This window comes from Anopheles marshallii, chromosome 3, assembly GCF_943734725.1.
Source record: "Anopheles marshallii chromosome 3, idAnoMarsDA_429_01, whole genome shotgun sequence".
Taxonomy (NCBI): domain Eukaryota; kingdom Metazoa; phylum Arthropoda; class Insecta; order Diptera; family Culicidae; genus Anopheles; species Anopheles marshallii.
The window spans coordinates 42,753,479-42,814,013 of NC_071327.1; the positions used below are offsets into that span (position 1 = coordinate 42,753,479).

The 60,535-nt window shown below is 43.4% G+C and overlaps 4 protein-coding genes across 4 annotated transcripts; 3 read left to right on the top strand and 1 right to left on the bottom strand.

Annotated features, from left to right (window-relative positions):
* Nucleotides 1-23,176: 23,176 nt before the first annotated feature.
* On the top strand, nt 23,177-29,638 carry LOC128712626 (uncharacterized). Its single transcript, XM_053807516.1, has 2 exons — nt 23,177-24,064; nt 29,618-29,638. Exons 1-2 carry the CDS (start codon nt 23,177-23,179, stop codon nt 29,636-29,638), a joined length of 909 nt encoding a protein of 302 aa, XP_053663491.1.
* Nucleotides 29,639-33,709: 4,071 nt separating this feature from the next.
* Nucleotides 33,710-39,337, top strand: LOC128712627 (uncharacterized). The gene has a single exon (XM_053807517.1). It carries the CDS (start codon nt 33,710-33,712, stop codon nt 39,335-39,337), a length of 5,628 nt encoding a protein of 1,875 aa, XP_053663492.1.
* Nucleotides 39,338-43,034: 3,697 nt separating this feature from the next.
* On the top strand, nt 43,035-45,467 carry LOC128713460 (serine/threonine-protein kinase PLK4). Its single transcript, XM_053808320.1, has 5 exons — nt 43,035-43,064; nt 43,181-43,276; nt 43,355-44,524; nt 44,585-45,110; nt 45,175-45,467. Exons 1-5 carry the CDS (start codon nt 43,035-43,037, stop codon nt 45,465-45,467), a joined length of 2,115 nt encoding a protein of 704 aa, XP_053664295.1.
* Nucleotides 45,468-45,853: 386 nt separating this feature from the next.
* On the bottom strand, nt 45,854-46,790 carry LOC128712628 (sperm-associated antigen 7). The gene is made up of 4 exons (XM_053807518.1): nt 46,712-46,790; nt 46,455-46,611; nt 46,040-46,380; nt 45,854-45,960 (listed from the first exon to the last, which is right to left on the bottom strand). Exons 1-4 carry the CDS (start codon nt 46,788-46,790, stop codon nt 45,854-45,856), a joined length of 684 nt encoding a protein of 227 aa, XP_053663493.1.
* Nucleotides 46,791-60,535: the final 13,745 nt, after the last annotated feature.

Consider the following 60,535-nt stretch of genomic DNA (forward strand, 5'->3'; position numbering starts at 1 on the left):
GCATTATTTTAAACCCAGGAGTAAATTTTTTTCAAAAATTCAAAATAATTTCAAAAATTCAAAAAAAAAATTTTCGCTCAGAAAGCTTCAAAAAGATTCATACAGGTCTCCTAGACTATGACAAGGAACCTGCGATTGACACAATAAATTTCAGGTACCCAGCTCCGGGTCTCACCGAAACCAGTTTTGGCCAATTTTTAAGCCCCGGAATTGAATTTTTTTCAAAAATTCATAAAAATTTCTAACATTAAAAAAAAAAAAAAAAAAAAAAAAAAAAAAAAAAAATTTGGGGCGGCCCGGTGGTATGATGGTAGCGGCGCCGGTCTTCACACGAACGGACTGGACCAAAATCCCATCCGGGCCAATCCCCCGTAGCAAGGACTGACTATCCGGCTACGTGGTAAAATAAGTCGATACGGCCAGGCCGTTCTAACGAAAAAAAAAAAAAAAAAAAAAAAAAAAAAAAAAAAAAAAAATTCGCTCAGAAAGCAGCAAAAAGATTCAAACAGGTCTCCTAGACTATGACAAGGAACCTGCGATTGACACAATAAATTTCAGGTACCGAGCTCCGGGTATCGCCGACACCGATTTGGCCAATTTTTAAGCCCCGGAGTTGAATTTTTTTTCAAAAATTCAGAAAACTTTCAAAAATGCAATTTTTTTTTTCGCTCAGAAAGCTTGAAGTTCAGGCCTCCTAGACTATGACAATGAACCGGCGATTATCACAATAAATTTCAAGTACCCATCTTCGGGTCTCGCCGATACCGGGTTTTGGCATTATTTTAAACCCAGGAGTAATTTTTTTTCAAAAATTCAAAATAATTTCAAAAATTCAAAAAAAAAATTTTCGCTCAGAAAGCTTCAAAAAGATTCATACAGGTCTCCTAGACTATGACAAGGAACCTGCGATTGACACAATAAATTTCAGGTACCTAGCTCCGGGTCTCGCCGATACCGGTTTTGGCCAATTTTTAAGCCCCGGAGTTGAATTTTTTTTCAAAAATAAAAAAAAATCTAAAATTTGAATTTTTTTTTTTCGCTCAGAAAGCTTCAAAAAGTATCATCCAGATCTCCTAGGCTATGACAAGGAACCAGAGATTGACACAATAAATTTCAGGTACCTAGCTCCGGGTCTCGCCGATACCGGTTTTTGGCCAATTATCAAGCCCCGGAGTTAATTTTATCCAAAAAAACAAAACAAATCAAAAATTGCAAATTTTTTTTTTCGCTCAGAAAGCTTCAAAAAGTATCATACAGGTCTCCTAGACTATGACATGGAACCTGCGATTGACACAATAAATTTCAAGTACCCATCTCCGGGTCTCGCCGATGCCGGTTTTGGCCAATTTTTAAGCCCCGGAGTTAATTTTTTCCAAAAATACAAAAAAATCAAAAATTGCAAATTTTTTTTTTCGCTCCGAAAGCTTCAAAAAGTATCATACAGGTCTCCTAGACTATGACAAGGAACCTGCGATTGACACAATAAATTTCAGGTACCTAGCTCCGGGTCTCGCCGATACCGGTTTTGGCCAATTTTTAAGCCCCGGAGTTGAATTTTTTTTCAAAAATAAAAAAAAATCTAAAATTTGAATTTTTTTTTTCGCTCAGAAAGCTTCAAAAAGTATCATCCAGATCTCCTAGGCTATGACAAGGAACCTGTGATTGACACAATAAATTTCAGGTACCTAGCTCCGGGTCTCGCCGATACCGGTTTTGGCCATATTTTAAACCCCGGAGTTAATTTTTTTTTTTCATTCAAAAAAATTTCAAAAATTCAAAAAAAAATTTTTCGCTCAGAAAGCTTCAAAAAGTGTCATTCAGGCCCCTTAGACTATGACAAGGAACCTGCGATTGACACAATAAATTTCAAGTACCCAGCTCCGGGTCTCGCCGATACCGGTTTTGGCCAATTTTTAAGCCCCGGAGTTGATTTTTTTTCAAAAATTCTAAAAAATTTCGAAAATTGAATTTTTTTTTCGCTCAGAAAGCTTCAAAAAGTGTCATTCAGGCCTCTTAGACTATGACAAGGAACCTGCGATTATCACAATAAATTGCAAGTACCCAGCTCCGGGTCTCGCCGAAACCGGTTTTGGCCAATTTTTAAGCTCCGGAATTGATTTTTTTCAAAAATTCTAAAAAATTTCGAAAATGCAATTTTTTTTCGCTCAGAAAGCTTCAAAAAATATCATACAGGCCTCCTAGACTATGACAAAAAACCTGCGATTATCACAAAAAATTTCAGATACCTAGCTCCGGGTCTCGCCGATACCGGTTTTTGGTCAATTTTTAAGCCCCGGAGTTGTTTTTTTTTTTTTCAAAAATTCAAAAAAATTTCAAAAATTCAAAATGTTTTTTTCGCTCAGAAAGCTTCAAAAAGTATCATACAGGTCTCCTAGACTATGGCAAGGAACCTGCGATTGACACAATAAATTTCAGCTACCTGGGGTCTCGCCGATACCGGTTTTGGCCAATTTTTAAGCCCCGGAGTTGTTCTTCTTTTTTTCAAAAATTCAAAAAAATTTCGAAAATTCAAAATGTTTTTTTCGCTCAGAAAGCTTCAAAAAGTATCATCCAGGTCTCCTAGACTATGGCAAGGAACCTGCGATTATCACAATAAATTTCAGGTACCTAGCTCCGGGTCTCGCCGATTCCGGGTTTTGGCCATATTTAAAACCCCGGATTTAATTTTTTTTTTAAATTCAAAAAAAATTCAAAAATTAAAAAAAAAAATTTCGCTCAGAAAGCTCCAAAAAGATTCATACAGGCCTCCTAGACTATGGACAAGGAACCTGCGATTGACACAATAAATTTCAGCTACCTGGGGTCTCGCCGATACCGGTTTTGGCCAATTTTTAAGCCCCGGAGTTGTTCTTCTTTTTTTCAAAAATTCAAAAAAATTTCGAAAATTCAAAATGTTTTTTTCGCTCAGAAAGCTTCAAAAAGTATCATACAGGTCTCCTAGACTATGGCAAGGAACCTGCGATTGACACAATAAATTTCAGCTACCTGGGGTCTCGCCGATACCGGTTTTGGCCAATTTTTAGGCCCCGGAGTTGTTCTTCTTTTTTTCAAAAATTCAAAAAAATTTCGAAAATGCAATTTTTTTTTCGCTCAGAAAGCTTCAAAAAATATCATACAGGCCTCCTAGACTATGACAAAAAACCTGTGATTATCACAAAAAATTTCAGATACCTAGCTCCGGGTCTCGCCGATACCGGTTTTGGTCAATTTTTAAGCCCCGGAGTTGTTTTTTTTTTTTTAAAAAATTAAAAAAAATTTAAAAAATTCAAAATTTTTTTTTAGCTCAGAAAGCTTCAAAAAGTATCATACAGGTCTCCTAGACTATGGCAAGGAACCTGCGATTGACACAATAAATTTCAGCTACCTGGGGTCTCGCCGATACCGGTTTTGGCCAATTTTTAAGCCCCGGAGTTGTTCTTCTTTTTTTCAAAAATTCAAAAAAATTTCGAAAATTCAAAATGTTTTTTTCGCTCAGAAAGCTTCAAAAAGTATCATACAGGTCTCCTAGACTATGGCAAGGAACCTGCGATTGACACAATAAATTTCAGCTACCTGGGGTCTCGCCGATACCGGTTTTGGCCAATTTTTAGGCCCCGGAGTTGTTCTTCTTTTTTTCAAAAATTCAAAAAAATTTCGAAAATGCAATTTTTTTTTCGCTCAGAAAGCTTCAAAAAATATCATACAGGCCTCCTAGACTATGACAAAAAACCTGTGATTATCACAAAAAATTTCAGATACCTAGCTCCGGGTCTCGCCGATACCGGTTTTGGTCAATTTTTAAGCCCCGGAGTTGTTTTTTTTTTTTTCAAAAATTAAAAAAAATTTCAAAAATTCAAAATGTTTTTTTCGCTCAGAAAGCTTCAAAAAGTATCATACAGGTCTCCTAGACTATGGCAAGGAACCTGCGATTGACACAATAAATTTCAGCTACCTGGGGTCTCGCCGATACCGGTTTTGGCCAATTTTTAGGCCCCGGAGTTGTTCTTCTTTTTTTCAAAAATTCAAAAAAATTTCGAAAATGCAATTTTTTTTTCGCTCAGAAAGCTTCAAAAAATATCATACAGGCCTCCTAGACTATGACAAAAAACCTGTGATTATCACAAAAAATTTCAGATACCTAGCTCCGGGTCTCGTCGATACCGGTTTTTGGTCAATTTTTAAGCCCCGGAGTTGTTTTTTTTTTTTTTCAAAAATTCAAAAAAATTTCAAAAATTCAAAATGTTTTTTTCGCTCAGAAAGCTTCAAAAAGTATCATACAGGTCTCCTAGACTATGGCAAGGAACCTGCGATTGACACAATAAATTTCAGCTACCTGGGGTCTCGCCGAAACCAGTTTTGGCCAATTTTTAAGCCTCGGAGTTGAATTTTTTTTTCAAAATTCAAAAAAAATTTCAAAAATGCAAATTTTTTTTTTCGCTCAGAAAGCTTCAAAAAGTATTATTCGGGCCTCCTAGACTATGACAAGGAACCTGTGATTATCACAATAAATTTCAGGTACCCAGCTCCGGGTCTCGCCGAAACCGGTTTTGGCCAATTTTTAAGCCCCGGAGTTGAATTTTTTTCAAAAATTCTAAAAAATTTCAAAAATTGAAAACTTTTTTTTCGCTCAGAAAGCTTTAAAAAGTATCATTCAGGTCTCCTGGACTTTGAAAAGGAACCTGCGATTGACAAAATAAATTTCAGGTACCCAACTCCGGGTCTCGCCGATACCGGTTTTGGCCAATTTTTAAGCCCCGGAGTTGTTCTTTTTTTTTTCAAAAATTCAAAAAAATTTCAAAAATGCAATTTTTGTTTCGCTTAGAAAGCTTCAAAAAGTATCATACAGGTCTCCTAGACTATGACAAAAAACCTGCGGTTATCACAAAAAATTTCAGGTACCTAGCTCCGGGTCTCGCCGATACCGGTTTTTGGTCAATTTCTAAGCCCCGGAGTTGATTTTTTTTCAAAAATTCAAAAAATTTCAAAAATTCAAAATGTTTCTTTCGCTCAGAAAGCTTCAAAAAGTATCATACAGGTCTCCTAGACTATGGCCAGGAACCTGCGATTGACACAATAAATTTCAGCTACCTGGGGTCTCGCCGAAACCGGTTTTGGCCAATTTTTAAGCCCCGGAGTTAATTTTTTTTCAAAAATTCAAAAAAATTTTCAAAAATGCAATTTTTTTTTTCGCTCAGAAAGCTTCACAAAGTGTCATTCAGGCCTCCTAGACTATGACAAGGAACCTGTGATTACCACAATAAATTTCAGGTACCCAGCTCCGGGTCTCGCCGAAACCGGTTTTGGCCAATTTTTAAGCTCCGGAGTTGATTTTTTTCAAAAATACAAAAAAATCTAAAATTGCAAATTTTTCTATTCGCTCAGAAAGCTTTAAAAAGTATCATTCAGGTCTTTTCAAGTCAGGCTTTCTCAAAAGAGCCAAGAAACTTCCCGAGAACCCTCACCCCATCCCTTTCCGAAATCCTGGAGTCTCTCCTCATGACCTTAAACCTCCCGCAACCTTTGCAACTGATCGCTACTTGGGCCCTTCCTTACCTAAAGGGGATGATCAAACAGTGGCTGGCACAATGGCCGTGCTTGAGTATGATGGTCCGCCTGGACGACTAGTCTTCCAATGGCTAGCATCATACAATGGAACTGCAGAAGTTTGTTGGGAAAATTAGATTCTTTTAAAGCATTAGTGGGCGTACACAATTGTGATGTGTTCGCTCTCTGTGAAACCTGGCTATCGAAAGACATTACGCTTACCTTCCCGGGATATAACATAATCCGTGAAGATCGAATCTCTAGGGGTGGGGGGGTATTGATTGGTATAGGAAAGAGTCACAGCTTCTCCAGAATACCAACCCCAAGACAACAATGCATTGAAACTGTCGCAATAAAGGCTAGACTGGGAGATCGTCACGTGACAATTGCATCTGTTTATATCCCCCCGATAGCCAATAATGAAAAAGAAAAAATTGAAAAGTTCAAAGAGGATCTTAGGAAATTTAGCAACGGACTTGCCTGGACCGCTTTTGATCCTGGGAGATTTAAACTCCCATGGAATCGAATGGGGGAGCGATAAGGATGAGATTCGCGCTCCCATCATTCGAGAGTTCTGCGACAGGTTTGCGTTTTCAATCCTAAACTCAGGAGAGGCAACTAGGATGCCGACGCCTAAAAGTAGAGCAAGTGCACTGGATCTGTCTCTATGTTCATCAGCTATGGCCCTGGATTTTTGTTGGAAGGTCATCCAGGACCCTATCGGAAGTGATCACTTGCCGATAGAAATTTCCTATATCAAGGGAGGATGTCCAGTTAATGGGATTCCCGTCAAACGTGACTTGACGAAGAACATTGACTGGACAAGATACGGCGAATTAGTAGCCGCTTCGCTTTCTCTTGTAGATGATAATTTGCCTGTAAAGGAGTATGAAAATCTTGTTTTAGTGATAAACAAGTGCGCCCTTGAAGCTCAAACAAGGGGCACCCACCAAGCAAGGATATTTAAAAAACCCCCCACTCCTTGGTGGGACAAGGACTGCCAAGCGGCTTTTAATAAAAAGCGGGAGGTATTTAAAGCCTTCAGGGACACAGGTTCCAGGCCTTTATATGAGCAATATAAAGGCATGGAGAGGTTGTGCAAAAACCTTTTGAAGGCGAAAAAAAGGGATATTGGCGCAGATTCGTCAATAAGCTAGATCCTTCCACTTCGCTAAATTCGCTTTGGAAAATGGCTAGAAGGATGCGAAACAGCAACAACATAAACGAGAACGAATGTTTTTCTGGCGAATGGCTTAACGAGTTTGCTCATAAGTTTTTTCCCGATTTCGTTCCAGCGCAAAACTTCACCCAAGATGCGCCTGGTAGTAACCCAATTTTGGCCTTACCATTCACCATGGTGGAGCTATCTCTGGCTCTTCTTTCATGCAAAAATTCGACCCCAGGTCTGGATCAGGTTAGTAGCAAACTGCTTCAAAACCTACCAGACATGGGCAAGAAACGACTGTTGAGAATCTTTAACAATATGTTGGAACTTAACATCGTCCCGCAAGAATGGAGAGAAGTGAAAGTTGTCGCTATATTGAAGCCTGGCAAACCACCATCAAGACACGACTCATATCGTCCGATATCTCTGTTGTCGTGTCTGAGGAAACTCCTAGAAAGAATGATTCTTTTCCGACTAGAAGAATGGTTGGAATCCAACAACCTTCTCTCAAGTACCCAGTTTGGTTTCCGTAAAGCTAAGGGTACCAATGACTGTTTAGCGCTTCTGGTAACAGAAATTGAACTTGCTCGTGCTTGCAAGCAAAACATGGGGTCTATTTTTCTAGATATACAGGGGGCATTTGACTCAGTTTCTCCGCACAAACTGAGCCAAAAACTGCAAACCGCCGGGCTGGGACCTAAAATGAATAATTTATTATTCAATCTTTTGTCGGAAAAAGCTATGAATTTTAACAATGGTCACGTTCAATTGAAACGAACCAGCTACCATGGACTTGCACAAGGGTCCTGTCTGAGCCCCCTGCTATATAATTTTTATGTGAGTGAAATAGATTCTTGTCTAGCACCCAACTGCAGTATTAGACAATTGGCAGACGACAGCGTCATTTCAGTCGCTAGCAGGGACGCCGTCGAAATACAACAGGCTTTACAAATCACTCTGGATAACCTTGCCGAGTGGTCCGATAACCTTGGTATCAAGTTCTCTCCAACGAAAACAGAAATGGTAGTCTTTTCTCCTTTTAGCGACACCGAAAAAAACAGGGAGAAAGGACTATATGAACCTAACATTGATGTCTTTTTATATGGGGAAAAGTTATCAATCACCGACAATTTTCGATACCTTGGTGTTTGGTTCAATTCCAGGCTAAACTGGAGCATGCATATCACCCAGCTGATCAAAAAATGTTCAAAAAGAATCAACTTTCTAAGGACAGTCACAGGATTTTGGTGGGGCGCACACCCATCAGATGTCCTGCGTCTGTATAAGACTACGGTACTCTCCGTATTGGAATATGGAAGCATATGCTTCCATTGGGCATCCAATACGCAGCTCCTTAAGTTGGAGAGATTACAGTATCGTAGTCTTAGAATCGCACTAGGGAGCATGAAATCTACTCACAACATGTCCCTAGAAGTGATGGCCGGAGTGATGCCGCTGAGATTACGTTTTGAAATGCTGTCGCTTCGCCTTCTAGTTCGTTCTTCAGTATCAAATCCCTTGATCATAGACAATTTTAAAGCGCTTATAGAGACAGGTTCTAAGAGCAAAATCATTAAAATTTATAATGATTTTGTTGCTCTACAAGTCAATCCTAGCGCCCCACAAGCAGTAAACCGTGCTGCCCTTCCTGAGTGCTACAGTTCCATTGTTAGTACAGACTCCTCGTTGCGTGAGGAGATCAAGATCATTCCTCTTGATCTTCGTCCGAGAGTCGTACCGGGCATTTTTGTGAACAGGTACGGCCATATTGACAAAATGAACCAGTATTACACTGATGGATCATCCTCTGAGGAGGGCATTGGCTTCGGTGTGTATAGTGAGAATACCGAAGCCTTCTTCAAACTGAGGCAGCCATGTTCCGTGTTCACGGCCGAGCTTGCCGCAATTTTTTACGCACTATTGTTAATAGCAGCGAGTCCCCCGGATCAGTACTTCATATTTACAGATAGCCTTAGTGCTATTGAACCACTGAAAACTCCAAGGGCTGTTAAGAGCCAAGACTATTTTGTAGTAAAAATTGTTGAATTGCTCGGCTCAATGTTTAACAAGGCGTTCAGAATATCGCTAATCTGGGTCCCTTCTCACTGTGGAATTCCCGGTAACGAGAAGGCAGATTCACTGGCCAAAACAGGCGTCAGAGAAGGCGTTTTTTACGACCGATCCATCTTTTTCCATGAGTTCTTACGCACTCCACAGCAACTTTACCTGTCTCGTTGGCAGAGCATGTGGGAGGCGGATGAACTCGGGCGATACCTTTTCTCGGTCTCTCCGCAAGTGTCCCTGCGGCCTTGGTTCGGTGGGCTCCCTGTAGATCGTGCGTTCATTCGAATGATGTCCCGACTCATGTCGAATCATTTCGCATTGGATGCACATCTACAGCGTATCAATCTGTCAGATACAAAAGTGTGTGGCTGTGGGGTCGGATTCCATGATTTGGACCATCTTTTATGGTACTGCGTGGAATTCGAAACCGCCAGACCCTCCTTGATAGGAGCAGTCGAATCCAGCGGTAGAATCCCGGATACACCGATTCGAGATGTTTTGGCCTGCAGGGACATGAAATACATGAGGCTGATCTTTCGCTTCGCCAGGGACAACGGTCTTATCCTATGAATCCCATCCTTATTTCCCCGTGTATCCTTTCGCTCCCCATCCTTTGTTATTCGTTGTCGTTGTCCTTGTGAATTAATGTTTTTTGCAGTGCCATTTATAAACCGTTGAGGAAACAGTCGCCTTTGAGGACAACACCAAGGCCGCAAAAGGGAGGCAGACTAGACAGGGTGTTTGTATCGTCCAGTCTGTATACATTTGTTTGTTTTGTTTCAGTCACGTCATGGCCCATCGAAAAATGTCCAGTCCCGTCGGAAAATGTCGAACACAGGAGGTTGTTCCCGTAAAGACCGACGCCATAGCTCATGAGCCACACCACAAGCAATAGCTCCACAACCACAACAATAACCACAATAACATCACCGGACCTAGACCATCACACAAAACAATAGGACAAACAAAACGAAAAACAACAATAGTACAAAACCCAAAACGACACAAAACCAACATCCACCATACACCAACAACCAATCCAACCGAGTATGCCCGGGATAAGGCAATTCGCAAGGAGGAAATGCCTTGTAAAATTTTAAAGATTGTATAAACTCAACACTTTGTTGATAATACGGCAAACGCCGTCATCATGTAATAAATAAATAAATAAATGAATTTTTTTTCGCTCAGAAAGCTTTAAAAATTATCATTCAGGTCTCCTAGACTATGACAAGGAACCTGCGATTGACAAAATAAATTTCAGGTACATAGGGTCTCGCCGAAACCGGTTTTGGTCAATTTTTAAGCCCCAGAGTTGAATTTTTTTTCAAAATTCAAAAAAAATTTCAAAAATGCAATTTTTTTTTTTTCGCTCAGAAAGCTTCACAAAGTGTCATTCAGGCCTCCTAGACTATGACAAGGAACCTGTGATTATCACAATAAATTTCAGGTACCCAGCTCCGGGTCTCGCCGATACCGGTTTTGGTAAATTTTTAAGCCCCAGAGTTGAATTTTTTTTCAAAATTCAAAAAAAATTTCAAAAATGCAAATTTTTTTTTTCGCTCAGAAAGCTTCAAAAAGTGTCATTCAGGCCTCCTAGACTATGACAAGGAACCTGTGATTATCACAATAAATTTCAGGTACCCAGCTCCGGGTCTCGCCGAAACCGGTTTTGGCCAATTTTTAACCTCCAGAATTGATTTTTTTCAAAAATTCAAAAAAATTCAAAAATTCAAAATTTTTTCTCGCTCAGAAAGCTTTAAAAAGTATCATTCAGGTCTCCTGGACTTTGACAAGGAACCTGCGATTGACACAACAAATTTCAGGTACCTAGCTCCGGGTATCGCCGATACCGGTTTTGGCAAATTTTTAAGCCCCAAAGTTGAATTTTTTTCAAAAATTTAAAAAAATTTCAAGAATTCAAATTTTTTTCGCTCAGAAAGATTCAAAACGTATCATTCAGGCCTCCTAGACTATGACAATGAACCGGCGATTATCACAATAAATTTCAAGTACCCATCTCCGGGTCTTGCCGATACCGGTTTTTGGCCATATTTTAAGCCCCAGAGTTAATTTATTTCAAAAATTCAAAAAATTCAAAAATTCAAATTTTTTTTTTTGCTCAGAAAGCTTTAAAAAGTATCATACAGTTCTCCTGGACTATGACAAGGAACCTGCGATTATCACAAAAAATTTCAGGTACCCATCTCCGGTTCTCGGCGAAACCAGTTTTTTGCCAATTATTACGCCCCAGAGTTGATTTTTTTTCAAAAATTCAAAATATTTTTTCTGCTCAGGAAGCTTCAAAAAGTATCATTCAGGCCTCCTAGACTATGACAAGGAATCAGCGATCAGCACATAAAATTCAGGTAACAGGTTGGCTGATAAGTCCCCGGTCTGACACATAGATGGCGCCGCTAGTATTAAATGCATAATATTTTTTATATAGTACCAACCTTCAAATGATTCGTGTCAAAATTTGACGTCTGTATATCAATTAGTTTGTGAGACAGAGCGTCTTTTGTCAAGCAACTTTTGTGCAAGTGTTGTTCCACCAAGACAACGCACCGTGCCACAAGTCATTGAGAACGATGGCAAAAATTCATGAATTGGGCTTCGAATTGCTTCCCCACCCACCGTATTCTCCAGATCTGGCCCCCAGCGACTTTTTCTTGTTCTCAGACCTCAAAAGGATGCTCGCAGGGAAAAAATTTGGCTGCAATGAAGAGGTGGTCGCCGAAACTGAGGCCTATTTTGAGGCAAAACCGAAGGAGTACTACCAAAATGGTATCAAAAAATTGGAAGGTCGTTATAATCGTTGTATCGCTCTTGAAGGGAACTATGTTGAATAATAAAAACGAATTTTGACAAAAAAAAATGTGTTTTTCTTTGTTAGACCGGGGACTTATCAGCCAACCTGTTAGAGAGGTTGCTACGACATCACAACCACAGCTATCGATTCCCATTCCTAAATTTGGGGTAGATCACGGGCTAAGCCAGTTTTTTGTATGCGTTTTGACGTTTCCAGGCTTATCCGCTTACAGCTCGCCATACAAATGGCAAGCCAAGTTAAGCCTAGGAAAGAAGGATTAGATTGGTTTCTCAATGAAAGTACCCAAGTACCCAAAACCCAAACTCGACAAATGTCAAAACAAAGAATTTTCCCACTAGGCAAACAAGTGCTCGAACCTGCATGCAACGTCCTAATTTTGTGTCACCGGGCCCAGGTCCATACAAATATGAGGACGTTTTTGTATAGGCTGAGGAGAAAATGAGGACGTTCTGCTACGAGCTTCTGAGGGTGTGTGAGTGAGCGTTTGCAGCCCGGGAGTATGCATGTGTGAGTGAGATCGCTCGGTTTGTGCATGTAGTAGTGATTTTCGTTTTCTTTCTCCCAGCTGATTAATTTTGAATTGTCAGTTCGATAATAAAAAAGGTTAATTGTATTTATTTCTTGATATTTAAGTTTTACATTTTTTTCACAGTTTAGAATTGAAACTTTAAAACATAAACCTAATTAATGCTACAATTAACACAACGACGCACAAACTAAATCCGAACGCCTTCAATTCGCTCTTGTTGAATTTTCTTGTCGACAGCATCTCATTGCATCAGGCAGCGCCTCGTTGAGTACCATTTCCTCAAAGCGTGAACTGAGAGAAATATCGCATTACAGGACGTATTTCGTTTCTCCTAGATTTTGGTTTGATTCTCCTTCTTTATCTGCCATGATGATTGCACTTGAATAGAAAAAAAATCTTATATAAGCACTAAGTATGTAATTAATTATCAATAATCGTTATGACGATAAGCGCTCTAGTCAAGCGTACAGCACTGTGAGGAATTTTACAGTTAGCAAACTGATTGCAATAATAAAATGCAACAAACATTGCAGGAAGGAGACAAAATATTTTCTATTCACTCTTCTTGAACGCACTTGAAATGATTTTTTATGTTATCATATTTACCTTTTGAAATCAGCATCGATGAATTCATCCGTTGAATTACATCGATCGATCGGTGCATCCCGTGTTCTGTAAATAGAATAAGACGAATCGATTTAATTGGCAATAAACAATAAGGAAATAATTTGGTATCAATTAAAACTCAAACGATAAATACTTACTTTTCATTTATATTTGCACTAAAATGCTCGACAACGGGGTGTCTGCATCCGAAATTTCTGGAACAGGCTCTCCTTCGCAACTTCTCTATTGTCTCGTCATCGTCGTACAGAGTGGAAGCATGTTTCTCCGTATCACCATACTTGGATATGCGGGCCAATCCCAGCAACTTGAACGGATGATGCTGGATGGAAAACAGGAGAGACATATGTAGTCAAGAAGGCCCTCCAGAGGTTCTTGGAGGATTGAGTGCAGGGTCAAATGGTTGCGTTAATGAGTTGATTTTGTATTCTGTAAATGAGATAAAGTTATTAAATATTATGGCTTTCTTAGGAAATAATAAGAATTAAAACTAAACTGAATTGTTCAATACTTAGCTCTTGGTTAGCGAAACGAGGATTGTGTTCTAGCATGCTATGTTGGCAGTACAGATCTCAGTCTACATTATCGCACAGCTGAGGGCCACATCCAAGTATATTGGGTTGATCGACACGACACGACGATCGTTGTTTGAATCGATTGCCATCATACTACCGGACATCCCCTGTTGAATGATTAGGTGGAATTAGATTTGTTGGTACTGGTAAGAATATTAATATAATAAAAATGTGGTTTCCCATGATATCAACTAAAGACTAAACGATAGCCACAACCCACCCAGTAGGTAACACGCAAAATGAGCATCTTTTTAAACAAAGATCGTACATGACGGAACCGCAACCCAACGCAGCAGACGGAGAATCGCGCACAGCAATCCTATCCGGGCAAGTGATTTTATTACACCAGAAACACGCCACAAGTAAACCATTTTCGTAAAATACATGATACTCGGAGAGGCACGGAAGCTCAGTTTCACATAAGCACAAAAATAATTAATATAAGATTCATCTTCTTCGCCATTTGGAAAATGTCCGCCTGGTTTGCGAAACGAGATTTAAGAACGCAGGATCTTTCATCTAACCTCACTTTTACACTCACAACACCACACTAAGCGTTTTGCTCAGAATCGAAAGGTTGCGACCAAACATTAACATTAGAACATTAATGTTCAACCATAGTTAATAGTTATAACAAGTACCATAGTTATAACAAGTTAATGTTCAACTTTATATTATATCGCATTTCCCACTTTCTATTCCTGCGTTTCTAAAACTCTCAGCAACAACGCGTTTTTCAGGCTTATTTATTGGTCCGGAACAACTCTTTTGCTAAAAAAAAAATTAGTATTATATCTCCATTCTTATGCTTTTGCGCGCCTATCACCGATTTTGCGACCGACTTGTCATTTATTCGCTATACAAAAAGGAGGACATTTTAGTATGGGCTGAGGAGATCATGAGGACGTTCTGCTGCAAGCATATGCGTCTGGTACAATTGGTCTTACATTATTATAAGTGTAGGAAAACGATTGCACTTATTAAAGCTCATGCCCGCTGATGCCGGCACCGAAACAGAACCGGAAGCCTCCAATGCATCGAATTCTTCCAGAAGTTCTCTCTCTACCTCTTCAAGATAGCGACGGCGCTTCCGATACAGGGATGATTTCGACGACATGTTTTAAATTGGTCCGTAAATACTCCTTTTTCTAAAAAGATGCGAAATGCGTTAGTTCAGTTTGGCTTCTGTTTTGTGTATGTTTACCCGGCTTCCTTGGACTTGTCATTTCTTTGCCTACACGCGTTTCATGCACACCAATACAAACACACAAGTAAATTCACTGTGTACAGACACGTTCGAGTGGATCGAAATTGGTCGTTGGTCTTCTTGAGAGTAGGACAGACATACTCTAAAATGAGAAGGCAATATCAAATCTTGTGTGCAACCACAAATGTGTGGGTCAAGTGAGGTTGGCGGGTAGAGGAACTTGTGAAAAACTACTCGAATTGTCTAGGGGGTTGCTAGCTGGTCTGAGCCAGGTTAGGCCAAGTTTCCCATGTGCAAAAAAGGTAAACAAATTTTTTTTAACGAAAAGAACTGAAAAAGGATTATTTTTATAATCAGACTTGTATATTATTTCAAATACATTGAAATTAAAATCAAATTACTAAACTTAAATCGATTTTTCTCAAATTTTAGTTTCACAAAAATGATCCCTTGTGTCATTCCTTATGTCAAAATGCTATGTCTTTTACGAATCTGTACAGAATGATACAGCCCGGTACCTGGATTATTTGACAGATAGAGGCTTAAACCTTAAGCTTTCTAACTTTTGGGATGATCTACCCCTTTGATGGTCAATATGAGCAATGGCCCAAATTCAAGGCAATATTTTGCGACCTGATGAAACGGTCCAATGTATCAGATGCAGTGAAATTACATCATCTTAATAACGCCTTGACAGGCAGTGCGGCAGGCATTCTCAATGCAAGTATCATAAGTAACAACAATTTCCAAAGTGCTTGGGAAATCTTAGAAAATCGATTCGAAAATCCACTAATAATCGTGGACAAGCACATCAGTGGACTACTGCAGTTGAAACCTGTTCAAAAGGAATCAGCAAAGAGCTTAAGAGATCTTATGGAAAAATGTAAATCCCACGTGGATGGGTTACGGTTTATGAACAAACCTATCGATAATACTAGCAATCTGATAATAACGCACATTTTAGTGTCCTGCCTTGACATGGAAACTCGGAAATTATGGGAACGTACAATTAAAGCTGGTGAGTTTCCTGAGCTGAATTCTACCATGGAATTCATTTTACGACAATGTGAAGTCCTAGAACAGTGTGTACCTGAAGTGAAAGGCAAACCATCAAGTGCCAAGGCATACACTGCTGCAGTTGTTAAAACCTCGCCCACTTGTGTTATGTGCAAAGAACCGCACCTTATTCATAAATGCTCGGCATTTTTAGAATTGTCCAATGCAGCCAAAAGGGCAAAACTTATTGAATTAAAGCTCTGTTTTAATTGTCTTGGTGTAGGCCATCAGACACAAAGATGCACATCGAAATGGACATGCCGTATATGTCGGCACAAACACCATATGGGGCATGGGGAATCAAGTGCCAAACCAACCCAAGTGAATAGCTTACCAACTCAAACATCTACCGAACCAAGCTCTGGTTCCGTGGCATTAAGTGTGAATAATGTGACAACTACGACTGTATTACTATCAACAGTCCTGCTATATATAATAGATGAGTATGGAACTAAAAATCAAGCAAGAGCATTACTTGATAGTGGTTCTCAAGCTATTTTATAACTGGTTATAAGCAATTTTATAACTGGTAGATTGGCACAGATATTGCGATTGCCATGTCAATCGGTTGATATCCCTCTGACAGGGATTGGTGGCAGCACAGGCACCAACGTAAAGCATAAAGTTCAAGCGACAATCTGTTCCCGATTGTCATCATTTTCAACCATAGTAGAATTTTTAGTACTATCGAAGCCAGCAATTGATATGCCTCGAGAATCGTTTGATGTTCGTGGATGGAAGGTACCCAAAGAATGTGTGTTGGCTGATCCGTCTTTCAATGTTGCTAGCAGTATCGACATGATTCTGGGAGCGGAATATTTCTTCGATCTTCTTGAGAATGGACGGATATCATTGAGAGCTGAACTACCTACATTACAAGCAACCAAATTTGGATGGATAGTTAGTGGAATTGCAACAGTCCTTCCTTCAACACCAACCATGTGCGCTGTTGCAATGCAGTCTAATAACATCGATAATCTACTGAAAAGATTCTTTTCCATTGAAGATATCAGTGACTCTCCAAACTAGAGCGTAGAGGAGCAGCTTTGTGAAGAACACTATACCAAAACGTCCACACGAGATGATGATGGTAAATATGTGGTACGACTTCCTCGCAAACCTGAATCAGTTGGAACTCTAGGTGAGTCTAAACCAATAGCTTTACGACGGTTTTTAGCTATCGAGCGTCGATTGCAACGAGATCCAGACACTCGGAGCGCATATACTGAATTCATGGATGAGTACCTACGCTTGGGTCACATGAGTAAAGTAGAAACCATCGACGCAGCAAAGGAAACATATTATCACCCACACCATCCAGTTTTTAAAGCTGACAGCACCACCACCAAATGTCGAATTGTATTCGACGCATCAAGTGCCACTACATCTGGAGCATCATTAAATGATACGTTGATGGTTGGGCCAACCATCCAAGAAGACGCCTTTTCAATTCTTCTACGATTTCGAACAAAGATTGTAGCTGTTACAGCAGATGTGGCCAAAATGTATAGACAGGTTTGGGTACATCCTGAGGACCGATCTCTACAACGAATATTATGGCGAAAGATTTTCCTTATGATCCTATTCAAGAATATGAATTGAACACTGTAACCTACGGAACAGCATCGGCTCCATTCCTAGCAATTAGATCATTAAAACAAGTCTTCGACGATCATGCTGAAGAATTTCCTATTGCTGCAACCCGTTTTCGTGATTTCTACGTAGACGACTTCGTATCCGGTGAAGAAACAACTACAGCAGCTCACATTTTGCAACATCAGATGGAACAGCTATGCAACAAAGCAGGATTTGCTATACGAAAGTGGGCATCTAATGAACCTGTAATACTTTCAGAAATTGAAGAGCAAAATCTGGCAACCAGCCCGTTTTCAAGCATTGACAGTGAGGGAGCTTTGGCCACGCTCGAGCTCGTTTGGGATCCATCATCTGACACACTACGTTTTAAGTTCAACATTCCCAAGACAAGTAAAGCCATCACCAAAACCAAGCTCCTTTCATGCATAGCTAGAATATACGACCCACTAGGAATAATTGACCCTGTTAAAGCCATGGCAAAGCAATTCATGCAACGAGTCTGGACTCTCACCAACGAAAAGGCTCAGCCATTGGGATGGAAAGATGAACTTCCTGTTTCGATGCAGATTGAATGGATGAAGTTTCAATCTCAGTTGGAACATTTGCAAAGTGTTCAAATTCCTCGAGTAGCGGTTGGCTGAACATCGGGAAACAAGCAGCTTCATTTCTTTTGCGATGCTTCCGAAAAGGGATATGCCGCCTGCTGTTATATTCGCAACGAAGACGCCACTGGAAAGGTAACCATGCATTTAATTACGTTGCACGTGTGATCGTATTTCTTGATTCACATCCGTTCGTCTGCATGTCATCCGATCAGTGGAGCTAGACGACATTATCGCCGATTGTTGGAACTTCTCCCCTACGGAAACGGTTGCACTTGACTCTCATCCGTTCGTCAGAAGGCTAGCCCCATACAACACGACACCAGTTATAGATCAACGCAGGTCCCCTACGGAAGAAGACGCATTCTTGCAGCCCGACACTCCGGAAGCCAACACATCCCCTTCATGCGCGATTCTAGATAGCAATCAGTTCCCGAAAGGTATAAAAGGACAGGGAACATAGAATTAGGTGATTCATTTTACACTTAGTTTTGTACTGGTAGGAAGTTGTCCCGCGAATTGCCACTAATAATAAATAAAAATTATTTTTTTTATTATAAACCTGTGGTGAACCGCATAATTATTTATTTGTATCCAAAACCAAGGTTACTCCACTGAAGAGCAAACACTCCTTTCCAAGATTAGAATTGTGCGCAGCCCATTTGGCGAGCCAGTTGTATGAACGGCTACGGAAATCAGTACCAATAACGGCTCCTACAGTTTTTTGGACTGATTCAATGGTTGTAATTCACTGGCTTCGAGCTCTTCCGAATAATTGGAAACCATTTGTTGCGAACAGGGTTTCACAAATACAACAAAATACTGAAGGATGAACTTGGCGTCACATACCTGGAATCGTCAACCCGGCTGATGTGGCCTCACGAGGGTGTTTGAGTCTTGACCTTCTAAAAAAATCCCTATGGTGGCAGGGACCACCATGGATTTACCAGCCCAAGGAGAACTGGCCCAATTCATCCCCAACAGCAAATACTGAAGACATACAAGCAGAACAACGAGCATCCACGGTCGCATGTACGGTAACAAACTTTACACCTAACCCTATCTTCAGTCTATACTCATCCTTTTCCAAGTTGCGAAGAATCATCGCTTACTGCTGTCAATTCATGAACCGTTGCACTAAACGACGTTCATATCACAGCAAAGGATTGACCACAAAAGATCTGAGGGAAGCTGAAGATGCTTTGTGTAGACTTGCTCAACGCGACAGCTTCAGCACCGAGATACAAATGCTACAACGAAACAAGCCAGTCTCCGCTTCATCAAAATTAAAGTGGCTTCATCCAAAACTAGGATCAGATGACATCATACGAGAAGGAGGTCGATTGGAGCATTCTTCACTACATGAAGATATGAAACATCCTCTTTTGGTTCCAAATGGCCACCCATTAGCCAACTTGCTCATGCAGCATTTTCATCTCTCCTTACTCTCCATACTCTTACTCTCTCCTCTCCATGGAGGACCACAGCTCATGCTGAGTTACAGCCGTCAACGGTACCGGATTATTGGAGGACGAAATGTGGCTCGAAAGGTTTACCATCAGTGTCATACGTGCTTTCGTGCTCGCCCAACATCTACAGAAACGATAATGGCAGACTTACCAGCTGGAAGAGTTCAAGCAGCACGCCCATTCTCTATAACTGGAATAGATTACTGTGGACCAGTAATGGTAAAGGGTCCTCATCGTCGAGCCGTAGCCACAAAGGCGTATGTAGCTATTTTTGTCTGCTTTGTGACCCGAGCCGTACATGTCGAGCTAGTGTCCAACTTAACAACAGAGGCCTTTCTATCAGCGTTGCGACGATTCATATCTCGACGTGGTATTCCATCCGAAATCCACTCAGATAACGCGACCAACTTCAAAGGCGCGCAACACGTGTTGTATGATTTGTACAAACTTTTTCATTCCTCAGATCATCAACATGCCATAAAGACGTGGAGTTTAGAAAAGGGAATCACTTGGAAGTTCATCCCACCTAGAGCTCCTCATTTCGGAGGATTGTGGGAAGCAGATCGACTAAACACCACCTGTTGTGAGTATTGGGATCATCAACGCTGTCGTTCGAGGACATGGCAACTCTTCTGGTCGAGATCGAGTGTTGTTTGAACTCTCGACCCATCACCCCGATGAATGACGACACCACGGATCTAACGGCGCTCACTCCAGGTCATTTTTTGATTGGATCATCGCTACATCAGATTCCGGATGTTGATGTCACACATATTCCCGAGCATCGACTGAACCATTGGCGACACGTGCAACAACTGATGAGAAGTTTCTGGGATCGATGGCACCGTGAATATCTTCAACAGCTCCAAACACGTACCAAAGATCAAAGAGGATAACGAGGAGGTTATCAAAGAGGATAACGTACCATCCACTCGGTGGCCGATGGCACGTATAGTTGAATGCCATCCAGGAAAGGACGGGCGTGTTAGAGTAGTTACATTGCGTACAAGTAAAGGCACCACAACGACGGGAAACATTCTAAAAATATGCGTACTTCCGACAGTAGAAAGGAGAAATTAAAATTGGTCAATTTTAAGGTGGCAGAATGTTCAGTATTCGTATTCATTAGAACAGTCGCGCCATCTAGGTGTCGGCGTCGACACCTTTAAAGAAAACAGTTGGAAGGTTTCAAAGTAAGAATTGCTAGCTGGGTTAAAAAAGTTAGAGATTTTCATGTAATGTATCGCTATTAACGCACTACCATGGTCAGTGGGTAGACCATGCGAAATGAATAAAAAACAGAGAAATATAGAATAGAAAGATTAGAAATAGAAAACAAAGATTTGGAGACTGAGTTTTTTTAATTCTACATCCTTTAAAACACCTAGTGTTTGAATCTGTAAGGAGTCCTTGGCGGGTAGCGACTTACAGACACTCATACACGTTCCCCGGTGTATTTATATATCTTTGCTAGTGTTTTTGGTTCCTCCTTCCTCCCTCCTGCGGTTTGGTTAGTTCGGCGTGTCCAACAACCACTCTCGTACCCCTTTCTCTCCTTCCTTCTTCCCAGGACGGTCAGTTCGGCGTGTCCAACGGCCATCCTTATTCCTCTCTATCCAGGGCGGTCAATTTGGCGTGTCCAACGACCACTCCTCTTACCTCTCCCATCCTCTTCCGATACCAAAAATTCTCTCCGGAGTAGGTCGTACCCTACACCGATCATAGACCACTCGTTTATCTGTTTTCTATGAAAAACCCATCTAGCAGACTTACAAAATTTCGCTTAGCTTTGGAAGAATATTCATTTTCATTTTTTTATAAAAAAGGGAAGGAGAACGTTGTAGCTGACACATTGTCACGTTTAACAGTGAAGGAGTTAAAAGATATGAGCGCGGAAGCATTAATAACTACGCGCGCAAAAACACATCATGAAGATCAAGAAGATCAAAAGATTACGGATCAACCTGAAGCTAGTAAAGTTAAATACATTGAATTACTACTGAGTCCCAATACACAAAACCTTACAATAACCGAAGATAACTGTACCTCACATCAATAGCTTGGTTCGCTTACGAGGAATCTTGACGCAGATGAAAGGTCATGTTAAAGAGTTGAAGAAAAAAGTATATTTAATTGTAAGGAAAAAAGATCAACATACTACAGAGTTTATGAAACAAATGAAAACACTCAATATAAAAGGAATGCCCAAAATTCTAGTGCTGAATGAGGATGTAAAATTTATACCAGAGAATGAGCCCATTTTGCCCACTGCGGGGCACGCCGGGATCCAACGCACATTGAAAACAATTAAACTATGTTACACATGGAAAGGGATCGATCAGGATGTTAAGAAGATGATAAAGAATTGCGCCGAATGTCAAAGATATAGGCATGTGAATGAACCGAAAATACCACTAAAAATAACCACAACAGCCACCAAAGTAATGCAGAAGATATTCTTGGATCTTGTAGGGCCTTTCGTTAATTCAGAAGGATTTCAGTACATCTTAACTACCCAATGCGACCTAACAAAATTCAATTCAAATTCATCACCGCAACTCCTATAAAAAACAAACAAACTGATACAGTGGCACAAGCATTCGTAGAAAACGTTATACTTAAATATGGAGTGCCAGAATGTATTTGTACAGACCGTGGTACTGAGTTTATGTCATCGTTATTTAAAGATATTTGTACGATACTCAGGATAGATAAATTAAACTCAACCGCCTATCACCACGAAACCATTGGAGCATTGGAAAATTCACACAAAATGTTAGGGAACTTCCTGCGGATATTTAGTAACAATAACTCCCTAGACTGGAGTCAATGGGTGTTTAGGGGGTTACTCCGTAGTTCGGAGCCCTTATTTTATTCCTCCTTCCTTCTTTGTTGGGACTAAGCCACTCTTCGGTCCTCCTTGGGGTTGCAGCGAGATGTTCGTCGGTTGACGGGGAAACGATAACTAGTAGAAGGATTTTCTTGTCGGAGATCGGAGCGATAACTAGCAGAAGGTCTTCCTCGTTGGGGACCGGAGCGATAACTACTTTTCGTTCGGACATGCCACCGCTTTTATACTGTGCTGGCTATGTCTCGAACTTTCCTGTCTCCTTACAATTCCTGTTTGATCCTGTCTGTTTTTCGATTGTTCGCCTATTCTTTCGTTCGTCTCATACAAACAAGGATCTTATTGTTCTAGCTTTACCGGTTGTCTAGTTTGGGTGTTGCGCCTATGAGTATGCAACAATGTAACATCGTGTAAATATGTTAGTGTAGTTTTTAGGTATAGAATAGGTCTTAGTGTAAGTAACATTGTAAATTGTAGGTGAATACAATAATTTCAGTCTTAACTTAAACCCCCAGACGTAAAGGTCACAATAACGATCCGAAAGAACAGCGAGCTATCGAACATTTGGTCCTTCGAACCGGATCCCGCAGAATGAAGTTGTGCAGTTTAGGAAAGTGTTGCTGCGTACTAGTGTTAAAAGGGAGAATATTCGATAAAGACTTTCGGTAGAAAATCGTTGTGCGTAGGCAAACAAAAGACATTTATCGTAGTGACGCTTGTATGTGACGTTGCGTGTAAGGGTTTAACGATTAAGGCCAACGGATAAAAACTGCTAATAAGCGTATCGCAGTGTGATCAAGCTTAAATTGAAAACAGTCGGTGGATAGCACAAGTTGCAAGACAAAACGGTTCAAATTGATTGTTGGAGTAGGTTGCTTGCGCGTTGTCGTGTCGGTCAGTAACCTGAGTACACCATCGCTTCGTCAATTTGGGCGCGTAAAGTTGGCGTCAGTGCGGCCATAATAGTGTACAGTGGGACAATTCAGTACGTCGTGTGGACAAAAGAAATAAAATAAAATAAACACAAGTTTAATTAAATCGTTGCAATGCCGCCAGAAAATAAAATGAAAAAAATAGCAAGGGTGTATAAGGATCGTCACTCGTGGATAGAAGCGTTCGTCGAATTTGTAGACAATTATAATGATTCCGTGCATCGTGCAGAGTTACCAAGTCAAGTGAAGGCGTTAGAGGAAGCAAAGGGGGCATATGAGGATGCAAGAGAAAAACTATTGCTGGAAGATGAGGAGGCTGACGAGGTACAGATGCGTAATGATCGAAAGGAGTTTTATAAAAAATACCATAAAGTGAAAGGTTTCATTATGGATTTGCAAAAGGCTGATGAAAGTGCGCATCCGATTGCGAATAGCACAATGGCAAATACAACGTCCGCGAGTGTTAAAATGCGTTTACCAAAACTAGAACTGCCAACGTTTGATGGGAACATTACACAGTGGGTGACATACAAGGATCGTTTTGTGTCATTAGTGCATGATGTACCGGAACTTCCTGAGGTGGCAAAACTTCAGTATCTGTTAGCGTCGCTAAAGGGAGAAGCTGCACTGCAGTTTGAACATGTGCCACTCGAAGACAAGGGCTACGCACCAACGTGGGAGACCCTACTGCAGAGATACGACGATAACAAGATCCTTCGGAGGGAATACTTCAAGGCACTGATTCAGCTGGAACCTATGAATGCTACAACATCATCGGAACTGACCAGAGTAGTAAATGAGACAAGACGATTAGTTCAAGGAATGAAACGGCTTGATGAACCCGTACAACACTGGAATACGCCACTCACGACGCTGGTAACGTATAAACTCGATAAGACCACTTTAATGTATTGGGAACAATTTGCAGTGGAAAACCTGACCGACAGCTACGAGCAATTGATGGAGTTTTGCGAAAAACGTATTCGCATCTTAAATAGTACCGCTCTCCACAGCGTCGGAGTAATTGGCACGAGAGCCGCTACAAGGGTCTACCAGCGAAATCGTGTTCCAGATCAGAAGATGAACAGAACATCCCAATCATATTCAGTTACATGTGCAGCCCAATCATCGCGTAACGAGAAGAAAACTTGTCCAGCTTGCAATGCAGATCACTCCCTTGATAGCTGTACAAGATTCAGGGAAATGTCAATTCTTCAGCGTGAAGCTTTGGCGAAGAATCACCGACTATGTTTTAGCTGCTTTAAGGCGAATCACCAAATAAGGTTTTGTCGAAATAGTACCAAGTGCAATAATTGTCATGGCAGACATCATACACTTTTGTGCAAACGGCAAGAAGCAGATAAGGTGTCAGCAAAGGTGATATCACAGTCAACAGCAGAGGAGGTGGAAACAGCGACAATTAATGCCACCACTCGAGAATCTGGCAGGTCAAAAACGATGGTGTGGCTATCGACGGCAGTGGTGTTGATTTGCGGAAGTAATGGAGAGGAGATGCCCGCGAGAGCTCTGTTGGATCAAGGATCCCAATCGAATTTTATATCTGAACGACTGGCCCAGCAATTAAGATTAAAGAGAATCCGAGTTTCGAACCCCTTATCCGGAATAGGGGCGGTGTCAGTGACAGCAACCAGTATGGTATCGGCCAGAATAAAATCACGTGTATCCGAGTTTCAGACGTCGCTGCAGTTGTTGGTGTTACCGCGAGTAACGTCCGACTATCCGAGTCGAGTTGTAGAGGTGAATTCGTGGAACCTACCAGCAGGAATACCTCTTGCAGATCCAGCGTTTAACAAACCAGAACGAATAGATATACTGATAGGAGCCGGATTGTTTGCCGAAATGTTGCAAGATGGAAAGATTAAATTGGCTTCATATCTTCCCCGATTGCTCGAAACTAAGTTGGGTTGGATTGTCAGTGGAAGAATGTCAAAGGCAAGTGAAGACGGTTTCAACGAAGGCATCGTGGGTTGTGCAATGGATGATAATTTTAATGCTGCGATGGAGAGACTGGTCCAGCTAGAAGATATTCCAGAAGAGAAGCTGATGTCTAAAGAAGAGCAATTTTGTGAGAAATGGTATGAAGAAACTACAAGTCGCAATGAGGATGGAAGGTATATAGTGCAGTTACCGAAGGTGGCAAATTACGAAAGTGAAATTGGCGAATCATATGACATATCTCTCAAACGATTTGAAGCAGTTGAAAGAAGAAAGAGGAAAGATAATTGTCTACTCGAAGAATACCACAAATTTATGGAAGAATACATTCAGCTGAACCATATGACAAAAGTGGCAGATGAGAAGAATGAAAATCAGAGTATAAAATACTATTTACCTCATCATGCTGTTTGGAAGCTGGACAGCACTACAACAAAATGCAGAGTCGTATTTGATGCTTCATGCAAGACAGAGAGTGGAAGATCGTTGAATGATATCCCATTGACCGGACCGCAGTTGCAGGATGATATAATCTCTATCCTAATGCGTTTCCGTTTTCATAAAGTAGCCATGGTAGCCGATGTGGAAAAAATGTATCGGCAGGTATTAGTAGACGAGAAGGATAGAGATCTGCAACGCATCTTTTGGCGATCTAACGAAGCAGAACCTGTGAGCATATATCGACTCAACACTGTTACGTATGGCACAGCATGTGCCCCGTATTTGGCCATACGAACCCTTCGAAGAATCTTTGAAGATGGAGAAAAGGAATTCCCAGCATCAATGAATTGGTACAATGATTTTTATGTTGATGATTTGATTTCGGGAGCAGAAACAGTAGAGAAGGCGAAACAAATTCGTCAAGAGGTGATTGAACTGTTTGAAAGACCGGGATTTAAGCTTCGGAAATGGGCATCAAATAGTCGTGCTGCATTGGATGGAATTCCGGAAGAAAATCGTGTCAAGATTGAAAAGTTAGAATTGAACGTGGAAGGAAATGTGGTGAGCACACTGGGAGTAATATGGGAGCCAAGGTCAGATGTTGTAAGCGTGCGAGCTCCAAAGATCGTGACTTCATCTTCAATCACAAAAAGGAATGTAATGGGCGCAATTGCAAGGATTTACGACCCTTTGGGATTTGCGGACCCCGTGAAAATGATGGCAAAAATCTTCATGCAACAACTATGGAGATTGAAAGATGTTAATGGAAAGGTTTGGCCTTGGGACAAAGAATTGCCAGAGAGTATGTGTCGTGATTGGAAAAATCTGGTGACTCAACTTTATGTGCTGCAAGAGGTTAAACTTCCACGGCTGGTGTGTGCGAGTGAGGCTATACAATATCACATATTCTGTGATGCTTCTGAAAAGGGATACGGAGCCTGTATGTACGTAAGGAGTGAATTAAAACCAGGAAAGGCGGTAGTGCAGCTGTTGATTTCGCGATCCAAGGTAGCACCATTAGCAAAGCGGTTGACAATTGCCAGATTAGAATTATGTGCTGCGTTGTTAGGAAGTCGATTATGGGATTTCGCGAGAAAGGGACGATTGCGTGAAGGCCCTTGTTTCCTCTGGACTGATTCTATGACAACGTGGTATTGGATTCAGTCTCCCCATCATATTTGGAAAACGTTCGTCGGCAACCGCACGGCAAAGATCCACGCATTGTCCACTGGCTGTACTTGGCGTCATGTTCCGGGGGTGGAGAACCCAGCCGATTTAATATCGAGAGGTTGCGAACCGAGCCGATTAGTCGCTACTGCGCTATGGTGGTCGGGGCCGACGTGGCTATCGGAATCTGAAGAGAAATGGCCAGATTTGCCTGAAGTAAGAACAATAACCACAGGCGAAGAACGTAAGGTGGAGTTAATCATCTCTTCATGCAGTGAAGAGAATTTTATTGACTGGCTGTTCGATCGCTATTCATCTTTCACCAAGCTTCGAATCGTTGTGGGCTATTGCCTGAGATTCCTACAACGTGTGCGAATGCGTTTAAAGAAAGGTACAGAACAACATGAATCTTCAGCTATTCAATACGATACGCAAATTCTCACTACGGAAGAACGGCTGCGATCAGAACGAGTATTGTGTCGATTAGCTCAACAACAACGTTTTGAAAGGGAGATTAAATGTTTGGAGCAGGGAAAAGAATTGCCGCGGTCATCGCCACTGAGGGGACATAATCCCGTAATTGATGTTGATGGGATAATAAGACTAAAGGGAAGGCTTCAAAACTCGCTGCTAGGTATGGATGCAAAAAATCCTTTAGCTGTCCCTAAGGATCATGTGCTTGGAAAACTACTAGCGGAACACTATCATCTTAAGCTTCTACACTCTGGACCACAAGCAACATTAACAGCGATACGACAACGGTATTGGCTATTTGGTGCAAAATCGGTTTTGAAGCACATTTGTCACAAATGTGTGAAATGCTTCAAATGCAAACCGAGACAAGTAAATCAACCAATGGCGGACCTTCCGGGGAATCGAGTTACTGAAGCAAGACCCTTCGCTATATCGGGAGTGGACTATTGCGGCCCTGTTTGGATCAAGGCCCAACATCGAAGAGGAACTCCCACTAAGGCCTTTGTGGCAGTCTTTGTATGCTTTGTAACTCGTGCCGTTCATCTCGAATTAGTATCGGATTTAAGTACAGCGGCGTTCTTGGCTGCTCTTCGGAGGTTTGTTGCGCGACGAGGGTTAGTAACGGAGTTGCAATCAGATAATGGAACCAACTTCAAGGGAGCTGCAAATGAGTTACGTCAACTGTATGAGCTTCTTCAATCTCAGAAACAAAGAGAAAGGATACTGTCATGGAGCGCGGAGAACAGGATAACATGGAAATTCATCCCACCACGAGCTCCACATTTTGGAGGATTATGGGAAGCAGCCGTGAAGTCTATGAAATTTCATTTAGTGAGAGTTCTCGGAAATGTTCCAGCGTCATACGAAGACATGACAACAGTTCTTGCAGAAATCGAAGCGTGTTTAAACTCGAGGCCAATTACTCCGTTATCAAATGATCCAACAGACTACGAAGCGCTAACTCCAGGACATTTTTTAACTGGTACTCATCTTCTACATACTGTAGATATCGATTTGAAGAATGTTCCAGACAACCGATTGAATCATTGGAGACTGGTTCGAAAACGAGTGCAGCAGTTTTGGATTAGATGGAAGACCGAGTACTTGCAACAGCTTCACGCGAGAAGAAAATGGAATGGCTCAGCAACAAAAATAGTACCCGGTATGTTGGTTTTGCTGCGTGAGGACAACGTACCGCCAACCAAGTGGCCGCTTGCACGAATTACAGCGGTTCATCCAGGAAGTGATGGAGTAGTGCGTGTGGTAACGTTGAGGACCGCTAATACAAAGGAAATAAAGCGACCAGTAGTAAGAATATGTATTATGCCATTGGAAGAAGATAGAATACAAGAATGATTGCATAGGCTAGGGAGAGAGAAGATTATTTGAATTTATTTGAATTGGCATGGAAAACTCAGCAGAAGTAAGATAGTGAGTATAATCAAAAACCGAAATTGTTCGATTAATTGCGTGAATAATATTGAACTAATGATTAGGAATTAGGAATAGCTAGTTCGATAATGAAGGTGAAATGATAAAAGATTACGAGTAAAATTAAGAATTTTAGGTGGTCGGGAATGTTGCGCCTATGAGTATGCAACAATGTAACATCGTGTAAATATGTTAGTGTAGTTTTTAGGTATAGAATAGGTCTTAGTGTAAGTAACATTGTAAATTGTAGGTGAATACAATAATTTCAGTCTTAACTTAAACCCCCAGACGTAAAGGTCACAATATCGATCCGAAAGAACAGCGAGCTATCGAACATTGGGTTTACCTAGGAACAAAGAACTCATTGTATTCGTCTTGTCCAGGCAAAAACTTCCCAACTAGCAATTTGGTTAGTATCCTCTTTTTGCCTAGGTGGCACTTTTTTGTGTCTTGGCTAATTACGATGCTCTGGTCGCCACAGTACTCCCCTCCTAGAGCGGTGTTACCAGAAACTGTGTGTGACTAGGAAACACCGATCGAAAGATTCCGCCAGGAAGTGGCGACGAAGGATGACACATCGGTGATGTGATCCGGCGTCTGTTGTGGTGAAGCATCGGTGATGCGGTCGGGTGACGGTTGTCGTTACGCGATGAAGGCGGGCACATCGGTGATGTGATAAGGCAACGGTTATAGCGAAGCCTCGGTGATGCGGTCGGGTGACGGTTGTCGCGACGTGATGAAGGCGGACGAGATACATGCGGCTGATCCAAGGAACTCCCTCAGCAGGTCGATCATCGTTGGCGTCGTATCGAGGACTATGACGGTTGGCTTCCGTGGATGAGGGCAGGAGGCTGCGAGTCGGTCGAGGGCCCGAAAGTTGATCTAGAGGGCGTGAGGCGCGTGCCTGTGTTTGTCGTGTGTCGGAACCGAATGGTCAATCCAGGGAACTCCATCAGCAGGTCGGTAATCGTCAACGTTGTATCGTAAACCAATTCGGTTGGTTCCAATGGATGTCGTCAGGCTCAGGATCAATGTACCATCAGCGATGATGGTAGTTCGTTCGTTCCCAGGAAACTTAACGCGGTTGTGTTTTTCGTTGTGCAGTGCAAGGAAAACAACCAGTAGATGATGATGTGGCTACGTTCGTCACGCAATAAGACGGCGTGGATAGCGTTTCCTGGGAAGTTACAGCGTCTAGTTTTGTCGAGTGTAGGGGCGCTCCGTATGTGCTTCCTGGCGCACTAATAAGGCGTCACTGCGGATGACGGACGCTGTATATTTGATGGAATACGTGTAACGAAACGGCGTCGAACGGGATGATGTCGAACGGAATAATGTCCTACGGAAAGGTGCCGTCGGCATAGCGTCGGTACGGATGGTGTTTGTCGACATGAGCCGGTACACGACGATGTGTAAGTTAGCAGCATTTACGGGCCGAGGCGTTGGTACGGGGTGGTACCGGATGTTTCGTGGCTGCTGGTGTTGTTCCTCGGCTGCGGAGTTATCGCTCGTTTCTGCGTTCGTCCTTCGATGGTGGCGTTGTTCAGCACGTGGTGAAAGAAAATGGCGGCGTTCAGAAATCGTCACCGTTCACAGCGATCGTGATGATTGCGTTCATCGTGCGGTGAAACGGCTTGAGGTGGTACGGCGTGTACGGACACAAGGCCAGGCGAGTACGAGTAAGCGTCGGAGTGCCAGCGTGTACGGGACGGCGTCATACTCAACAGTGTTAGTACGGGACGATGTCGGGTGAACCGGCTTGTGCGGATCGAGACTGGACACTAACACGTACGTGGAGTAAAGAAACCGGATGGTTCCTCGGTACCCATGTTGATCCTCGGTGCCAGTGGTGCGAAACACTCGAGGAATTCCTGAAAAGGAATTAATCCTACGGTGCCAGTTGTACGGTTTACTGAGAAGGAATTTGATCGTTCATAATGATGGGCTCGAAAGCCGGCGTCCACGTTGAAAACTCGGCGTCTACGTTGAAGGCTCGGCGTCCCAAAGGCAGGAGTGATCACGTCGGGGTCACCAGTTTTAGGGGGTTATTCCGTAGTTCGGAGCCCTTATTTTATTCCTCCTTCCTTCTTTGTTGGGACTTAGCCACTCTTCGGTCCTCTTTGGGGTTGCAGCGAGATGTTCGTCGGTTGACGGGGAAACGATAACTAGTAGAAGGATTTTCTTGTCGGAGATCGGAGCGATAACTTGCAGAAGGTCTTCCTCGTCGGGGACCGGAGCGATAACTACTTTTCGTTCGGACATGCCACCGCTTTTATACTGTGCTGGCCATGTCTCGAACTTTCCTGTCTCCTTACAATTCGTGTTTGATCCTGACTGTTTTTCGATTGTTCGCCTATTCTTTCGTTCGTCTCATACAAACAAGGATCTTATTGTTCTAGCTTTACCGGTCGTCTTGTCCAGGCAAAAACTTCCCAACCGGCAATTTGGTTAGTATCCTCTTTTTTGCCTAGATGGCGGTTTTTTGTGTCTTGGCTAATTACGATGCTCTGGTCGCCACAGGTGAAATTTTACGAGTTCGCATACAACATCACCGTACACTCTACGACTAACCATACACCATTCTACCTTGTCTACGGTAGACAAGCCAACGTACCGTCCCACGTAATAAATGGTACCAAACACTCTAGAATTGATTACAATTTAGAGAACTACGCTAATCTCCTAAAAGCGAAACTGCATATTGTACACAAAGACGTTCGTCAGAAAATAATACAAAGAAAAATGAAAAGCAAAACGTCGTATGATAGGAAATGTAAAGTTAAAGTTTTGAACAAAGGAGATACTGTTCTGATACGAAACGAAGTTGCAGGTAAACTAGATGCGAAATATCATGGGCCATACAAACGAATAGAAATCCAGGATGAAAATGCAATAGTAAAAATTAACACTAAAAACGAAATGGTGCACAAGAATAGGATCAAACTACATAAAAGAAAAAAAAGGTTAGGCGTGTGGTAAGAACCACCCTGAAGCTAAGTAATTTTATGGCATCCGTTAGTATGTATGTATAGGTAAGGAATAGAATTAGCTAGGTATAGAGAACTAAAATCTAGTTTTAGTGTTAGGATACATTATAAATAAGTTGCGTACGCCACACAGAGCTCTCTTATCTCGTCACATCTAAACCGGGCAACATCACCATAACACCAGCCCGGCAGAGCACATCCTAAATAAAGAAAAGTCTTCAAACTCACTACGAAGAACTGAATTAAACTTTTTTTCATAGTCTGGGTGTGGAAAAGATATATTTTAGCAATAAAATAGAAACTTGTTATGCTATGCGAGAGATTTTGCGTCCACACTTGTTATGGTCCGTTCAGTGTTGCCAAATCATCATAAAACGCAATTTGCTGTCAATTTGGTTGCCAGAAACGCCGAATTTCTGCTCGAAGACCATTCGAGCATATGTTATGGTTATAATCTGGACGCTCCTTTATTGTTACAGTCTGGACGCTCCTTTATGTTTTGAATTTGGTGGTTTAATGTGCCCGGTTGGTTTCTTCTTTCATTGTGGTCAGTCGTTTCATTTGATGCTTGTTTCCTTGAGCATTGTTTTATTGTCATATGTTTTTTTAATTATTTGTTATTATTGCAGTTGTTTATATGTGGTTTTTAGTTACTGTTGTTATTTGTTCATAATATTTTTTTACTTTAATTTTGCTTGTATAGTTAATTTCTTTTTTTTTGTTTTATATTATTAATTGTTTTATGGTATTTATTCATATTGTTGTGCGGATGAATGAAATATTTCAGGGATCCCTCTGTTTCCTGTATTGGGGCTATGTTTCTCCCAACAGAACTCCAAAAAGGTTGAGGGGTGGTCTGAGGTCCCGATTTTGATGCTCACATCTTGTTCCAATACGCTAGGAATTGGAAGGATGCGCAGTCAGAAACCCTCTGTTTTTTATGGCAACGGAATGTTCGATTGTAGGCATGTTTGGGGGTCTACAGTCAAGATGTTGGTACAGGTACTATTTTTTTGGGTACTTAAATATAGGTGTGACGAGGTATAGCGTTTCAGGTACATGTTCAAGCGCTCGATGTTAGGGTAAATGTTTAGGACATGGAGTAATAAATAAATAGATAATAAATAAATAATGTGATGTTGGGTAATATATAAATAAAATAAATTAATAAATAATAAATAAATCAATTATGGATGGATTATGTTTACCTATTTTTATTAGTTAGATGGCTAGTGTTTGTGGCGCATGGCCCCACAGGCTTGATAAATAGCTGTATATATTGTTAGGTCGATGATAAGGGTTAAATTTTTGTGTGGCGAGTATATGGATCTTATTAGGTTGTTGTTCTGATTCTCTGTCCTGTTTGTTAATTATAATGTAATATTGTTCGTTTTTATGAATTTCATTACCGTTTTTCATGTTTTTCCGGATTTTTCTAGCCATTTTTCTTTTATATATTTTTTTATTGTGATGTCTGCGTTTCTACTTTATATTCTTTTTATTTCTGACAGAAGAAGATTTTATGTCTGCCCGTTTCAGCAGATTGGCATTTGTCGCATGTTGGCACATGCGATAAACTACTACAAAAATGAGATGGGTCAAAAAAACAAAACTGTGGTTCAGACTAGAGATGAGAATAATCACTCTTTTCAATGATTTGAATCGGAGTCAAAGAGTGGGTTTAAAGATTTGAAACCTTTACTCACTCTTTTGAGATTCATTAAAAAATATTACACTGCATTTATGTTTTTACCACTTGTTGTGATTACGATCACGACACGTTGTTTACATGTTAGGCTAGCAGTAACGCCCTACAACTCTAGCTGTTGTAAGGTTCCAGTATTAGTACAGACGAACAGTGCCACCATCATAGCAGCAGCGGGCGCGCTGTTCGCAAATGTATAAATAGAACCGAAGGAAGCGCCTTCGGTCTCTTTAAACCGTGACCAGCGATAATAAAGCACTAATTTTGTGATCTTTCGATACACCAAAAAGATCGTTACATTATTACTAAAATCGCGGGACGAAACCATTCACAACATTTCACAAAATTAGTTCACTTCACGTCTGTTCGAAAGCGTATGTAAATCTTCGCGTAAGTAGTGCGTCTAAATTCGGTCGGACGATCCGCGCGCGCATATAAATCTCGCCTTTGGGAGTAGTGTTAATTCGCGTGGAAAGGAAGTGAAAATAAGTAGTTAGTTGTGCAATGGAAAGAGCAATACAAGACATTAGCTGTGAGGAGGTTGTGGAGCTGCAGGAGCAGCCAGCAACAGGGACCTCGGAAAGACGCACGAGCGTCATAGAAGAACCACCGCAGGACGGGGAAGCGCCACCACCCGTCTTACCTCGGGACCTAGAGGTAAGAAGAAGGCGTATCGAGCTTCAGAAGAAGGAGCTCAAACTGGAAAATGCTCGGAAGAATTTGGAGCTGGAAAACGCTCGTAAGGAGCTGGATATCGAGCTGCAAGAAATCGAGCTAGAAGAGGAAATATCCGATCACAGCAGTCGGGTAAGCGCGTACGCCGCGAAAGCGGCAAATTGGTTGCGAGACACAAATCGTATCGGGGTGACGCCGGTAGCTCGCCCCCATGGCAACGGTCATCGCAATGGCGACTCGGGTCAGCCACCCTTGAACCCGATCGCGACCGCGGGAGTAATGGCAACACGCACGGCCCCGGCACCGCTGCGATACGACGACACAATGGCGGACGACGCGCGAGGTCGTCAACCTTCGACTCCGGTAACTGCCCGGTTTCCACCGAAATATGACTGTACGTGGGAGGTGGACCAAGCAGCGGCACAAGAACGCGAGTATATGGAATGGAGGCGTGCGGTGGAGGATTCGATTAAGGTTCACCGCGAAAGCAAGCATAGCCGTCCTTACAAACCGGAGGAGATAACGGGAGCAAATTCGACAATGGAGTCGAAACCAGCGACACAGAGACGTGTGTTACCCTTGACACCAGAACAAGAGTCAGCGCGCAAGTCGATCCCTAAGGAACTTCCGGCCTTTTCCGGAGACGTCGGGCAATGGCCATTATTTTACGCGACGTATGTGAGATCCACAATTCTTTGTGGTTTTAGTGACGACGAAAACCTAATACGGCTTCAACGGGCACTACGGGGACCGGCATTGGAATCGGTTGACCACCTTATGCTGCTACCGGACGGTTTGCCCAAAGTGATCGAGATTTTGCGCACGGAATACGGAAGGCCAGACCTCATAGTGGATAGTTTGATCGAGAAGGTGCGTAAGCTACCCCCCGTTCGTACCGAACGTTTAGAGACGCTGGCCACGTACGGCAAGATGATACGGAAAATGTGCGCGACAATAGAAGCTTCCGGGCTTCACGATTATGAATGCAACGTCACGCTGCTGAAGGAGCTGGTAGCGAAGCTTCCAGGAGAGCGGGTGTTAGAGTGGGCACGTTATAAACTAAAACTAAAGCGAGAGACCATAAGGGAATTCGACGTGTGGTTTTCAGAGATCGCACAGGCCGCGAGTGCCGCTTCAAAAACGTTCGATCGGAACTTCACACGACCCGAAACATCACGACCACTACCGGGAAGGAAAGCGCCCGCACACGTTAACGTTCACAGCACGACGCGGAGGACACAATGCGCACTGTGCCATGATTCCTGTCGTACGTTGGCTGACTGTGCACGGTTTGGAGAAATGACGGTGCGAGAGAGACGATTGCACATTCAGGGACGCAAGTTGTGCGTCACGTGCTTGGGCCCGCATAGGGGCACGTGTTTCGTCAGGACGAATTGTGGTACCGACGGCTGCCGAGAAACGCATCACAAACTACTGCACTGTAGGGAGCAAACACCACAATCGCACAGGAACACGCAACACACTCATTCACTTAACTCGCACATTAGCAACGACACTAAGTCACTTTTCCGCTATGTTCCAGTTGTGGTTCGCGGCCAGAAGACAGAGATAACGACGTTTGCGTTTATAGATGAAGGATCCTCGGCTACATTCGTTGATCGTAGGCTGATAGACGAATTGGGCATCGAGGGCACCTTGAACCCTTTGTGTTTGAAGTGGACGGACGATACGCTACGAAATGAGTCCGATTCGAGGGAAGTTCAGCTGCGGATCTCAGGTGTGCACCAAGGAGCACTGGTGTACGACTTACGAAAGGCGCACACCTTGCAAGATCTGATGCTACCGGTGCAGACGCTACCGATCGAAAAGCTGGTAAAGCTATACCCGCATCTGAAGGGGCTCCCGATTGCCCCATATGCCAACGTGACGCCTCGTATCCTGATCGGTGTCGACAACATTCATCTGGGCAAGCCATTACGTTGTGTAGAAGGGAGCTTCAGCGAGCCGATTGCTACCAAGACAAGACTTGGATGGACAGTGTTTGGCCCTTGCTGCTTACCAGCCTCAGTAAGTAGTACGGCATATTTTAATCTCCATTTATGTGTCTGTAATGAAGAGGGAAATCAGAATCTGGACATGGCGCTGAAAAGATACTTCTCTTTGGAATCCATTGGAGTCAGCGCCGCACAGAGACTCTTGCCGAAAGAAGAAGAACGTGCGATTACGATGCTAAATACCGGAACGCGTCTTGTGGGAGATCGGTTTGAAACGGGCCTGCTATGGAAGTATGATGATGTGCGTCTTCCCTGTAACCGCGAGATGGCCCTTAAGCGCCACACGTGCCTGAAAAGGAAGTGCGAAAAGAATCCGGAATTAGCCAGGGCAATCAGCAATAAGATGCACGAGTATGCGGATAAAGGTTACATTCGACGTATGTCGGAAGACGAAATCGAAGCGAGGAGAGAAAGGGACTGGTATTTGCCGATATTCCCGGTTTACAACCCGAACAAACCCGGTAAGTTACGAATGGTATTCGATGCTGCCGCACAAGTACACGGAATAAGCCTCAACATGTTCCTGCTCACCGGCCCGGACCAACTAGTGGGATTGGTGCAAGTTCTGTATAAGTTTCGAGAGAATCGTATTGCCGTAACTGGAGACATCCGAGAAATGTTCTTTCAGGTGCGCATGAACCACGCAGACCAACGAAGCCAGATGGTATTCTGGGATGATGGCAGCAAACAGAATGGTGAACCTAGTGTGTATGCTGTTACGGTAATGACCTTCGGAGCGGCTTGCTCACCTGCTAGTGCCCACTTTGTGAAGAATCTTAACGCAGAGAGATTCGTTGACCGTTTCCCGCGAGCAGTGGAATGCATTAAGTATGAGCACTACGTGGACGATATGCTGGCCAGTGTCGAAACCGTGGACGAGGCAGTTACTCTGGCGGAGGATGTGCGGCTCGTACATTCGAAAGGCGGCTTTGAGATCCGGAACTGGCTGTCCAACTCGAAGGATGTCGTGCATAAGCTACGGTGGGGAGTCAACCAAAACAAGTGTGTCGACATGAGCTCGAACCAAGGCACCGAAAAGGTTCTAGGGATGTGGTGGAATACGGACGATGATATGCTTACCTTCCGCATAAATCCGCGCATGGATGAGGAGCTGTTGGCAGGTGGTAGACTGCCGACAAGGCGGGAAGTGCTGAGCACACTTATGATGATATATGATCCGTTGGGCCTCATTGGTCACTTCCTCATGTTCCTCAAGATACTTTTGCAGGACTTATGGCGAACCGGGATTCACTGGGACAAGAAAGTTGAAGGCGAAGCTGCAAAGAAATGGTTGAGATGGACTGGATTATTGCCGGAACTAGAAAAGCTAATGATCAGAAGGTGCTATCGTAGCATAACATCGTCGCCATGCGTGCAATTGCACGTATTTACCGATGCAAGTCAAAGCGGAATGGCTGCAGTTGCTTACCTGCGCTTTGAGGAAAGCGGTGTGGTGGAGTGCGCACTGGTTGGGTCCAAAACGCGGGTGGCCCCGCTTAAACTCCTATCTATACCGCGACTGGAGCTTCAAGCGGCTGTGATAGGAGCACGCTTCGCGGACCACATCGCGAAGGCACATCGATTGAGGATCGACAAGAGAGTGTTCTGGACTGATTCGAGGAACGTGGTGAGCTGGATAAAGTCGGACCATAGGCGGTACAGCCCCTTTGTCGCCTTTCGGGTGAGTGAACTGTCCGAAATCACAGACGCTAACGAATGGCGTTGGCTTTCTACCAAGGTTAACGTAGCAGATGACGGAACGAAATGGCAAGGCGACCCGGATTTAACCTCATCCAGCAGATGGTTCCGAGGACCAGAGTTCCTGTGGGAAGTGGAAGAAAACTGGCCAATAAATAAGGACGATCCAGGTGAGTCGTCGGAGGAACTACGGAAGAGCTTACTACACCATGCCATCGTTAGAAACGTAGTCGATTTCGCCCGGTTCTCACGATGGAAGAAGCTGTTAAGAACAGTGGGTTTCGTTCATCGATACGTTGGAAACCTACGGCGTCGAGCGAGACGGGAAAAGAAGGATGCGGGGCCACTGACGCAGGAAGAATTGTTGGCTGCAGAACGTACCCTGTACATATGGGCACAACTGGACGGGTTTGCTGCCGACATCAAGCGGATGAAGAGCGGTGCGAAGGAGAAACACCCTTGGAAGAATCTGCTCAAACGAGATAGCGTGCTGTACAAACTATCACCTGAAATCGACGAAAGAGGTATATTACGAATGCGGGGGCGACTAACTAATTGTACTTTGCTAGGTGATTCGCTGAGGAAACCTGTTATCTTACCTAGACGACATCCCGTCACGGACCTGGTCATCAAGGACTTCCACGAGCGATATTGCCATCAGAGTCACAGAACGGTGGTGGGTCAACTCCGTACGCGTTATCACATCCCGAAGTTGCTGGTGGAGTTCAACCGGGTTCGACGCGGTTGCCAGCATTGTAAGATAAGGGACGCCGCACCAAACCCACCGTTAATGGGCAATATTCCGCGGCAGAGAGTAGCAGTGAACCAACGAGCGTTTACCTATACCGGGCTGGATTATTTCGGGCCGATACTCGTGGTCGTGGGACGTCACTCCGAGAAGCGCTGGGGAGCGCTATTCACTTGCCTCACGACGAGAGCAGTTCATCTCGAACTGGCATTCGCACTAACAAACGCTTCGTGTATTTTAGCCATCCGGCGATTTATCGCAAGAAGAGGGTCCCCCAGAGAAATACTCAGCGACCGGGGCACTAATTTCGTCGGTGCTGCGAGAGAGCTTAACGTCGCCCTGAAGGATGTGGATGAAAATGCCCTGATGTCCAGATTTAGCGGTCCGGAACTAAAGTGGAGCTTCAACCCGCCAGCGGCACCCCATTTCGGCGGCAGTTGGGAGCGTCTCGTGCAGTCGGTGAAGAAAATTTTATGCAGCTTTGAATTACCACGGCTACCAACGGACGAGATATTAATGTCAACGCTGACGGAAGTGGAGATGATGATCAACTCTAGGCCACTTACCTACGTACCACTCGACGAGGAATCCGACAGCCCGATAACGCCGAACCACCTGCTTCTGGGAAGTTCCGACGGTAGTAAGCCAGCTGCCTGTTTCGACGATTCGCCGACAGGGATACGGACATCGTTAGGAGCACTACACGTGAACGCGGAGATATTTTGGAAGCGGTGGATCGCGGACTATCTGCCAACCCTCACCCGCAGAACAAAATGGTTTGACTCGGTGCCGCCGATCAAGGAGGGAGATGTGGTGTTGATCGTGGATGGGAACTTACCCCGGAATACCTGGCCGATGGGACGTGTGCTTGAGGTGACCCGCGCGAGGGACGGTCAGGTTAGGCGCGCGAGGGTGCAGACCACGAACGGAATATTAGAACGACCGGCGACAAAGATAGCAGTTTTGGATGTGGGGGAACGATTGAGTAGAAAGTGAACCGCGTGGTATTGACAGGAGCTAAAGAGTAAACAAACGTCAGAAGAGTGTAACGCCCAGGAGCGTTACACTGGTGGGGAGAATGTTGTGATTACGATCACGACACGTTGTTTACATGTTAGGCTAGCAGTAACGCCCTACAACTCTAGCTGTTGTAAGGTTCCAGTATTAGTACAGACGAACAGTGCCACCATCATAGCAGCAGCGGGCGCGCTGTTCGCAAATGTATAAATAGAACCGAAGGAAGCGCCTTCGGTCTCTTTAAACCGTGACCAGCGATAATAAAGCACTAATTTTGTGATCTTTCGATACACCAAAAAGATCGTTACATTATTACTAAAATCGCGGGACGAAACCATTCACAACACCACTCTTTTGCGTTTATACTCACTCTTACTCTCTGTGCCGACTAGAAACTCACTCAGGAGTGAGTAAAACTGTTTTATCACTCTTTGGATTATAATCACTCTGTAAGAGTGAGTAAAAGAGTATCATCACTCTTTGGATTATAATCACTCTGTAAGAGTGAGTAAAAGAGTATCATCACTCTTACAGAGTGATTATAATCCAAAGAGTGATAATACTCTTTTACTCACTCTTACAGAGTGATTGTAATCCAAAGAGCGATAATACTCTTTTACTCACTCCTGAGTGAGTTTCTAGTCGGCACAAAGAGTAAGAGTGAGTATAAACGCAAAAGAGTGGTAAAAACATAAATGCAGTGTAATATTTTTTAATGAATCTCAAAAGAGTGAGTAAAGGTTTCAAATCTTTAAACCCACTCTTTGACTCCGATTCAAATCATTGAAAAGAGTGATTATTCTCATCTCTAGTCTGAACCACAGTTTTGTTTTTTTGACCCATCTCATTTTTGTAGTAGTTTATGGCATCAATGTATCTGATTCTGTTCACAATGGTAGTGTTTGACATTGTACCTTTTTGTGCAAGTTCGTCGGCGTGTAAATGATTGGGTTATCAATATTTAGTTCTTTTGTCATTTGGAGTGCAGTTTGTTCAATTGTGGTTATTGAGGCAATGTTTTTTAAATTGTAATTATAATAGTGTTGTTGGACGTTGTTTCTTATGTAGATTCCTATGCCTGCTTTATTGTTTGTAATGCTTCCGTCTGTGAATATACATGGTCTTTTCTTGAAGAATTTATTCATGTGTTCTAGTGTTTTTTTTGTTTTAGTGTGTTTTTATTTTTGTTTTTTTTTTTTGGTGCCTATTGATTCTGATAGTTCAGTGTTGATCTTTATATGGTTTTTTATGTCGTTGTTTGTAGCAGTTATTATATTTTTTAGTGTGTCTAGGTCTTTGTTATATATTTCTTCTTGGTGTGTTTTCTTCTTTTTTTAAACGTGTTTGCTGGAACTTGTTTAATTGTAATCGTGTTATTTTAGAAAATACTATGACCTTGGCTAGTTCTTTCCTGGCTATAAAGTTGGTTCTTACGTTGAAAGGTATTTCGGCTGCGATTGCGTGTAGTGTGTTTATGGGTGTCGTTTTAGTGCAACCTGTTGCTTTCCTAAGAGCTTAATTTAGCATTGTGTTCATTATTCTGGCCTTGCTTTTGTTGCAGTTTAGTGTGTAAGATGATCCTTTTTACCTAATATGTTTCTGATGGTTGCTCGGTATATTGCAAGGCTTTTTCCTAGGTTTAGGTTGTTTTGTTTGGTGCTTATAATTTTTAAGCAGTTTATGCGCGTGGTGGTTTTATTCCTCAGGTGTTCTATGTGGTTTTGGAAGTTTAGTTTGTTATCAATTACAGTGCCTAGATATTTTTAGGTGTTTGTGGTTTCGATCCCAGTGGGGAAAATTGTACGCAAATCCATACAAAAAAATAGGGTCGATTAAGGGCCGATATGAGGACCATTATAAGAGTTTACTAGGCCCACTCACACGGCCAAGCGCTGTCATTGTGTGCGTGTGTTGCGCCGCTGCTGCCGTGCTTCTCTCTACTACATGCGCATTACCCTAGGCGTGTTTTCGGATGGATTGAAAAATGACCCGCAAGAATATTTTGGTTTAATGCGAAATCGATCGCACATTTTATTGTTTTTTTTTTTTACATAATTGCACTTAATATATTCAACTTTTGTTACTTTTAATTATGCTGGATATTGCAATAGTGAATTGTGATCAGGTGCGGCGCAAACTGAAGATGAATACTGTTCCCACACTGCTTCACAAGGAACTTTTCAATCCTTTCGTTTCGGCTTGTGACATGGGCAAATCCTTCCGCGCACTCGTTAACTTCATTCACACTGCACTCATCAATTATAAACTGATGATGAACAATTGCACAATGATTAACAGCAGATTATGCTGCTCATTTCACTTATGATGAATGATGACTTTCTTCATCTTTCAATTGAACAGCACATATTCGGACCGTGTGAGCGTCGACGATGGATTTATACACCAAATGCGCAGTTATCCTTGTCATCAAAACACTCGAGAGGATTAAGAAGTTTCCCGTGATAACAGGACGGCGACAACAGTCATCATTCATCATAAGTGAAATGAGCAGCATAATCTAACATAACCAGCACAACCATAACAGCATAACCATTGTGCAGTTGTTCATCATCAGTTTATAATTGAGTGCAGTGTAAATGAAGTTAACGAGAGCGCGGAAGGATTTGCCCATGTCACAAGCCGAAACGAAAGGATTGAAAAGTTCCTTGTGAAGCAGTGTGGGAACAGTATTCATCTTCAGTTTGCGCCGCACCTGATCACAATTCACTATTGCAATATCCAGCATAATTAAAGGTAACAAGAGTTGAATATATTAAGTGCAATCACGTAAAAAAAAACAATAAAATGTGCGATCGATTTCGCATTAAACCAAAATATTCTTGCGGGTCACTTTTCAATCCATCCGAAAACAAGCCTAGGGTAATGCGCATGTAGTAGTGAGAAGCAAGGCAGCAGCGGCGCAACACACGCACACAATGACAGCGCTTGGCCGTGTGCGCGGGTCTATTAAACTCATATAATGGTCCCCAAATCGTCCCATAATCGACCCTATTTTTTTGTATGGGTTTGCATACAATTTTCTCCACTGGGATTGTATTTGTACACAAGCAACACAATTTCAATACTGACAAACGTCATACGTGAACATACGTCATACGCGCCAAGATGAACAGAAAAATGTTGCCGATGGTATGACAGAAAAATATATATATAAATCCCATGCATTTCGCCAGCAACATGTTGCCCGCAATCAAGTTAGACCATTGGCTTAGACAATTTTTTCGTTGTCTAAACGTGGACGTGTAGGTCTAAAGTCCAGCCTTTTGGGATAGCGGTTACAGCGAGTATTTTCCATTTTTGTATGGTGCAAGGTTTAACTGTTCCTTTTAGGTATACCTAAAACTAATTATACTAATTATACTAATTATATACTAATTATAATTAGTTCCGACGTTCCATCGAAAAGTGCCCTTGGGTTGGCGATAGCAACATACTAGAGAACCCTGCATTTCAACCTTTTGGTTTAAATCAAAAATGTAACTGTCAATACTGTCACATTGGCAGCTTTGAAATGCCAAGCGTATAATAACGTGCGAAATGCGTCATTGTGTCGACGAAGCGTACACCAACACTGTTTTCCTAAACTTATATTTGTGAATTTCAATTTATTGATGTTGAATTTTATAAAACCGGTCGCGTTACATCTGTTGCTAAAATGATAGGAAAATTGGGAGATAAGATTAAGGTCAGTGTTGTGACTGCGTGTGTATTGTCTAATCTTGTTGAATCAATTTTTTGCTGTTCAGTAGCATAAATGTTGCTTTAGTTCCAGATGTTAAATGTTTACATGCATTATTTCAGGATTACACTGTGTACGAAGTTCTCGGTAAAGGTGGATTCGGATGTGTGTATAGAGCGAAATGTCTTTCTACGGGATGTTTTGTTGCAATCAAAATGGTAAGTGTTGCAGCCGTTCTATAGTTTGTGTTGTTTATAGGAGCCGTACTATTCACAACTTTTGATTCATTACACTAGATCAACAAACAAAGGATGCACTCGTCGGGAATGGCTAATCGGGTTCGGCAAGAAGTAGCGATACATTCGAAGCTAAAGCATCCTTCTATTTTAGAGTTATACACATTCTTCGAAGATTTTGACCACGTTTATTTAGTATTAGAATTAGCAGAAAATGGAGAACTGCAACAGTATCTACGTGAGCGGAACAAACCTTTCAGTGAATATGAAGCCGCATTAATCTTTAGGAAAGTGGTTGACGGATTGCTATATTTACATACGCAAAAAATACTGCACCGTGACATATCGCTATCCAATTTGTTAATAACAAAAGACATGGGTATCAAAATTGCTGACTTCGGGCTTGCAACTGAACTGATGCTGCCCGATGAAAAACATCATACACTGTGTGGTACCCCAAACTACATTTCACCGGAAGTAGCATCACGTGCATCACATGGTTTGCCGGCCGACGTATGGGGTTTAGGATGTATGTTGTACACACTGCTAGTGGGGAAACCCCCATTCGACACCGATGGAGTTAAGTCCACCTTGGCGAGAGTGGTAATGTCTAACTATATCTTACCAGCTCACCTATCTTCAGACGTGAGCGATCTTATTGGAAGACTGCTCAAGAAAAATCCCACCGAGCGAATCAAGCTAGAAGAAGTGATCAGCCACCCTTTTCTTTCCCGTTATGATCTGGGATCTAAAATGTACGTTTCAAACAGTATTAATCAAAAGTTCACGTCCAGCACAGACAGTGGCATGGGCACAATATCTAATGCTAGTGCATGCAAGTCGGATTTGTTTAAGCTGTCTTGCAGCAACAGGTACAACGATCATACGAATGAAAATCATTACTACGGACAATATAACTTAAATCAACGGTTCCCCGAAAAAGTACAACAGCACGAAACAGGAAGCATGCACTCTTATCAATTTCTGCCAGAACCACATATTTCATTCCTGCAGAAGTTTAACAGTATGGAGTTGGTGGAAAAATATAATATCACTGGTAAAAATCTTACCGGTCAAGAAGGCAGAGTGCATTTGTTAAGTTCATCCAGGGCATCCATGAACACCGCCGAGGATTTCCAAACTGGAGCACAAACTAGGAATACTCAAAGTTCGTTTGCTAGAAGCGATCACCATCTATTTGCTACTCCACTAAGAGTCCCGAAAGAAAATGTAGGTACAGTCCATATAATTTAATGAAGCAATCATATTTTAAAATTTATCTTTTTTCAGGGCTACATGTTTCGCGTGACAGAAAGTATGCAACAGAATAATTCATGCGACAAAGAAAGTAATATAACCAAAAAATTGTCGCAAAACAATATTTGCTTGCCTCCTCGGTTTGACACGCTACGATTATTACCTACAAGACATCGAACAAAGTTTGTAATTCTATCTATCGTTGCCGAATGTGGCGAAGTTGTGCTAGAATTTCTTAAACCTAGAGGCCGACAGCAGGAAGATCGTGTGGTGGACGTGTGTCGTATATCAGGCGATGGAATAAGATTCATGCTGTACCAGCCAAATGGCAACCGAGGGGTGCCGATCAAAAATCATCCTCCGGAAGTGCCAGCGGGAAGGATAGATTGTGTATACAATTATGAAGATATTCCTGAAAAGCATTGGAAAAAATATGTGTATGCTGCTAGATTTGTTAACATGGTGAAGGCAAAAACACCCAAAATTACGTTGTATAGCGACAAAGCGAAATGTCAATTGATGGAAACCATTCGAGACTTTGAAATTATGTTTTACGACAGTACGTAAGGTATGTTTTATGTGAAAACGACCATCTACTAACAAATTCTTTCTTCTCCAATTAGATACCAAAATAATACTGAGCTCAACAGATGATGAAATCAAAATGGTTGATGGAAGCGGTAAGGTATATCGAGGATTGTCAACCATATCAACGGCAGATATCGCAAAACTGGATCATTTCCAGGAAACACACGAACACTGTTTGAAGATTGAAAAAATGCTCTCGACCGTGTCACATGGCGGGAAAACATTTCCCGTAATTATTGGCAGACGTCCAGCCGAAACCGATAGTAATACTCCGGCAAAGAAAGATATGTCTAAGTACCGGTTTTATTCATTTAATGTACACACATGATGCAGGATTTACCCAGAGTGAAGTAATACTGGTTTGCATGTACGTAACAATACTAACAACATGCTATTTTACTCTACATTCATACAACGCTTATTTTCTTCGAAGAGATTGCTTTATAAAATTGCGAACCATTATTAAATATTTGCCCTATTTTAATAACAACTGTGAGTCATATTTGTTTTCCGAGAAATGATTGTTGAGAATGCAGTGTGCTAGACCTACCTTTATGTTCTTCGCAAAAATATGTTATTTAAATGTTGTGAATTGTAAAAAATATGGCATTAAACTACATGAAGTATTATTCTATCATCAGTACTATTATCGCCTCTTCTATTCAGCTAACGTGTAGAAACGTTTTCGAAAGTGAAGTTTTTTAATGCTTTCTATTATTGAACAGGCGGCTCCGGATGTTGAGTTTTGAGCCGTTTCTTTGCTGAAATGTCTGCCATCGTTTGCTCAATGGAGCGAACATCCTTCTTGTTCGCACTCGGTACTGGAATGAAAACATTTAGTTTATTAGGCTAATATGTGTTTCGTTCTACTGCTTTGATTAACTTATTAATTAACATTACCATATCCGTAACTTCTGTTGATTTCAGTTTTTCTTGCTGCTTCTAGCGCTGCATCATTCCCAAAAAGGTGCATGTACTTTTTGTTGTAATTTGAAGTTGGTTTTATGTCTGTGATTGCGGTCGTTGCTGTATCATCTTTGCAGTCCAACAATTTTGAACGCAGTAATTTGCTACGTTCAGCATACTGTTTTGCTATTTCCTTATTCCAAGTTTCTCCTTTCTTCCGCGCTTGCACCTCATCTTCGCTCGGCAAGTGCTCCTTTTTGTAGACCACTATGTATCGGTCTTCTTCCGTTCCAAAACTCATTGCAAAAAGTCCAGCGGTTTCGGAAATGTCGTGCCTAAAAGAGACAGATAAAGAGAAACAAACATCTCAAACCTGCATCGCAACTTCTCTACACGCATATCAATATACACTATGGATCGGTACACTTGGTCCAGCGGCTGGAATTCCATGTAAAACCGATTATCATCTTTCATGAAACGCCCTAGGCGCTCTTCTACATATGAACGAAAGCGGTTCAGTTCTTCACGTTGCTTATTTTTTTCAGTTTCGTACTGCTTTCGTTGTTCTGGATAGATAAACAAAAATATAAGAATTAATATGGCAACGGAACTAATCAAAGCACTACTGGCAGCGCTGATTTGTTGACACCGTGCAGTATAACTTACTTTCGTACATCTGTGTTTTATTTTTGTCTTTTGCTGGTGGTTTATCCATGGAACCTAATATTGATCCCAGCAGATCCATTTTTGGCACTGTTTAAACGAAATAATTACACCAAATACTGCTCCTAACGATACAGGGTAACTTTCCTCTGGGCCAGATTGTACGAATAAGCTAGCTGTCAAACCGATCAGCCTCCCTGTGGGCCAAATCCCATGCTGCAAAAATCTCACGAAAAGGCCGATTCGTTTTGTTTATACTACTACCTAGCGAGTTCATTTGTTTCAAAATTCTTTTTACACCATATTATACGAAAATGTATTGAATTTTAATTAATTCAATGTTAAAAACCTGGTAAAAAACTAAAATAGCCCAGGTTGAAATTTCATGCTCCTTAATATTCAAATTGCATACTTATAGGCGCACAATTTTTTCGTCGGTAACAGTGTGGTTTCAGCATGACTTTATTGGTCATTTTTTTTTAAATTATATTGTATTGTATTGTTTCTTAAATTGATGTAGTCGACCGCTGACAGTTTTATTAATTTTCTATTAAGCATACAAGTGTTTAATCATTTACTTGTTCGATCAATTCCATTAATTGTTTAAGCTTAAGCAACGCCCAAGCAGTTTATATTCATGAATTATTATTGCAAACAATGGCAAATTCAACATAAATGGTTACAGCTAGCTATTTAAAAACGGATAACTATTTTAGTGTTTAATAATAACATTTGGGTAAAAACCACAAATAGAATCTGCAGGCCGATAGTCCGTTTGACACTTGGACTATCACTTTGGTGGTTAGGGCCATCGCACACTGAACGGATCAAAGAGAGAATGCATTGTTTAAACAATTAAACAAAGTTTTTACCAAAATTTGTTTATATAATTATATTTTTTATGTAGGTTTCAGATAAACCATTGCAAATAAAGAGTTGATAAAAAAAATAATATTTTTCCATAATATCGGGAACTGCGTCGCAATATGTTTGTGGTGTTTAAACATTCCATCACCAAAAACAACAATGCTTTTCTTCCTAGTTCTCACAACGGTTCGATCATAACCCATCTTTTTGCAATCCATCCTTTTTACTCAACAACAGCAAGGCTGCGTAAGCGGGTTTGAGCAAGTCCGCTGAGATGACGTCCGGGATAACGACGCTGTGTCTAAGCTTTCCAGTAAGCAATTCGCGGATTCGCGAGCAATTTGGAAACTCGGGACTTGGAACTGCCGATCCCTCACGTCCGCTGGGAGTACCCGAATACTCGCGGACGAGGTGAGGGCCCGTGGCTTCGAAATAGTAGCACTTCAAGAGGTGCGCTGGAAGGGAGTGATGGAGCGTCCGTATCGCAGCGATTGTATGATCTACCAGAGTGGTGGAGATAAGCACGAGCTCGGTACGGCGTTCCTCGTCTTAGGTGAGATGCGCAAGAGGGTGATCGGGTGGTGGCCGATCACTAACAGAATGTGCAGGTTGAGGATACGTGGCCGTTTCTTCAACATTAGCATCATCAACGTGCACAGTCCGCACCTTGGGAGCACTGATGACGATAAGGACGATTTCTATGGGCAGCTGGAGAGGGAGTATGATCGCTGCCCCAAACACGATGTAAAGATCGTCATCGGGGACTTTAATGCTCAGGTCGGACGGGAGGAGGTGTATAAACCAGCGATAGGCAACTTCAGCGTCCACCAGCTGTCAAACGACAACGGCCAGCGCCTTGCCAATTTCGCCTCCTCCAAGTGCATGATTATCCGCAGCACCTACTTCCAGCACAAACCTCGCTTCAGCTACACCTGGAGATCACCGCAGAACAGTTATTCCCAGATTGACCACGTTTTGATCGACGGACGACACTTCTCGGACATCATCGACGTCAAAATTCTCAGGGGTGCAAACGTCGACTCGGACCACTTCCTACTCATGGTTAAGCTTCGCCAAAAACTGTCCGTGGCTAACAAGTCACGGTCACAGCCTACCCCGCGGCTAAACACGGACCGGCTGAAACTAGCTGATGTGGCAGGGGACTTCGCGGCAGCCCTCGGGGAGGCTCTGCCGGATGACGACACAGTCACCACGATGTCTCCCACAGCCCACTGGCGTATAGTGGAGCGTGCCATCAGCAAAGCAGCGGAACGACATGTCGGCTACGTGACACGCAGCCAGAGAAAGGAGTGGTTCGATGATGAGTGCAGGCGAGCACTATCCGAGAAGAATGCAGCACGCGCCCGAATGCTGCAACGGGAAACTCGTCAGAACGTGGAGAACTACAGACGGCTGAGGAGGCAGCAGACCCGACTGTTTCAGGAGAAGAAGCGTCTCCTGGGGGAGTCGGAAGAGCAGCAGATGGAGCGGCTTACTCAGTCGGGGGAAACTCGTAAGTTCTACAGGATGCTGAACGCGGCGCGGAGTGGTGATGTCCGCAACACCACAATGTGCCGCGATGCAGAGGGGAGTATTCTGGCGGACGAACGAGAGGTGATCGACAGGTGGAAGTGCCACTTCGACGGACATCTTAACGGAGCACAGGCAAGAGACCCCGATTTGGGGGCAGAATGCAGAATCGAGCAGCACATCAGTCTGGTGGCAGGTGACGAGGTGCCCACGCCATCTTTGGAAGAGGTAATTAGTGCCATCAAGCAGCTGAAGAACAACAAATCAGCAGGCAGCGATGGCCTAGCTGCCGAGCTCTTCAGGTGGTGGCTGGTGCGGCTGTTGAGGGCCACCATGGACAGGGTGCAGTGCAAGGTGAGAGTATCGAGCATGCTGTCGGATGCGTTCGAGTCTCACCGGGGATTGAGGCAAGGTGACGGACTCTCCTGTCTGCTGTTCAACATCGCTCTGGAAGGTGTCATGAGAAGCGCGGGCTTCGATATGCGGGACACGATTTTCACCCGTTCCATCCAATTCCTTGGCTTCGCGGATGACATCGACATCATCGGAAGGACATCTGCGGCGGTGTGCGAGGCGTACACCAGACTGAAGCGCGAAACCTCAAGGATTGGATTGCTGATCAATGCGACGAAGACAAAGTACCTGCTTGCCGGAGGCTCTGACCGTAATAGGGCCATGCTGGGAAGCAGCGTATCGGTCTACGGCGATGATCTCGAGGTAGTAGAGGAGTTCTGCTACCTCGGTACGATCATAACTTCGGACAACAACGTAAGCAGCGAAATCCGAAGGCGCATTGTTCAGGGGAATCGTGCCTACTACGGGCTCCACAAACTCCTACGATCCAGAAACCTTCTCCTGCGCACGAAATGCACAATATACCGTACATTGATACGGCCGGCTGTCCTCTATGGTCATGAGTCTTGGACCATGCTCACAGAGGATGCCAATGCACTCGGTGTTTTCGAACGCCGTGTGCTAAGGACGATCTTTGGCGGTATCTTGGAGCACGACGGGTGGAGGAGGAGAATGAACCACGAGCTTGCTGAGCTGTTTGGGGGACCTGACATCCTCACGGTGGCGAAGGCCGGAAGGATACGCTGGTTGGGGCACGTCATGAGGATGCCGGACTCGTGCCCCACCAAAAAGGTCCTCGTCGGCGACCCGTTCGGCACGAGACGCAGAGGAGCGCAGCGAGCCCGTTGGCTGGATCAGGCGGAGCAGAAACTATCGGAGATCGGGTGCAGCAGAGGATGGAGAGCGGCAGCCCTGGATCGAGTTTCCTGGAAACGTATTGGTGACCAGGCCATGTCAGCACGACGTGCTCAACAATAAGAGCGGGCCAAAGAAGAAGAAGAAGAATAAATATATAAAAACACTGTGACGTGCGGCAGCGGTTGCCGGCACGTCTGCTCACCGCTGATGCTCAACCGCCGATTACGCATACGCGTTGATATCGGGTCAATCACGCATTGAACCGTAAGCGACGCACCTGTGTCACGCACACATCTGGATGTTGTCGCATGGCGCAAACAACCCAGAGCACAAAACATGCGACACAGTCTGCGTCTGCAACATTTCCCCCTTCAGGATAGCTGATACCAGTCGAATCTGTAGCCAATGTATGTTTCAGGGTTTTGTAGGCTAGCATATATTTATTTGGTACGGATATTAGCACTGTGTAACATGGAATTAGTGTAACTTTATATTCGCGGTATAATCACTGAACGCATCCGGGAGAGCAGTCCTTGCTCGTGGGCAGTTGATCGCAGACTGGCTGATTATGTGTATGCAGAACTGCTTTGCACAGGAACGTGTGTGTGTGTGCTGTTTTACTGAATACAATCCCGTGCATTGTCTTCAGCGCAACTGCTTGCGCTGACGCCTTGCAGGATGGGGAACTGAATTCAGGGAATTGCTGCTCGGATGGCTATTGATGCGCTGGTGAATTTCCTACGAAGACGCTGTGTTGTTGCTGTTGACTCTGATGCCGTGTGTAGTAGTTGTTGTGGTAGTGTTTGTGGTCGGTTCGCCATAGTACTCCCCCCTATGTTTTTAAGAACCGGACTGGGATTTTCACGTGACGTCCTGATGATGTTGTGGTACGAGTTGTACGTGGTTCCGATGATGGATCAGGATGAATTTGTTGTTGTTCGTTATGTACAAATGCTGCTTTTAGACGGTCGATAGAGATGGATGACTTTTTACCGTTGATGTCTACTATGAAGTATTTTTTTTTTCGCCTTATGACGCGGTAGGGTCCGTCGTAGGGTGGAGTTAAAGGTGGTTTAATTGCTCCAGTTCGAATAAAGACATGTGTGCAGGATTTCAATGTTTTCTGAACAAACGGTCGCTGTGTGGAATGATGACAGGTGGAAGTTGGTTTTACCTCTGCCATTGTTTTTTTTAGGTTTTCAACGAAATCTGTTGTAGGCTTGGTGCTGGAGTTTTCGTTGGTGGCAAAGAATTCCCCTGGTAGTCTAAGCGATGTACCGTAGGTTAGTTCAGCTACCGATGCTCCTATGTCTTCTTTACATGAAGTGCGCATTCCGAGTAACACGATCGGTAATGCTGAGGTCCAACTGGAGGTGTTGTGGCTTTTCAAAGCGGTTTTTAGCTGACGATGCTTGCGTTCTACATGTCCATTGGCTTGAGGATGGTAAGGTGTAGTACGCAAATGGTTAATGGCGAGAAGATTAAGTAGCTCTCTGAAGAGTTCGGATTCGAACTGTCTGCCTAAGTCGGTTGTTACATTGCTTGGTACGCCAAATCTGGCGATCCAACCGTTGACAAATGCTTTCGCTACTGTTTCGTCAGTGATGTTTGGAATTGGCATAGCCTCGGGCCATCGGGTGAATTTGTCTATTATGGTGAGACAATATTGATTCCCTTCAGATGGTGGCATAGGTCCAATAATATCCATGTGGATGTGTGCGAATCTGTTGTCTGGCACGGTTATGTGTTCGATCGGTGTTCTGTTATGACGAATTATCTTCGATTTTTGGTATGGAATACAGTGCGTTACAAAATGTTTGCAATCACGCCGTATTGCTGGCCACACGTATGAGTCGGATACGAGTTTTGTTGTCGATCGAATGCCAGGATGAGATGTGCCATGGAACTTTGATATGATCTGCTTGCGTCTCTCTTTTGGAATAAAAGGTCTGATCTTCTGGGTGGATATGTCGCAGAAGATTGGTGTCGATATTAGATGTGTTTGAAATGTTTTCAAGCAAAGCGAGGTGTTCGGGTCTGACAAAAGATGTTGTAATTCCGGATCTGTTCGTTGTTTTACTGCTAGGTCTTCGAAATCTATTGGCTCACTTTCGATGGATTCTAAACGACTTAACATGTTTGCTACTTGATTCTTTGCTCCGGATATGTGTCTGATGTCCGTGGTGTATTCACTGATGAAGCTTAGGTGACGTTGCTGAGTTGGACTTGCACGTTCGGGACGCTGTTGAAAAGCTGTAACTAGTGGTTTATGGTCGGTAAAAATGCAGAACTCACGACCAATGAGATGATCTTTGAAATATTTCACAGCTTCGTATATTGCCAGAAGTTCTCGATCGTAGGTGCTAGCTTTCTGTTTACTTGAGCTCAGCTTGCGAGAGAAGTACGCCAGTGGTTGACGTTCGTTTTTCCAGATTTGATGCAATACGGCTCCGATTGCGTTGCCAGATGCGTCTACTTCCAACGCTAATTTGGCATCCGCACAAGGGTGAGCGAGTAGAGTTGCATTAGCTAAATCTTGCTTGCATTGGCGGAAAGCTTCCGTTGTGGCTTCGTCCCATGTCAATGGAATGTTGTCATTGCGAACATTGCCTTGCATCATGTTTTGGAGGAGTTGTTGATTTTTCGCTGCGTGCGGTATGAAACGACGATAGAAGTTTACGGTTCCCAGAAATCGTTTTAACTGCTTGGCTGTTGTCGGTTGTGGGAAGTTTAATATGGCTTCTACCTTGCTTTTTGAGGGTTTGATTCCTTCCGCAGGTTTGATGTCGCTGAAGTGTCTGGCCTGCATTTCGGAGTCCGAACGTCATGAATTTAAATTCGAACAATCCGAATGGTGTGGTGATAGCGGTTTTTGGAATATCCTCATGTGCGACTGGAATCTGGTGATAAGCGCGTTGCAAATCGATGCAGGAGAATATTGTCTTGTTGTGGAGAATGTTTGAAAAATCCTGAATATGAGGAATTGGGTACTTGTCGGGTACTGATATAGCGTTTAAATTCCTGTAATCACCGCAGGGACGAAATGTTCCATCAGCCTTCTTGACCAGGTGTAGAGGACTGGCCCAAGAACTTTTTGATGGTTGGCAGATTCCTTGTTCCATTAAGAATCTAAATTCAGCTTTCGCTGCTTCCAGCTTATCAATGGGTAAGCGACGTGGACGACAGAAAACGGGTTGGCCAGTAGTGATGATTTGGTGAACTGTTTTTGCTTTTGTCTGTTTGCGATTTATGTTAAGTATGGTAATGTTTTTGTACTCACTTAATATTTCCGCAAATGGAGATGTTGAATCATACGATTTGATGACTGGCTCGGAAACCGATGACCGACCTACGCTACGAAAACGGACTAACGATTGGAAACTCGGGACATGGAACTGCCGATCCCTCACGTCCGCTGGGAGTACCCGAATACTCGCGGACGAGGTGAGGGCCCGTGGCTTCGAAATAGTAGCACTTCAAGAGGTGCGCTGGAAGGGAGTGATGTAGCGTCCGTATCGCAGCGATTGTATGATCTACCAGAGTGGTGGAGATAAGCACGAGCTCGGTACGGCGTTCCTCGTCTTAGGTGAGATGCGCAAGAGGGTGATCGGGTGGTGGCCGATCACTAACAGAATGTGCAGGTTGAGGATACGTGGCCGTTTCTTCAACATTAGCATCATCAACGTGCACAGTCCGCACCTTGGGAGCACTGATGACGATAAGGACGATTTCTACGGGCAGCTGGAGAGGGAGTATGATCGCTGCCCCAAACACGATGTAAAGATCGTCATCGGGGACTTTAATGCTCAGGTCGGACGGGAGGAGGTGTATAAACCAGCGATAGGCAACTTCAGCGTCCACCAGCTGTCAAACGACAACGGCCAGCGCCTTGCCAATTTCGCCTCCTCCAAGTGCATGATTATCCGCAGCACCTACTTCCAGCACAAACCTCGCTTCAGCTACACCTGGAGATCACCGCAGAACAGTTATTCCCAGATTGACCACGTTTTGATCGACGGACGAAACTTCTCGGACATCATCGACGTCAAAATTCTCAGGGGTGCAAACGTCGACTCGGACCACTTCCTACTCATGGTTAAGCTTCGCCAAAAACTGTCCGTGGCTAACAAGTCACGGTCACAGCCTACCCCGCGGCTAAACACGGACCGGCTGAAACTAGCTGATGTGGCAGGGGACTTCGCGGCAGCCCTCGGGGAGGCTCTGCCGGACGACGACGCAGTCACCACGATGTCCCCCACAGCCCACTGGCGTATAGTGGAGCGTGCCATCAGCAAAGCAGCGGAACGACATGTCGGCTACGTGACACGCAGCCAGAGGAAGGAGTGGTTCGATGATGAGTGTAGGCGAGCACTATCCGAGAAGAATGCAGCACGCGCCCGAATGCTGCAACGGGAAACTCGTCAGAACGTGGAGAACTACAGACGGCTGAGGAGGCAGCAGACCCGACTGTTTCAGGAGAAGAAGCGTCTTCTGGGGGAGTCGGAAGAGCAGCAGATGGAGCGGCTTACTCAGTCGGGGGAAACTCGTAAGTTCTACAGGATGCTGCACGCGGCGCGGAGTGGTGATGTCCGCAACACCACAATGTGCCGCGATGCAGAGGGGAGTATTCTGGCGGACGAACGAGAGGTGATCGACAGGTGGAAGTGCCACTTCGACGGACATCTTAACGGAGCACAGGCAAGAGACCCCGATTTGGGGGCAGAATGCAGAATCGAGCAGCACATCAGTCTGGTGGCAGGTGACGAGGTGCCCACGCCATCTTTGGAAGAGGTAATTAGTGCCATCAAGCAGCTGAAGAACAACAAATCAGCAGGCAGCGATGGCCTAGCTGCCGAGCTCTTCAGGTGGTGGCTGGTGCGGCTGTTGAGGGCCACCATGGACAGGGTGCAGTGCAAGGTGAGAGTATCGAGCATGCTGTCGGATGCGTTCGAGTCTCACCGGGGATTGAGGCAAGGTGACGGACTCTCCTGTCTGCTGTTCAACATCGCTCTGGAAGGTGTCATGAGAAGCGCGGGCTTCGATATGCGGGACACGATTTTCACCCGTTCCATCCAATTCCTTGGCTTCGCGGATGACATCGACATCATCGGAAGGACATCTGCGGCGGTGTGCGAGGCGTACACCAGACTGAAGCGCGAAACCTCAGGGATTGGATTGCTGATCAATGCGACGAAGACAAAGTACCTGCTTGCCGGAGGCTCTGACCGTAATAGGGCCATGCTGGGAAGCAGCGTATCGGTCTACGGCGATGATCTCGAGGTAGTAGAGGAGTTCTGCTACCTCGGTACGATCATAACTTCGGACAACAACGTAAGCAGCGAAATCCGAAGGCGCATTGTTCAGGGGAATCGTGCCTACTACGGGCTCCACAAACTCCTACGATCCAGAAACCTTCTCCTGCGCACGAAATGCACAATATACCGTACATTGATACGGCCGGCTGTCCTCTATGGTCATGAGTCTTGGACCATGCTCACAGAGGATGCCAATGCACTCGGTGTTTTCGAACGCCGTGTGCTAAGGACGATCTTTGGCGGTATCTTGGAGCACGACGGGTGGAGGAGGAGAATGAACCACGAGCTTGCTGAGCTGTTTGGGGGACCTGACATCCTCACGGTGGCGAAGGCCGGAAGGATACGCTGGTTGGGGCACGTCATGAGGATGCCGGACTCGTGCCCCACCAAAAAGGTCCTCGTCGGCGACCCGTTCGGCACGAGACGCAGAGGAGCGCAGCGAGCCCGTTGGCTGGATCAGGTGGAGCAGAACCTGTCGGAGATCGGGTGCAGCAGAGGATGGAGAGCGGCAGCCCTGGATCGAGTCTCCTGGAAACATATTGGTGACCAGGCCATGTCAGCACGACGTGCTCAACAATAAGAGTGGGCCAAAGAAGAAGAAGACTGGCTCGGAAACGCTGCTGATGTTTGTTATTTCCAATTGTGTGGTGTTATCGATGATTTTGTTTCGTCGTATATCTACCAACAGGTCGTGATGACTTAAAAAATCTGCACCGACGATGGGTGATTTTACATCTGCTATGGTGAATAACCAGGTGAATGGACGACGCAAGCCTATGTTGAGTGTTAGACGTTTAGTGCCAAATGTAGCTATTTTAGTTCCGTTTGCTGCGAAAAGGTGTTCTGATGAAGGATTATCGCGTTCTTTTAGTGTTGGCGGAATAACGGAAACGTCTGCTCCTGTGTCGATCAAGAAGTCTTGATGTGAAACTTGGTCCAGAATATGAATACGGTTAATCTGTGTAAGTTTAGTGCAGGTAGACTGCGCACCACTTAGTACTTTTGGAACCGGAGTGAAGTGACATACTTTGTTTGGACTATGCTGATTTTCACATTTTTGGGCAGAATTACTGTAGCGTCGATGGTAATAGCAGATGGATGGACCACGCTGTTTGGACTGTTTGCGATTACGATGGTTGAGTCTCCCCGGATGACTATCACGATGATTGGATCGACGCCGATGCTGTTCGCGCAGAAAATGGTCGAATTTCTTGTTTAATGCGGCGATTTGCGATTCCAACGATGTTTGTTGTTCAGTGGATGGGGTAGCTTGGAATTCCTGATAGATTATCTTTAACAACTGTAGCTGCGGGGAAGCACCTAGGCTTTTCGATTCACTTTCCGGATTCATTTTTACACTACGCGATTGTGTTTGTCGGGCGCGGGACGCGGTTTTTCTGGTTGAGTGCGGGACGCGGTACGCGAGTTGGTTCGTGGAACGCGATACACGGGTTTGAGCTTGGGGCGCAGTACACGAAGTTTTTTTACGTGAAACACTAATATGGTACACAGTTATCCTATTATGCGTCGGATCACGTCTGGATCACCACAGTAGCCAATATATGTTTAAGGGTTTTGTAGGCTATCATATATTTATTTGGTACGGATATTGTAGCTGTGTAACATGGAATTAGGGTAACTTTTTATATAATATAATCACGCGGTATAATCACCGAACGCATCCGTTAGACCAGTCCTTATTCGTGGGCAGTTGAGAAGGTCCTTCCCAAGTGCCAAAAACCGATGATTTCATAGGCTGGGCACACACGTACGTCCACTGGACGTCCAAAATCCACGAAGTCATACAAAAATTCAAAAAAATTGGGTCCTGCCGTGGACGCGTCCACAAGACGTCCACAAAGCACGAAGTGAAAGAGGAATCGGAAATAACTATTAGAATAACGCGTACAGAGCATAACGGGCTTGATCGTACGACAAATGCTGTCTCGCTCGTGCGTACGGTAAAGGATAGGCGTTTATGTTCGGCTTTGCACGAAGTTGGTGTGGACGTGGGCAGGACGTGGACGTCCCGTGTGTGCCCAGTCAAAAGTTCGCCCCGAAGATCGATTGCAGATCGGTTTCAGAGTGAAATTTGAGTTACTTTTGCCAGGTGGGTAGCCAAGCGTTTCGATCACATCAACAAAAGTACTCTTCACGGCACCCGAGCGGCCACAATCACTCAATTAGAGCGAGAGGAAACGATGAAAAAACGAGAGGTCAATATGAAATCATCGGTTTTTGGCACTTGGGTTGGGCTGCACTGCTCTATTACGAAGACAGATGCCGGTTGTTTGGCCTTGCGACACTTGAAGACCGCCGTTCTATTTACCAATCCTCATTTGTTACCGCACTTCTTTTCGATTGCATTGATGCCCCAGCACTAACCAACGTCCCACTTTATGTTTCCTCCCACTTTCTTCGTAACCCAATTTAAATAGCCACACGTCTCTCGTCTCGTTGCCATACGTTTCTCGGCCGTAAAGATCGCCTTCTTTTGGTAATTAAAAAATGTAATTTCTTGACCCTGTCGTGATTTCCGCTCATTTCCGAGTTCTTTTTTTAACTATTAAAACAATTTTTATTTATTTATTTTTTTTAAACTGATTTCACATTTAATTTATTCAGCCAAACGCTCTCATCAAGTTCTACCACAAGACTGACTCGTTGCTGCCGATCTGTTTTAATCCTTGCTTTGTCCTTTTCTATACTTTCTTCTCGTCTCGTCTCGTTTACTTCTCGTCTCGTCCTGTTTCTTTATTTCCGCTCTCCGCTTTCATTCTCTTCGCTTTATACATATTACCTTTGCTGCTCTCTCTCTCTCTCTCTGTTATACTTCTTTCTCTCATGGTTGATCCTCTTCACCTCTGCTATCTCTCATTCTCGATATCTACCTTATCGTTGATCATTTTTTTATAATATTTTCTCCCACACTCGATCCCTACAGACCCATCATTTTGATTATAACATATCCCTTCCTTTTTTTATCCCCTTTGTCACTTCATAATCTTTTTTCACTTATCTATTTTTTCTGTTAGTGCTTTCTGTTCTGCATTCCGGTTAGGATTAAGATAGTTTAAGCTCGAACTATTGCGGTAAGACTGGAATTAAGTCACTTAGTAAAGCCTACGGCAAACTAAACTAAAAGTATATGAAATCATATGAAATAAGCGTACTACAAACCCTTCTAGTGGCCCAGTGAACCCGTAAGGAACTGGACGATGACTAATGGCCATTAAAGCCCAACTCTTTGGGACACATATTGATATCCTGCCCTTGTACTACCGCTCGATCCTTTTTACGAAACATCTCCATAGAAATGATATGTTCCTTGCACGGATACATACATCCATAACATCTCCAGCGTAGTCTGCTTCATCCTATTCTTCCGTCGTGATGTGCTGATCTATGTTCTGTTGCTCTGCTGCAGCCGCCTTGTCTTCCCATCACTTTCACTGTAACTACGTCGTGATTAGGGTAGAAGCCTCGCAAATGGCACTGCACCGGGTCGGGCCGCTGAGAAACTGAGTAGCAATGTTGTCCGCCATCACGGGGTCGTCGCTGTCATGCGCCAACAGACCCGTTCACATGTCAGCAAACCACGGGCATTCCAAAAACACCAGAACTCCTTCGCAATGTGTACAGTTGAGGGAGAAGACGAATCCCATGCAGTGCAGGTACTCCCGAAAAAACTATGCCCGGAGAGCACCTGGGAAAGATGGAAAAATATCTCTCCGTGTTTCCTCCCAACCCAATCTGCTATATTTTGTGTTATGTACACCTTGATCACGTACGCAACTAGTTGATCACTCGTTGCTGTCTGGGAACCGACAGCATCCGAAGTGCCGAGAACTGCTCGTACGTGCCCTACCCGATCGCTCTCGCGATGCTTACGGGTCCTTGTCGTGGCTGGAGACAGTCGTTTTTTGCGTTATCGTGTGTGTTATCTTTTAGTGTAATAAACGAGTTTTAATGTGTAATTGTGCGAGTACGTTTTTGTCAAAGTGATTACCCGTGTGATTACCCAAGTGATTGGGATTACCCGATGAGCCCATTGCACGTATCGGTTGACGTTCCTCATTGCTCAGGGAAAAGTGTTAGTGATAAAATTATGAACAAAAAAAAGGACCACTTTTGTTACACGATACCACCACAATAGGAACCATACCACCATTATGGTACAACAGAACATGTACCAAAAAGTTTTTTTTTCGTTAAATTCGCTAAGTTTTATGGTCGTTGTTTTTTGACATCTTTATTTTTTAAAAGAAAAACGTATTATCTATCTTATTTAGTTAAACAACGAAATTTGCTTCTTCCAAACAACTTCAACGATTTCCAATCGTGCGTATGCTGACAGATTGCACCACTATTGGTATACTTACCCTAGTCATCCGTCGAATCGCAATACTATTCATTATATTTTTGAACACTAAATATCAGCAGAAAAAGAAAGCTTTAAACAGCACGGCATTATAAAGGCATTATTCACTATGTTTTATGATATTTTTTCATATATATTTGATTTTCTGGTATGTAATTGTTTTGAGCTATCGAGATAAATGCTTTCCCACAGACCCACTGTGGTGTGTGTGTGTGTATGTGTGTGTGTGTATGTGTGTGAGTTTTCTTTCTTTATTTCGTTAAAAAAAACTATTTTAACTTTCACCAAGGACCTGTCTGTTTGAACGTTACCGTCAATTCGAATAATTGTGTCACATACCTCCTGCATTTGTGTTATAATATAGTTAATGCGCACAAAAATTATTTCGCATAATAAAAATTGTAGTAATATTACTGCAAAGAGCTTTTCATACACACATCTTTTATCTGTGCAATAACATGTTCGGTGCGAGCATTTAGAATTTGATAAGAGTAAGAATATCTTTATGTTTTTCAAACCCCC

What these genes read in the sequence shown, in the direction of transcription:
- LOC128712626 (XM_053807516.1), top strand. Translation starts at nt 23,177, where the DNA reads ATGAAAAAAATAGCAAGGGTGTATAAGGATCGTCACTCGTGGATAGAA. An exon ending in CCGCTCTCCACAGCGTCGGA is followed by an intron (nt 24,065 to 29,617) that starts GTAATTGGCACG and finishes TTCGTTGTGCAG; the next exon opens with TGCAAGGAAAACAACCAGTA.
- LOC128712627 (XM_053807517.1), top strand. Translation starts at nt 33,710, where the DNA reads ATGGAAAGAGCAATACAAGACATTAGCTGTGAGGAGGTTGTGGAGCTG.
- LOC128713460 (XM_053808320.1), top strand. Translation starts at nt 43,035, where the DNA reads ATGATAGGAAAATTGGGAGATAAGATTAAG. An exon ending in AATTGGGAGATAAGATTAAG is followed by an intron (nt 43,065 to 43,180) that starts GTCAGTGTTGTG and finishes GCATTATTTCAG; the next exon opens with GATTACACTGTGTACGAAGT. An exon ending in TAAGAGTCCCGAAAGAAAAT is followed by an intron (nt 44,525 to 44,584) that starts GTAGGTACAGTC and finishes ATCTTTTTTCAG; the next exon opens with GGCTACATGTTTCGCGTGAC.
- LOC128712628 (XM_053807518.1), bottom strand. Translation starts at nt 46,790, where the DNA reads ATGGATCTGCTGGGATCAATATTAGGTTCCATGGATAAACCACCAGCA. An exon ending in TAAAACACAGATGTACGAAA is followed by an intron (nt 46,612 to 46,711) that starts GTAAGTTATACT and finishes TTATCTATCCAG; the next exon opens with AACAACGAAAGCAGTACGAA. An exon ending in CAAGTGTACCGATCCATAGT is followed by an intron (nt 46,381 to 46,454) that starts GTATATTGATAT and finishes TGTCTCTTTTAG; the next exon opens with GCACGACATTTCCGAAACCG.